This window comes from the organism of the source record quoted next, unplaced genomic scaffold (genome assembly GCF_019419815.1).
Source record: "Pyrus x bretschneideri cultivar Hongxiangsu unplaced genomic scaffold, Pyrus_bretschneideri_v1 Contig3, whole genome shotgun sequence".
NCBI lineage: Eukaryota > Viridiplantae > Streptophyta > Magnoliopsida > Rosales > Rosaceae > Pyrus > Pyrus x bretschneideri.
Window position 1 is genome coordinate 9,243,326 of NW_025999612.1, and position 50,607 is coordinate 9,293,932.

Genomic DNA, 50,607 nt, shown 5'->3' on the forward strand with positions numbered 1-50,607 from the left:
TCGCTTAACTTCGGAGTTCCTACGGAACCCGAAGCCAGTGAGCTCCCAAAAGGCCTCGTGCTAGGTAAGGATGGGAATATACATTTAAGGATCACTCCCCTAGACGATGTGGGATGTCACAATCTCTTTCCTTCTTTGCCAACTATTATATAATATAATCATCAAAGGTTGATGCAGTATTTCCTTTAAGAGTACGTCTTTCAGTGGCTAAAGAATTGAATCATATTCATGATGATTATATAATTCAGTTAAAAAAAAAAATGTTTGGGATATTAGATTTTTATGTCGTTTGTAAAGCACATGATGTGTGGATTGATGATTGGACTTTTGTTTCAATGATTTAAAAGAGTTCATGCATCAATTGTCAAATTATGTGAAATCAATTCTTAATAAAAATTCAAGTAGATCTTGAAAAAGCAGTTTAAGTGCTTCATGCGAGAAACACATATATGATGTTTTGTCCAAAAAAAAAAACACTTAAATGCTTTAGAAACCCAAAATTAATTTCACTAAAAACGTTTTCAGTTATTTTAAAAGTATTTCAGAGTTCACAAAAAACTAAGTGGTGTCACGTGGGTTTCACATGTTCTCTTCATATCTCACCCGGCACACAGAAGAGAGAGACACCCAGTAGAGCAGGTCCTCCCTCCAGTGTCTATGAGGTTTGTACGGAAGCGCTCTGTTCAGAAAGAGAAGAATGTTACAGTTCCCGGGGTTCATGAAACAGTACCCATGGTCAACAAGGACCATTCCGACGTCGTTTTTGCTTCCAGCCCAGTGGCCCCAACCCCACAGCGAGGAGCTCCTCCTCGCCATGGAGGAGTCCGATTTCGAAGAGAAGGTACTTTCCGATACTACATATTTTTCCCATTTTCCCATTTGCATATCTAATTTTACTTTATGCATTTGTACGAATTGCCCCTGATTTCAAGCTAATTGAAATTTTAATACAAAGAACAAAGAAGAAATGCTCCAATGGCTGGAAATTTTGAAAAAAAAAGACCCTAATTTGAAAGTTTGAAGCCTAATGAATTCTAATTTTGAAAGAAAGGACCATAATTTTGTGAAATTGTAACTAAAGTAACCATTTTTATTGTGATCACCGTTTGAATTGGTTTAATGTGAAGTATTAGGATGTTGGAGGATTGAGTTATTTCCTCTTTTCTTTTGTGCTAGTTTTCGTGGGAAATTCTTAATTGGGTAAGATATGCTTGTAAAGCTTTGAAAGTTTTTGTTTGGTTACTTGGGTGCACCTTGTTGAAAGTTCCTTCTTTTAGTGCTCTAAAATTCGAAACGTTTCGGTTTTTATTCCTGTAAGCTGTGTGAGCTCTACTGATGATCAGATTTGTATTACGAAATGTTTATTTTTGGTCACATTTTCGTCTGTTGGTGTAAGAGCTAGGTTAAGTTATGAAAAACTAAGAAAGTTGGATTATTTTGAGACTTGTTAGCCTTGATGCCTGTTTACTGGATTCAAATTCTTGTTGCTATGTATGTCTCGTTTGGAGGCTGTAATTCTCCGTTCTGAATCTGAACGTTACATGTTGGTGCTGGTGAATCATGTCACTCCTGTGGGGGAAGGACAAAAGACAGCATCCCGACATAGCATTAGAGTCCAGCAGCTAGAAGAATGGACACTACTCGATGATATTTTCATTAATTCGGTAAGGGAGTCAAAGTTGTAGGTTTTTGAAGTGAGGGAGACCTCCAGGTTTCGGGATTCCAATAATAGAAGTGAGTTTCGTTTAACACGTGTGCGAGTTACATGAGTCCCTGACCTTAGGAATTCACAGAAAATTTAGGTTTGCATTTTGGTGTAAATTTTGATCATGATGTGCTATTTCAAATTATTGTGAGTTAGAGGCTGCTTGAAAAGTGTAACAAACCAAAAGGGTGGACGTATGTTTGACATTTTTTTATTTCATCTAAGTTTTATGCCTATCAGAGTAAACAAAACCTCGAGGAAAAAGACTAGTCGAGTAATTTGAAGTGTATTCTTTATACGACACAACACCTTGATGACTTCAGCGATATCTTCCACTAAGCGAACTGGGTTTCTTACCCTGATTTCCAGTAGCTATTCTATCTTTTGAGAAAAGATTTTGCTTAAATCCAGAGATAGCTAGGGTTTGGAATTAAGTGGGACAGCCTAGTTCTTCCGAGAGTTGGGTGCAATCCCAAATGATATACCTCAAGTCGCCTGGAGACGATAATATAAGTTTAGGCACATTTTTGCAGTTTGTTGGATCCGTGTGTATTTTTAAGTATCTAGAAACTACATTTGAGGGCAGTTATCTTCCTTTTCTTCTTTATGTTGGCTTACTACCATTAGCATTTATAATTTCTTACGAGGTAATTTTTGCAGTGCAACGAAATCAGAAAGAGTAGCAGCAGCATGTCTGTGATTGGGAAAACCGCTGTCGACAACGATAAAGAAGACTACGACAATGATCCAGACGACGACGACGTAGACAATGCAGAGGACTCCGAGGGGGAAGAGTTTGAGCAGGAAACCAGTTGAAATTGCTGCCTACCCTCGTTCTGTTTCTGTTTGGACGGCCACAAACCTACATCGAATGCGGCTTTAAGTTCTTTACGCATATCATCATACATTATCTTAAACAAATTTGCTGAATTGTGCGACTTCTCTCTATGGATAAAGATAAAGCTTGTGCCTTTTGTGTTTCTCTGTCCTCTTTCATGGTCCTTAATTAGTACTAAAATATATCCGTACTCATGCTTGTGAAAAAGAAAAAGAAAAAGGAAAAGAGATAATTCAAGAAGGTAGTGTCTTCCATTTATGAGCCGTTCAAACCTTTTTACTTCAGAATAAGAACTTACATGAAACGAGTCGCTACGTAGCGTCATGTATCCAATAATATATTGACAAATACAAGCTTTTCTCTACATGACAATATATTATTAAAAGAGACACCACGCGACGGTAGACTCATTTCATATAAGTTGCTCCCTAAGTTTAGATGTATGTACTAAAGATATTGTTAATATGTGTTAATGGAGTGTCAATGGATTAGGTAGATGGGCAGCTCCCGGAAATTTGATTTTTGTTGCCCTTGCGGAGAGGCGTTGGAGGATGTTGGTCCAACAGTTGGGGATGACTTTCAAACCCGTATTCAACACGGTACGTTCTGAGTTAAATTATTAACGCTGGTAAACATGCGATGGTGATCAGAACGAGATTGAAATGTGAGTCTTCCCAGCACCAGACTATCGTGACAAAACCTTTAGATGATCTTTTTTGTAAAAAATAGGTAAATTGCTTAGATTAAATTTTTCTTTGCAAGAATTATAATACTTAAAAAAATAGACAGTTAGCTGAAATTAGTTATCACTTCCTTTGAAACTATTCATTAAGTCAAATAGTTCAAATTAGTCTATTTTCTTTTATGCATGTATACGAATTGCCCCTGATTTTGAGCTAAGTGAAATTTCAATCCAAATGACAAAGAGGGAAATGCTCCAATGGCCGGAAATTTTGAAAAAAAGGGACCCTAATTTGAAGTTTTGAAGGCTAATAAAGTCTAATTTTGAAAAAAAAAAAGACCCTAATTTCGCGAAATTGTAACCAAAATAACAATTTTTTTTTTTTTATTTTTTTTATCACCATTTGATTTGGAGGATCGAGTTATTTCCTCTCTTTTCTTTTGTGCTAGTTTTTGTAGGAAATTCTTCGTAGGGTAAGATATGCTTGTAAAGCTTTGAAAGATTTTGTTTGGTTTACTTGGATGCACCTTGTTGAAAGTTCCTTCTTTTGGTGCTCCAAAATTTGAAACGTTTCGGTTTTTATTCCAATAAGCTGTGTGGGCTCTACTGACGATCAGTTGGTGCTCCAAAATTCGAAACTTTTCGGTTTTTAATCCTATAAGCTGAAGCTGTGTGAGCTCTACTGATGATCAGTTGGTGCTCCAAAATTCGAAACGTTTCGGTTTTTAATCCTATAAGCCGTGTGAGCTCTGCTGATGATTACGAAACGTTTGTTTTGGTCACATTTTTTGTCTGTACTGGATTCAAATTCTCGTTGCTAGGTTAAGTTATGGACAACTAAGAAAGTTGGATTATTTTGAGACTTGGTAGCCTTAATGCCTGTGTACTGGATTCAAATTCTCGTTGCTATGTATGTCTCGTTCGGCGTCTGTAATTCTCCGTTTTGATTCTGAACATTATATGTTTGTGGCGGCGAATCATGCCACTCCTGTGGGGAAGGACAAAGGACAGCATCCCAACATAGCATTAGAATACAGCAGCTAGAAGAACGGACAGTACTCGATGATTTTTTTCGTTAATTCGGTAAGGGAGAAAAGTTTTAGGTACTTGAAGTGAGAGAGACATCATGGTTTCGGGATTCCGGTAATAGAAGTGAGTTTTGTTTAACACATGCGTGAGTTACATGAATGCCTGACTTTAGGAATTCCCAGAAATTTCAGGACCTGTTTGGTATCCTATTTGAAAATTTTTATTATTTTTCAAAACATTTCTTAAGAACATTTATTGAAAACAATTTTCTTTAAGACTCAAAAACTTAATTGGTTTGCGATTTAAAATTTTTAAATCTTACGACTTAAACTAGACAAAGAGATCTGAAAAGAGGGAATCACAGGAAAGGGAGAAAGAGAAGTGATGAGGAAAGAAATTAAGAGATGATTGAAGGAAAGAGGAAGAAGGGAGAGGATCTGAAGAGATAAAAAGGAAAATGAGTGAGAGAAAGAACCGAAAGAATGAAGAAAATTGGAGAAGAGACGAAAAAGGTAAAAAAAAAAAAAAAAGGAGAGAAAGAAGAAAAGAGAGAGAGGGAGAGAGAGATTTGGAGTGAGAAGGGAGGATGGAGAGAAAAGAAATGAGTGAGTTTAAGTTTAAAAAATATAAAACCTCACTTTTTATGTTTTTAGATAATAGACTATATTTTTTAGTTAGTCTTAAGTTCAGTTTTTTTAAATAATTCTACCAAACAAGTTTTTAAGGCCTAAAACTTGAAAATTGTTTTTGAATTTAAAAAGTTTGATTCAAGTAGGTCCATATTTGGTGTAAATTTTTGTCATGATGTGCTTTTTCGAATTTTTGTGAGTTAGAGCCTGCTGGATAAGTGTAACAAACCAAAAGGGTGGAAATATGTTTGAGAACTTTTTTTGCTTAAATCCAAAGATGGCGAAGGTTTGGAATAAGTAATAGGATCCCCGGAAGGCAAACGTCTCATGGGGGACAGCCTTGTTCTTCCGAGAGTCGGGTGCAATCCCACCTGATATACCTTAAGTCGCCTGGAGACGAAAGGTAAAGGCACTTATCTTTCTGTTCTTCTTTAAGTTGGCTTCTTATGAGGTAATTTTTGCAGTGCAACGAAATCAGAAAGAGTAGCAGCAGCATGGCTGTGATTGGGAAAACCGCTGTCGATGGAACGGGTTTACTGCTACGTGATATTCCGTATCCAATAAACATTGACAAGTGCAAGTTTTTCTCCACATGACAATATATTATTGATCGGAACGCCACGTGACGGTGAACGCATTTCATGTAAGTTGTTTTCTAAGTTTAAAGATGTACTAAAGATATCGTTAATACGTGTTCATGGAGCTTTAATGGATCAGGTAGATGGGCAGCTCCCGAAAATTTGATTTTTGTCGCCCTTGCGGGGAGGGGTTGGAGGACGTTGGTGATAAAATTTGATTTGTTGCAGTTATTTAGTATTATAGTCTGGTACTTTTTTATATATAAGTGACGGGTCCTAAGTTTGAATCTCTTTAATGACGAGTACCATACTAATTATTCCTTATAGTATCGGAGAAAACATAGGATCGTTGACTGCTCATGATATCAACTCTTGGTTTAGTGTTTGTTTTGACAAAGTTGATCAGGTAGATGATAACTATTTGTTGGCCAACTCTATACTTTATCTAAACAATCAAAACCAAGCTTCAATCCATATATTACCTGTACAAAATTTTATCCCAAGCCAAATGTGATTGAGACAAATCACCGCAGGATGATCTAATAGTTGCGGACGAATTTCAAACCTATGTTTCATACAGCACATCCTGAGTTCAATTACTGGCTCTAGTAAATCACGCGATGATGGCCAAAATGAGGCTGAAATGTGAGTCTTCCCGGCCCCATAAGGGTGGACTGTCGCGGGCAAAGCCACCAAATGGTCTCTTTTGGATAAAATAGGTAAATTGCTTAGATTGAATTTTTCTTTGCAAGAATTATATATGAATAGATACTTAAAAAATAGATAGTTTAGATTGGTGTAAAATGCAAATTATATATGAATAGATACTTAAAAAATAGACTGTTTAGATTGGTGTAAAACCAGTGTTTAACAAATTGGATGGAAATATCGGTATGTAAATTTGTGAAAATATCCACGAATATATCAAATATTGATATCGATATAGGTTGCTTTTGAAGGAAATGATGAAAATTTAAAATGAAACTTTAGGAATTGTCAAACATTGGTTTGAACGAAATATAAGCGTTTCTCTGATATTTAATAGTTCTGTCAGAAATATGGATGATATATGTCAATTTTAGTCTAAATTTAAGAATTTTGGTTATCACTTCCTTGAAACTATTCATCAAGTCAATAGTTCAAATTAGTCTAAAATAAAATTTTTAAAAAAATAAAAACGTCAGATTGTTTGATCCCAATATGATCCTCTCCGAATCTTTTTGGTGAGGATTTTGAGAATTTGTGAATTATGTTCGTTCATTGTACATCGTATAGTCAATTTTTATCAAGTACTGTTTATGTTTAATTTTAAATAAAAAAAATTTAATTTTTTTTTTACCAACACGATATGATGACGAATACAATTCACAAATCTTTGAAATTCACACTAAGAAGATCTGACGAAAATCCGGTTTGATCATCTGGCCTAACGGTCATATGACTTCTTCTTGTTTTAGTATTTTAAAAGTGGAGTAGTATCAGTCTCTAGAAGCCACACAAAATTATAAGTTCAGACTCGAGACTTGACCACGAAGCATCCAGTACTTGTCCCCTTTAATACTCATTCCTCCTCCTCAAGAGGACCCAACTGGCCAGCCCTCCACCCAAGTTTGAAAAAGTATATTCGCTTTTGGCTTCTCGCATTTTCTTTCTAATTTTTATATTATTAGTCGGCATCACCTGGAAGGTTCATCTCTTAATTATAATTAATTATTAATCCCATGTTAAGGGCCGTATTAGGAGTCATAATTATCATTAATTTTTAATTCCATTTTAAATCATGTGTTAATGTACCTTGTTGAAAGTTCCTTCTTTTAGTGCTCTAAAATTTGAAACGTTTCGGTTTTTATTCCTGTAAGCTGTGTGAGCTCTACTGATGATCAGATTTGTATTACGAAATGTTTATTTTGGTCACATTTTCGTCTGTTGGTGTAAGAGCTAGGTTAAGTTATGAAAAACTAAGAAAGTTGGATTATTTTGAGACTTGTTAGCCTTGATGCCTGTTTACTGGATTCAAATTCTTGTTGCTATGTATGTCTCGTTCGGAGCCTGTAATTCTCCGTTCTGAATCTGAACGTTACATGTTGGTGCTGGTGAATCATGTCACTCCTGTGGGGGAAGGACAAAAGACAGCATCCCGACATAGCATTAGAGTCCAGCAGCTAGAAGAATGGACACTACTCGATGATATTTTCATTAATTCGGTAAGGGAGTCAAAGTTGTAGGTTTTTGAAGTGAGGGAGACCTCCAGGTTTCGGGATTCCAATAATAGAAGTGAGTTTCGTTTAACACGTGTGCGAGTTACATGAGTCCCTGACCTTAGGAATTCACAGAAAATTTAGGTTTGCATTTTGGTGTAAATTTTGATCATGATGTGCTATTTCAAATTATTGTGAGTTAGAGGCTGCTTGAAAAGTGTAACAAACCAAAAGGGTGGACGTATGTTTGACATTTTTTTATTTCATCTAAGTTTTATGCCTATCAGGGTAAACAAAACCTCGAGGAAAAAGACTAGTCGAGTAATTTGAAGTGTATTCTTTATACGACACAACACCTTGATGACTTCAGCGATATCTTCCACTAAGCGAACTGGGTTTCTTACCCTGATTTCCAGTAGCTATTCTATCTTTTGAGAAAAGATTTTGCTTAAATCTAGAGATAGCTAGGGTTTGGAATTAAGTGGGACAGCCTAGTTCTTCCGAGAGTTGGGTGCAATCCCAAATGATATACCTCAAGTCGCCTGGAGACGATAATATAAGTTTAGGCACATTTTTGCAGTTTGTTTGATCCGTGTGTATTTTTAAGTATCTAGAAACTACATTTGAGGGCAGTTATCTTCCTTTTCTTCTTTATGTTGGCTTACTACCATTAGCATTTATAATTTCTTACGAGGTAATTTTTGCAGTGCAACGAAATCAGAAAGAGTAGCAGCAGCATGGCTGTGATTGGGAAAACTGCTGTCGACAACGATAAAGAAGACTACGACAATGATCCCGACGATGACGACGTAGACAATGCAGAGGACTCCGAGGGGGAAGAGTTTGAGCAGGAAACCAGTTGAAATTGCTGACTACCCTTGTTCTGTTTCTGTTTGGACGGCCACAAACCTACATCGAATGCGGCTTTAAGTTCTTTACGCATATCATCATACATTATCCTAAACAAATTTGCCGAATTGTGCGACTTCTCTCTATGGATAAAGATAAAGCTTGTGCCTTTTGTGTTTCTCTGTCCTCTTTCAGGGTCCTTAATTAGTACTAAAACATATCCGTACTCATGCTTGTGAAAAAGAAAAAGAAAAAGGAAAAGAGATAATTCGAGAAGGTAGTGTCTTCCACTTATGAGCCGTTCAAACCTTTTTCCTTCAGGATAAGAATTTACATGAAACGAGTTTGTTGCTACGTAGCGTCACGTATCCAATAATACATTGACAAGTGCAAGCTTTTCTCCACATGACAATATATTATTAAAAGAGACACCATGTGACTAAGTTTAGATGTATGTACTAAAGATATTGTTAATGTGTGTTAATGGAGTTTCAATGGATTAGGTAGATGGGCAGCTCCCGGAAATTTGATTTTTGTTGCCCTTGCGGAGAGGCGTTGGAGGATGTTGGTCCAACAGTTGGGGAAGAATTTCAGACCCGTATTCGACACGGTACGTTCTGAGTTAAATTATTAACGCTGGTAAACATGCGATGGTGGTCAGAACGAGATTGAAATGTGAGTCTTCCCAGCACCAGACTATCGTGACAAAACCTTTAGATGATCTTTTTTGTATAAAATAGGTAAATTGCTTAGATTAAATTTTTCTTTGCAAGAATTATAATACTTAAAAAAATAGACAGTTAGCTGAAATTAGTTATCACTTCCTTTGAAACTATTCATTAAGTCAAATAGTTCAAATTAGTCTATTTTCTTTTATGCATATATACGAATTGCCCCTGATTTTGGGCTAAGTGAAATTTCAATCCAAATGACAAAGAGGGAAATGCTCCAATGGCCGGAGATTTTGAAAAAAAGGGACCCTAATTTGAAGTTTTGAAGGCTAATAAAGTCTAATTTTGAAAAAAAAGGACCTAATTTTGTGAAATTGTAACCAAAGTAACATTTTATTTTATTTTATTTTATTTTTATCACCATTTGATTTGGAGGATCGAGTTATTTCCTCTCTTTTCTTTTGTGCTAGTTTTTGTGGGAAATTCTTCGTAGGGTAAGATATGCTTGTAAAGCTTTGAAAGATTTTGTTTGGTTTACTTGGATGCACCTTGTTGAAAGTTCCTTCTTTTGGTGCTCCAAAATTTGAAACGTTTCGGTTTTTATTCTCATAAGCTGTGTGAGCTCTCCTGATGATCAGTTGGTGCTCCAAAATTCAAAACGTTTCGGTTTTTAATCCTATAAGCTGTGTGAGCTCTGCTGATGATTACGAAACGTTTGTTTTGGTCACATTTTTTGTCTGTAGGTGTAAGAGCTAGGTTAAGTTATGGAAAACTAAGAAAGTTGGATTATTTTGAGACTTGGTGGCTTAATGCCTGTGTACTGGATTCAAATTCTCGTTGTTATGTATGTCTCGTTCGGAGTCTGTAATTCTCCGTTTTGATTCTGAACATTATATGTTTGTGGCGGCGAATCATGCCACTCCTGTGGGGAAGGACAAGGGACAGCATCCCAACATAGAATTAGAATCCAGCAGCTAGAAGAATGGACAGTACTCGATGATTTTTTTTCGTTAATTCGGTAAGGGAGTCCGAGTTTTAGGTACTTGAAGTGAGAGAGACATCATGGTTTCGGGATTCCGGTAATAGAAGTGAGTTTTGTTGAACACATGCGTGAGTTACATGAATGCCTGACTTTAGGAATTCCAAGAAAATTCAAGACCTGTTTGGTATCCTATTTGAAAATTTTTATCATTTTTCAAAACATTTCTTAACAACATTTATTGAAAACAATTTTATTTAAGACTTAAAAACTTAATTGGTTTGCGATTTAAAATTTTTAAATCTTACGACTTAAACTAGACAAAGAGATCTGAAAAGAGGGAATCACATGAAAGGGAGAAAGAGAAGTGATGAAGAAAGAAATTAAGAGATGATTGAAGGAAAGAGGAAGAAGGGAGAGGATCTGAAGAGATAAAGAGGAAAATGAGTGAGAGAAAGAACCGAAAGAATGAAGAAAATTGGAGAAGAGACGAAAAAGGTCAAAAAAAAAAAAAAAAAAAGGGAGAGAGAAAGAAGAAAAGAGAGAGAGGGAGAGATATTTGGAGTGAGAAGGGAGGATGGAGAGAAAAGAAATGAGTGAGTTTAAGTTTAAAAAATATAAAACCTCACTTTTTATGTTTTTAGATAATAGACTATATTTTTTAGTTAGTCTTAAGTTCAGTTTTTTTAAATAATTCTACCAAACAAGTTTTTAAGGCCTAAAACTTGAAAATTGTTTTTGAATTTAAAAAGTTTGATTCAAGTAGAATACCAAACAGAGTTAGAGCCTGCTGGATAAGTGTAACAAACCAAAAGGGTGGAAATATGTTTGAGAACTTTTTTTGCTTAAATCCAAAGATGGCGAAGGTTTGGAATAAGTAATAGGATCCCCGGAAGGCAAACGTCTCATGGGGGACAGCCTTGTTCTTCCGAGAGTCGGGTGCAGTCCCACCTGATATACCTTAAGTCGCCTGGAGACGATAGGTAAAGGCACTTATCTTTCTGTTCTTCTTTAAGTTGGCTTCTTATGAGGTAATTTTTGCAGTGCAACGAAATCAGAAGAGTAGCAGCAGCATGGCTGTGATTGGGAAAACCGCTGTCGATGGAATGGGTTTACTGCTCCGTGATATTCCGTATCCAATAAACATTGACAAGTGCAAGTTTTTCTCCACATGACAATGTATTATTGATCGGAACGCCACGTGACGGTGAACTCATTTCATGTAAGTTGCTTTCTAAGTTTAAAGATGTACTAAAGATATCGTTAATATGTGTTCATAGAGCTTTAATGGATCAGGTAGATGGGCAGCTCCAGAAAATTTGATTTTTGTCGCCCTTGCGGGGAGGGGTTGGAGGACGTTGGTGATAAAATTTGATTTGTTGCAGTTATTTAGTATTATAGTCTGGTACTTTTTTATATATAAGTGACGGGTCCTAAGTTTGAATCTCTTTAATGACGAGTACCATACTAATTATTCCTTATAGTATCGGAGAAAACATAGGATCGTTGACTACTCATGATATCAACTCTTGGTTTAGTGTTTGTTTTGACAAAGTTGATCAGGTAGATGATAACTATTTGTTGGCCAACTCTATACTTTATCTAAACAATCAAAACCAAGCTTCAATCCATATATTACCTGTACAAAATTTTATCCCAAGCCAAATGTGATTGAGACAAATCACCGCGGGATGATCTAATAGTTGCGGACGAATTTCAAATCTATGTTTCATACAGCACATCCTGAGTTCAATTACTGGCTCTAGTAAATCACGCGATGATGGCCAGAATGAGGCTGAAATGTGAGTCTTCTCGGCCCCATAAGGGTGGATTGTCGCGGGCAAAGCCACCAAATGGTCTCTTTTGGATAAAATAGGTAAATTGCTTAGATTGAATTTTTCTTTGCAAGAATTGTATATGAATAGATACTTAAAAAATAGATAGTTTAGATTGGTGTAAAATGCAAATTATATATGAATAGATACTTAAAAAATAGACAGTTTAGATTGGTGTAAAACCAGTGTTTAACAAATTGGATGGAAATATCGGTATGTAAATTTGTGAAAATATCCACGAATATATCAAATATTGATATCGATATAGGTTGCTTTTGAAGGAAATGATGAAAATTTAAAATGAAACTTTAGAATTGTCAAACATTGGTTTGAACAAAATATAAGCGTTTCTCTGATATTTAATAGTTCTGTCAGAAATATGGATGATATATGTCAATTTTAGTCTAAACTTAAGAATTTTGGTTATCACTTCCTTGAAACTATTCATCAAGTCAATAGTTCAAATTAGTCTAAAATAAAATTTAAAAAAAAATAAAAACGTCAGATTGTTTGATCCCAATATGATCCTCTCCGGATCTTTTTGGTGAGGATTTTGAGAATTTGTGAATCATGTTCGTTCATTGTATATCGTATAGTCAATTTTTATCAAGTACTGTTTATGTTTAATTTTAAATAAAAAAATTTTAATTTTTTTTTTACCAACACGATATGATGACGAATACAATTCACAAATCTTTGAAATTCACACTAAGAAGATCTGAGGAAAATCCGGTTTGATCATCTGGCCTAACGGTCATATGACTTCTTCTTTAGTATTTTAAAAGTGGAGTAGTATCAGTCTCTAGAAGCCACACAAAATTATAAGTTCAGACTCGAGACTTGACCACGAAGCATCCAGTACTTGTCCCCTTTAATACTCATTCCTCCTCCTCAAGAGGACCCAACTGGCCAGCCCTCCACCCAAGTTTGAAAAAGTATATTCGCTTTTGGCTTCTCGCATTTTCTTTTCTTTATATTATTAGTCGGCATCAACCTGGAAGGTTCATCTCCTAATTATCATTAATTATTAATCCCATGTTAAGGGCCGTATTAGGAGTCATAATTATCATTAATTTTTAATTCCATTTTAAATCATGTGTTAATGTACCACTAACACGACTCAGCACAAAAAGTGTAATAAAATAATTTAGTTAGAAACTTAAAAAAAGTTTCAACCAATTATATTATGACACTTAACGTATCAAACCGTGTTTCCAGCATACTGCAAAATTTCTCATATTATAAGTCCTAATTAATCATCACTAAATCCAAAGACCAGGCTGGCCGTCCTTTTAATTTCAAGGCATATGCGTTTTGGGAATATTCCTCACGGGGCCGCAGCCAAAACGACATCTGGTTCACATGCGAAACGCAAGCACCACCTGCAAACATAAAAGAAAAAGAAAAAATAATTAGCACACAAAAGTACAAATATTAACATGAACAACGAAATAGTGTAACAGAAAGGTTACGTATCAACGGCGAACCGACTTTAATTGGACTATTTTGTCCGGTAGAAAACAGTAACGCACTACGTGGCACGTATGGAGGGACATACTGCTAGCAGTGTACAGCGCTGAATTAACGGCGACAAACGGTATCCAAACGATAAAAGTGGTACCGTGATTAACGGCGCCACAAATTTCAAGCACTACTGTATTTTTCTCTGTCATTATATTAAACGACCTCGAAAAATATGTATAAAAAAAATAAAAAAATTAAATGAAGAAAATAAAAAATCCTTCATTCCAAAACGCAATCACAAAATTTCACCCTCTGTATATGTTTTTTAAAATATATTTTTGATTAATTACGTCATCTATGTCCTCTGTGTGAAGCTCCTTCCATACGACATGTCGCAGTGGGGAACGCGAGGATGATGGTGGTAGTGACGATACTGCTGATAATGATGAACATACGACATGTCGCAGGGGCCACTCCTCTGACCCTGAGGCTGGAGATGGCAAGGATAGTAGCAGACTCGTCCGAACCCTCGCTGATGACCGGCGGGGTATCTAGCCGGCGGCGAAGCATACCGTTTTGGTGGCGATACGTGCGGCGAAACGTACCGCCTCGGTGGCGAAACTTGAGGCGAAACGAACCGTTGCGGGGGCGAAACTCGAGGCGAATCAGCGGATGAGAAGAGCGATTTGGAAGGGGACGAGTCGCCGCCGCTCGTAGCAGTGGACATCGGAGGCGAGATTTGCTTCAGGGACTTCGGCGGCGAGAGAATGGCTCGGATCTTCAGAGAATGAGGGGGAGAAGACGCTCGACCGTACTCTTCTATGATATTCGCCAAATCCTCGTCGGACTTGACGGAAATCAAGGTCTCCAAGTCTCCGTTCGGCAACGGACACCGCAATTCAACGGAATAGCCACACAACTCCGCAAGCTTCACCATTAGCTCTGAACACACAAAGAAATTCGAAATCAGCATCGAAATTGAAACGAAGCAACTTGAATCGAGTCCAAATTTTCAAGAAATTAAGCAAGAATCGAAAGAAAAATATCGAATCGGAGACGATCGAACGCACCTGTATACGTAATGGATGATCCGACGGAGAGGACGCGATTGTGGCCGCCGACGTACCGGAGCGTGCCGTCGGAGTGTCGAGGGAGGATTTTACCGCCATAGCTGCAGAGAAGTTTTAACGGTTCGGGTGCTTTGTTGAGGCCCATGGCTTTCAGACTCTTTCGGTGGTTAGAGAGAGAAAGCTACCGCTTGGTTAGAGAGAGAAAGAGAGAGCTGAGAGAGGGAGAGGAGAGAGAAGGGGTTTTGGAGGAGGAGAGGTGCTTGAGGGTTCAAACCTCAGAGAGTGAATTTGTAGAATATTTATAGGTGGGGAGGAGTGGCGGTGACGTCAGCGAGCGACCCACACGCAAAGCAAGGAAGGAGCACTAATTGTTGCGGTTGCTTCCTCTAATTATAATTCCTAGTCGTGATTGGAAATGTAATTAGTAGTAAATTAGTAATTAGTAAATTAGTAATTAGGGTTGCTGATGAATTTCGCTGATCTATTCTTCCAATATTCCTTTTCTTTTTTCTCATTCAATGGAGTGGGCCTCGCTGGGCCCATTTAGGTGGCATCACAAAAAAATAAAGTTTCTATTTTTTTTTTTTTTTTTTAATTTTTTTGGAAAAGAACAGTGGACGGCGGTTAGATTTGATTCGGATGTCACTCCAAAGTCCAAAAGGAATCATGATTAAATCGGTAATCTACTAATCTGTAGTTAATTTAGACGGTTTGGTTTCAATCTTTTCACCTGATATCAACACTTTTTTGTAGTACAAGCCATCGTAAGAGACGGGTAAATCGAATCCAATACGCAATGTGCAGGAATAAATATTTTTAAATCAGTTGGACGTTCAGTTATTAAGATTTGCATTATTTAACTTGTACATCGTTTAATCAATTTGCCTCCAGAATCTTCCAATTTAATTCCGACTAAGAATGATGTTGCCTTAGCATAAATAAGTGCATTTTTTTTTCTTTTTGGTCAATTATAGGTGCAGGTTTGAACATTGATCTTGTACATATTGTGTTACCATAATTAATCAGTCATTAATTAAATGCTGACGTGATTTAAAGAAGTAAACACAAGATGTTGACATAACTTAATCATGATCGTTTAAATATAGAAACTTAATGGACTTAATGGGTAGTGTCTTTCCTCTTTGTCTTTCTCTCTCTATAAAAAAATAAATACAAAATGTTGACATAACTCAACCATGATCGTTTAACTATAAAAACTTAATGGGCAGTACCAAAAATAAATTCGTTGCAGTGGTGAAGAACAAATAATTTGCTTTTGGATCATTCAAAATTTCAAAGAGTTGGACACTCCACGAAAGGTCCCATAGAAAGAATTACAAATGTTTTGATTTGGATTTGGCTTTCTATACTATGTCTAGAAATCCCGGGGAATTCTCCGAGTAACCATCATATCTCCAAAACCCTAGAAGATCATTTCAGTTCAAATATCAAACGTCATACCAATTTCTCGTGTGAAATTTAAAGAGAAGCGAACCAAGTTTACTGTTATAGTGATGCTTTTTAGGAGGTCAGTCGCCTAACCAGGCTATCCTAGATCTTCTCATTTTCAAGAAGATCCCCGCTCTATTTAGTTTAGTAATGGTTTGATACTGATGTACTTTTATAAAAAATGGGTATCATAAAAATCTGAGCTCAAAAAAGTATTTGGTAAACATTTAAAAACAACTTATTTTCATAGTTTTGGGTGAAAAAAAAAATTGAAAACGTGAAACAGCAAAAATAAGCTTATTCTCACAACACAGCAAAAACAGTTTTTTTTTTTTTTTTTTTTTTTTTCAAAATGCAGCAATACCAAATCAGTATCAAGGTGATTCCCATGCCATTAATACATGACTATAAAAGTACACAACTATCTCGACATCGATATTTTTATTAGTAGCTATACGCCACCATGTCAGTGAGGGTTCCATATGGAAGTCTCTCCCACATACATGCAGTGACAGTTTTAAGAGGGAGCGAATTGTTCAGTCGTACAGGGCTCCAAAATTTAAGGGGATACTATAAGAATTTTGTTATCTAATATATACAGCAACATTATATCTAAATGTGACTGAAAATTTACATAATTAAACACGAAAAAAAATAAAAAAATTCAATTGGAACCTACAGTTAACTTTTTTCTAACTTTCCCTTTATGGGAAAAAAAAAAAACTTATTCCACTTTTTTATTTTGCTAGCAATTTTAGTTGCCTTTACAAGTACAATTTAATTGATGATGTTGCAGCAAAGAATGCACGAAGAACCATCTTTAAGTGAAGTTGTACTTTATTTAGTAATGGTTATTTTTTAAGGTTTCTTTACTTATTATGTAATGCTATTGGGAAACTGATAAGTAGCGTGAATTTTAAAATTTGTTTGAATTTTGATTATTGCTTTCTACCATCAATATATTTTAAGAAAAAAAAATTGAAAGACTCTCTTAAAGAAAACCCCTATATAAATTTTGCACGAACCTTTCAAAATTTCAGAGATCGCCCTGCATATAAGAGTGTATGAGGTGATTGGAGAAGGGATGATAAGGCCAAAGGAAACAAGATCCATAAACATCATTGACAATTGCGTTGGAGACGTTACATGTGGGGACGTTATTTTAGGTAACAAGCATGAAGGCTAAATTTTAGCATGGGCATCGACATCATTTCTGCAAAATGTTTTCAGTAGGTAAAGGCACCAAAATACGGTATTGGTCTATGTTGTAGTGACTGGGGACGGCCGATTCCCGTTTGGTTCAATTTATTCTTAAACTAGTAGCACAATTAAATACAGCAATTTCTGTTTTGAGATTATTTGGTACTAAGTGATACGAAAAATGAATAATTAAAATTAAAAAAAAAATTAATGGTTGTGAAAATCAAATGTAGCAACTAAAGAAGCTACTAAATTTACGTAGCATTAAAAGTGGCTCTGAACTAAAATCTAAGTTAGTAAAGACATTTTATAAAAACTAAGATAAAATAGTGAACGCTGCATAAAATAGGCATCCACAAATAAAATATAAAAAATCAGCCCACAAAATTAAAAAAACGTGACTCGCTCACCGCGATTTTTCTGTGCACCTGTAATTATTTATTGCAATAATTTAATTTCGCTCAATTATAGCAAATATTGACGGACAACCGCTAGCACGGGGTTACCGCATAAGACCCTTTACAGAGAAAAAGCTTTATCCCAACAAGTAGAAAATTTCAGGAGGTTCCTTACCGAATCCTCTTTGTAAGGATTATAGGGATCATTTAATTGCATTAGTTCATCGTATATCGTGTGGTTATAAATTATTGTAATTTTTTATTTAAAATTGAATAAAAACAGCACTTAACAAAAACTGACTGTACGATATACGATAAACGAATGTGATTGAAGGATCTTCAAAATCCTTATAAAAAGAATCCGACGATGACCCTCTCGCTAGAAAATCAGTACAATATAGTGATTAGCATGCTTTCGTATTTATGTATGCATTTATTTATTTATTTAGGTCGGAGCTTTGTGAGCGGTTCAAACCGGGTTTTTGCAGTTCCGATGTTGATTTCACGTCTGTAGATTGTACCTTTCCACATTTTGTTGACAGAAATAAAAAGGGACTGAGTATGCGTCGTGTACTCGTTCCACATGCGGACGGGCCTGAAACGTCGACACGCATAAGGTAACACCTAAATGAGGCGACACGTGGAGGGACGCGTGGCGTCAAAGGCAGCTGGCGAGGATCCTGTTCCTAGGATGATTTCATCAGGCGCGAGGAGCTAATTTCGTCCACTGGATTATTGTGGTGGGAAAAATTAAAGACCTAATGGCAGGCAAGATTCTCCGTGCATGGTCAAGGAGGTAAGATAAATTTTGGGATATGCTATTCATACACTTATCTTTACTTCACACAAATCTCTTGTTATTTTCTGTCTTTTGATCTTCTTCAATTCATCAAATCCGATAATCGAAAATTAAAAAGGTGTGTGAGAAGTAAAAAGAGATATGTGAATATCATACCCCTAAATTTTTTATTGTAACAGGAACAACTACCTGCTTTTATATAAATTGTGAAAAATTATATTTTTTAAGTTATTAATTCTTTAATATACATATTCTTCTATTGGTATAATAATGCGTGAATTACCACCTAGTGTTTCAGTCATTAAAAAATTCTCTCAAGGACATGATGGTGTTGGCCCACATGGCATGGCTCATTGGCTTGTGGCTGATAGCGAAGAAGAATTTAGAAGGATCTGTTGTTAATGTTCCCCTTTAATAATATAATGGTATATAAAATTATGGGAATTATTGTTGGTATTTTAAAAATCTTATTTTACACTTCAAACTTTTTATATTTGGAAAGAAAAATACACTTGTAAGAAGGATAGAATGAGATTTTTGGAGTGCCAATAACACTTTCCAAAATGATATTGACTTGTTATTGTTTGGGATGCCATCACATGTTGGTATACTAAGTTTATATCTTAATTTGCTATCCATACATGTTTTCTTGGCTGATTCTAATCAGGTATCTCGGTCTGACATTCAACTTTAAGTTTGTTTACTTCTTCGAGGAGTTGTTGGATAAAGGGGTCTTCAATGGAGTTATGTATAATTTGAGCCTTTCTTCATAAGTTTCCATCATCTCTTGGACGCAAAAAAGTTTAGTCAAGGGCATGTGGCTTTTCCTTGGATTCACCGTATTGACTTATGGAACGTGCTTGTTGGAGGCCCCATGTGTCTCCTACACCCTCTAGTCCCTCCAAGCCTTGTCATGCATTCTTAGGTTAGTAGCTAGTATGGGTCATGGTAGGGGACAGAGTCCTTTGGAAACTCTTGGGTCATTGATCTTTGAGCCCATGTGGATGGGTTTTTCTCGACACTGCCTCAAGAAGTCTCAACAGTATCAATAAAACAGTTCTTCATCCTTCCACTCCTCCTGCGAGAATATGCCTCCCTCCATTTTTCCTGCTTTGAGTTGAAGCAGCTAGGTTGAGAGAAGTCTCGTGTTGAGCAACATTCTAATGAAAATGTCGTTCAACATCCATGTTGAAGACAAGTGACCCTCCGTTTAGAAGGTACCCACATGATGATCAACAGTCATGAGGGCGATGGGCTCATGAGACCGAGTTTTTCTAGCCTCATAAAGCATTCCGAAGAGCTTCTTATATTGTTCTTGGATGATCTCATTCCTAATTGCGATCCTGTTATTCTCAGCCTCTAGCTCTTTAACCTTAGCTTGAAGAACATATTTCTTTCTTTCCCTCATTCGTTGTTTCACACTAGGCATGAAGGAGGAGTCGTTCTGCATGTTATGGCTTCCTTCACTCCCCATGTTGGTGAGAAATACTTGATCGAAGGAGAATGTACGAAATATGAAAGCTAGCTTGACAAGGCATACATACTAGCGAAGATGGAACACCAACTATATCAAATACATTACATATTTTTTTGTGTTTTTTTTCTTTCTCCCATCTCAAGTCTACTTACATGGTAACTTATGGTAAATGAGTATCAAAATTACTTTAATAAATGAGTATCAAAATTACTTTAATAAATGGATTTCTAATTTCCCTACCTGTGTTTTTTTAATTGTTTTTTGTTATGTTTTAAGAATAATTAATCATAAATAAAACAATTGCACGTTTGATAAACTATTTTTCGTAAGTGACGTGAGTGTGAAAAACAGTATAAACGAATTTTGTAAATTTTAAATACAAAAGTGATATAATTGTATATAATTACAAAAATGAACATAGTAATAAGAGTAGTGGTAGTGGCAAAGATGCGGTGGCAATGATGATGGTGACGGGAGCGACATATTGTGAGGGTTATAGTGGTGGTGTCAATAATAGGGTTTGGTGGTGGTTGTGGTGGTCGTAGTGGTGGTGAAGGGGTGGTAATTGTGGTGGTGATATAACATTAGTGGTTAAACTGATATGTGGTTTGAATACTTTGTCTTCCGATGGAGAAAATCCGTATAGAAGGATGAACAATGTTGTTTTAAAAAATTATGATAGAATTACAAAAAAAATAAAAATTTCATTAAAGCTCAACTCTGCTTTTTATGAAAACAACTTTTAAAAGCTAACATGCACGCTGCTTTTAAAACCTGGTCCAGAGGCAATTTCTTTAAAAATAAATAAGATATTTTATTTTTACCAAACACTTTTTACTGTTTAACAAGTGAAACAAATTTTGACCAAAAAATAAAAAAAGGAATCGTTTCTTACATTTTTTTTCATTCATTGAATTTTTTATTTTTTATTTATAATTAATGCATCTGTGAGCGCAAATGGTAAATTTTCATGGTTATTAAATTTTTTCTCTTTAACTCACTGCATGCAAAGTGATTTGGATCTCCATATGACAATCCAAACTCACAAGCAAAATGAGGGAGGAGGAGACCACGTTGAATTCTAATTGGGCCTTTATATATGATTGGGCCTGTGACTTGTAATTCTACGTTGTCATACGTGACTGGATTTTCTATCTCGTTGCTTAGTCGTTGGGATGTAATCTGGAAGCTCGTGGACACAGACCCAGCAACCCTCCTTCAGGTCTTGGATTGACTACTGATATTTATGGTAGTCAAAATCGCTGTGCTGTTGCCTTTTCTCTTCCATCTTGTGCTTTCAAACTGTATTAATTCGTTGACCAACTAGGAGCAACCTTTTCTCTTTCATTTTGGCCCTCACACGTATCCATCGTATTATCCTTATTTTGTAAAGAAGTTATTTTTACGATTCAAATCCATGACCTTTTAAGAACAAAGAGGCAACGTTTTTACTATGCCAAGGCTCGCCCTCCTCTATAATCATACAATAATCGTCAATTTTCAAATACGTAACGTGAATTTTCATTTTTAATGTATGAGATGTTTAAGAAAGGAAAAATGAAACATAAGACCTAGAATGCTTGAGTTACTCTTAACGACATGAACTACAATCTCATTGCAAGCATTCCAAGTCGCAGTTCAAATTTGTCATTTTTTTTTTTATAGAATAGCTTATATGGAAAAAGAAAATTTAATATAAGGTTCGTTTAAATGCTCTAAACTATTTCAATTGTAATATTGTTGAAAAATCCTTTTTTGTATTGTTACCAAAAAAATTTACATGTACTTTGATAACATTACATGACAATGTCACGAAATTATTAAGATTCTTCCTCCCATTTAATTGTATAAACCTAAAAACTACATCCAAAAGGAGATTTTTAGTATGCTGAGAATACGATTCGATGCATCAAATATTTTGATACAAGTGGTTCCAATTTTATTTTTCAAGTATTCAATCACTTGTATTATGACATGTAATATATTAGACCGAGTATTTATGCACACTGAAAAATCTCTCGAGAAGAAAAAGAAGGAAAAGTAATATTGTTCCATATAGGTTCAAATGGTATGACTAATCTTTCAGTAAACGAATATAACACTTGTCACTCCACAAACTTTTTCCCGCTCCCCGGCGCCTACCTGAATCTGTACGGATGAGACCTTTCTCAGCCGTCCTCCTCCTCCTCCTTCTTCACCACCTCTGCGTCTCCCCCACCTCCGCTATCGACTTTCTCTTCAACTCCTTCTCCAACATCACGAATGCCACCGACCTCACTCTCATTAACGACGCCCGACTCGACGCCGGCGCCATCCGCCTCACAAACGATACCAACCAGTTCGCCGTCGGCCGCGTCTTCTATCCAAGGAGAATTCCCATGAAACCCACCTCCAACTCCACCTCCGTCGCCTCCTTCTCCACCTCCTTCGTCTTCTCCGTCCTCCCGGACATTGCCTCGAGCCCGGGATTTGGCCTCTGCTTCGTCCTCTCCAACTCCACCTCGCCGCCCAACTCCCTCGCCAGCCAATACTTCGGCCTCTTCACCAACGCCACCGTCCCCTTCGTCGCCCCGTTGCTTGCCGTCGAGTTCGACACGGGTCAAAACCCTGAATTCAACGACCCAGATGGAAATCACATCGGAATCGACCTTAACAACATCGAGTCCGCCTTCCAGACCACCGCCGGGTACTACAACTCGACCGGCGGATTCGTCCCGGTCCAAATGCGGACCGGGCAGAACGTCCGGGCCTGGATTGAATTTGACGGGACTAATCTCGAATTCAACGTCACGGTCGCCCCTGCCAATGTATCCCGCCCTTCTCTGCCAACGCTTACTTACAGACACCCCAAGATTGCGAACTACGTATCGGCCGAGATGTTCGTTGGGTTTTCGGCTTCGAAAACGCAGTGGGTTGAAGCCCAGAGGGTTTTAGCTTGGAGTTTTAGCGACACCGGAGTCGCCAGAGACATTAACACGACAAATCTGCCCGTTTTCCAGCTGGTTTCTCCGTCGACTTCGCTGTCGAGTGCGGCGATTGCCGGGATTTCAATCGGTTGTGTCGTTTTTGTGTTGATCTTAGCATCTGGGTTTTACTTCTACTGGTGGAAGAAAAGGATGGAAGGCGAAGAAACCGACGACATCGAAGATTGGGAACTGGAGTTTTGGCCGCACAGATTTTCCAACGAGGAGCTGAGGGAGGCGACGGGAGGTTTTTCGAACGATCAGCTTCTGGGTTCCGGCGGGTTCGGAAAGGTTTACAAGGGGATCTTATCAAACGGCACGGAAATCGCCGTCAAGTGCGTCAACCACGACTCGAGGCAGGGGCTGAGGGAGTTCATGGCGGAGATCGCCAGCATGGGGCGGCTGCAGCACAAGCACTTGGTGCAGATGCGGGGGTGGTGCCGGAAGCGGAACGAGCTGATGCTGGTGTATGATTACATGCCGAATGGGAGCCTCAATCGGTGGATTTTCGACAAGCCGAAGAAGGTTTTGGGGTGGGATAAGCGGCGGCGCGTGCTGGCGGATGTGGCGGAGGGGTTGAATTATTTGCACCACGGGTGGGACCAGATGGTGGTTCACAGGGACATTAAGTCAAGCAATATTTTGCTGGACGCGGAGATGAGGGGGCGGCTCGGGGATTTTGGGCTGGCGAAGTTGTACGAGCACGGGGAGGTACCGAATACGACGCGTGTCGTCGGGACGTTGGGGTACTTGGCGCCGGAGCTGGCGACTGTGGCGGCGCCGACGGCGGCGAGTGATGTGTATAGTTTTGGGGTGGTGTTGTTGGAGGTGGCGTGCGGGAGGAAGCCGATTAAGGTGGACGCGGCGGAGGATGAGGTGGTGTTGATTGATTGGGTGAGGGAGTTGTATGTTAGAAGGAGGGTGGGGGAGGCGGCGGACCCGAGAATAAAGGGGGAGTATGAGGCGGAGGAGATGGAGACTGCTTTGAAGCTTGGGCTGGCTTGTTGCCATCCTCATCCACAGAGAAGGCCTAACATGCGGGATATTGTGGCGGTTTTGGTTGGTGAGGCCGCGGCCACCACCGCACCTGCCGCATTGTTGTCTGAATTGGCAAGGAGTGATGGTAGCGTTGGCGGCGGAGACGGCTGTAGTGATGAAGAGTCAATGCAAGTGGCGCCACTCAACCTCCGGCAGCCTTCAGTTTGAATATGCTTGGTTTTTTTCTTTTCAATAATATTTTTTATTGTTTTTCAAAGATATGAAAATAAACTGTGAGGTATACACTATACACATTGACCTTCAATTTTTTTTACTTTGAAATATTTCTTTTTTTCAGATTGAAATCTTACGTTTTGACCTTCAATCGATTTATACTTTATGTTACGTGAGACTTTGAAATGTTTTTTAATATTAAAATCCAATGTTTTGACATTTTATCGGTTTATATTTTATGTCATGTTTATTTAAAAGTACTTTTAAAATGATTTAAAGTGTTTTTAAAGAAAATATTGTAGGCTCAAAAAATACTAAAAATGCTTCCTAAATTTCTATTAAAATTTATTTCTAAAAACATTTCTACAAAAAATGCTTTTAGCCATTTTGAAATTAATTTCAAACGAACTCGTTATGTGATTGTACGGCCAATTACTAATTATTAACAGTAGTATGGAGTAACGGGATTCACTCTCAAAACCACTAACCATACCAAATAGCAAAAAGAAAATACACTCTGTTATACTCTCGTTTTTTCATTCTGCATCTTAAATTTTCCCTTGTGAAAAAACCAGGATCTATATATTAACTTAACCCTAGCTCACTCTCATCACAAAACCTAAATGATTCAAACGCATGTGAGTCGGATAGATGTGTTCTTCAAGTCTCATTTTTGTATATTCGACTCTCGCCATGTCTGTTCTGGAGCTTTCTCTTCCACCTCGACTAGTTTTTAGTTTTTATGTAATAAAGTTAATACGAAATCGTATATGTTTGCTAATATACGATATTGGAGAACACTAAAGTGATTTTTTGGCTTGCGCATTCAATTTTCAATTTTGGCATCAGTCAAGGCTTTAATTGTTACGACATCAAATGCCAATCACTTACCATCTAGAGACAACATGTCTGTAAATATCTTTGAGCTAAGACATAAGAAACGAAAGTGCATCAAATTAGGTGCATTAGGCAGAACCATTTATTAGGGGTGGACAAATGGGTCTTGGATCCGATGTTTGGGGCGGGTACGAAACATAAAACAGGGTCTAGCGAGGCGGGTCCTGGCTTAGACCGTTTGAGGAAACGGGGCCTGGCTTAGACAGGGTCTTGACTTAGACCGTTTCCACATATGAAATATAGGGATTTTAAGACTCGTTTGGATATACTTTTAAAATAACTGAAAGTACTTTTAGAGAAAATGTTTTTGGGTTCCAAAAGCACTTTTGTGTAAGAAGCACCAAAGCATAAAACACTTTAAGTCATTTTTCAAGATTTACGTTACTAAGAATTGGTTCTAAAACATTTTTTTTTTTGGGTCAAATGATAGATTTTGTTAAATTAGATGTTAGATTAATTACTGACTGGATTCGAATCCACGTCGTCATGCAAGGATGCAACACTTTTCCACCACTGTGGTCCAAAAAAATTTCACCAAAAACATTTTTAATCATTTTAAAAGTACATCCAAACGAATTCTTTTTTTTTTTTTTTTTTTGTTTGAAACCCAACGAAACGATTAAAAAGAAGCCTACAAGAGGCAAGCAGCAAAACAATACCAAGCAGTGACAAGGGATAGACCACACAGACCCCCCCACCAAGTGGAGGCGTCATCCCCATCACCACCACACCCAAATTAGTGCGGACATGGAAGCCCATCATTGCTCAATACAAAGACCAACGAAGATGGAGGCCTATCGACCCAAACAACATCACACATCTTCGGAAAATCAACCGACGCTAACTCATGCGCCACACAATTAGCTAATCTGGGTACCCATGACCATCGGCAGTTAAGAAAACCCCTCCCCAACTGCTTAACCCGAGCCAACATGGGAAAGGCCTCCCAACTACCCATAGACAGCGAACTAGAGAGACATTTTATAGCTTCAAGGGAGTCCGATTCCATGATGACACACCTGACTCCCAAAGTCGCTCCTAACTGGCACCCTGCAACAACGCAGTGGCCTCCGCAGCAGCCGCCGAAGGAGCCCTGATAGCGTACCTCACGGCTGCCACCATCCTTCTGTCCTGTCCCCGCGCAATCACACCGACAAAACCCGACTTTGAAGCCTTGGACCAACTAGCATCCACGTTAATCTTCACAAAGGGCTGGACCGGAGCACACCACCGCACGACCTGACTTTCCTCCCTCCCGTCACCCATATTTCTACACCCTACCGCAGTCTTTGCACCCAAGAAAGAACTCACCGCCTGTGTTCAATGGGGTGCCCTTATGTCCTCCAAACGAGTTCTTAGATGCTGCAAACAACTTTCTGCTGAAATGTAGAATTTATATCCGACGGTCCAACGAATCCTCTGGGTGAAGTCGTGAGATTAACCACCAAAGCCCGACGACTCCACGACCCTGATCTGGAAAGAGAGAAATGGTGAGGACGAAGGAGATGACGACATCCACAAGGAAGGCTATGGCACGAAATCTGGGGGAGAGAGAAAAATGGTGAGGACAAAGGAGATAGCATCAATAAGAAGGGCCATGGTATAGAGATTGGATCAGAACCCAGAAGCTACCACCTCGGTTCCAGATTCATCATGAACAACTTGCTTTCTTCAATTGGACCCGTGGGTCGTTGGAACCGGCCCATTTGAAACAGACCGGATTACGTCCAGCTTCACTTCTCAAATAACAATACCAACCCCATCTCCTCCTTGTTTAATTTATAAATGGTTCTGGTTCGGTCCCTTCATTTTGAATCCAACCCAGCCTGAGCCCACCCCTACCATTTATACTAAGAATTGATTGATTTTTTTCATCAATACCTCAAAATATGGTAGTTTAGTTACAAAATTTATATTGATAAATAAAATTAAAAAAAAAAAAAAAAAACAAGTTGCAAAATTTATAGAATTTGGTATATAAACTCAAGGGTAAATTACACTTTACCACCTTAGGTTTGAGGTCTATTACAACCTCACACAACATCTTTAAAACATTTCACTTTCATACCTTATGTACTACTTTATTTCAATAGAATACATCCGTTACATTTTCCATCCATTGATCCGTTAAGAGCTGATGTGACAACCACGAAGACAGTCATCAACCCACTCGCGATGACGCTACTTGCCTTCACAGTAGCCGTCAGATTCGAACCCTCCACTAGGAAACAAAGAAGGAGTTGTCAAACCCCTAACTGCTTTTACTCTTTTGAATGTTTGACCCATCATGATGACATCATTCAGGAACTCACCATTCCCCATCACAATTCCATACGATGACGACGTAGTAGAGGCGAGGCAGGGAAGAGCTCAGAGGAGTTGTTGTAACTCTTGATGAGTAGACTCTTGGCGGCCCGGTGCAGCAAGAACTGCATAAAAAAGAACCGGACGGCTGGTATCGGAGGAGTGACATGGTGGGGGGATCATTACCGTAGAGAGGGAATTACCGGAGGGGAGTTGGAGATAGGAGGCGAGGAGGAGGTGATGGGGTCGGGCAAGGCAAAGAACCCAACTTGTCGGACCTTGGGGTCGCTAACTGTGTGGGGGGGGGCCGGCGAAGGTCAATTTGGGAATTTGTGGGTGTGGACTGAGGCTTTTGGGGGGTGGGAAAAGTGGGTTTTGGGGTGCGGAAAGAAAAGTTGGGGGGTTTGGATCGTTGGATTTGATTGGTGAGGGGAGGGAAAAGACAAGAAATAGCAGAGAAATGCAGAACGCGTGAAAAAGACGTGGGGTGGGTTTTTGGATGGGAAGGGGGGTGAAGAAAGTGGAGGAGAGGGAAGGTTTCTAGGTTTGTTTGCGGGGAGGTAGGTTTCAGTTATTTATTTATTATTTTTTTAAGGGTAAATTATTATAATATTTTAAATTAATAAAAAAGTATTATTTTTCCATGTGATACAAATGTGACCGTCACGTCAGCTCTTAACGGATTAATGAATAAAAAAATGTAACGGATATATTATATTGAAATAAAGTAATACATAAGGTATGAAAGTGAAATGTTTTGTGTTTTGAAGATGTTGTATGAGATTGTAATAGACCTCAAACCTGAGATGGTAAAGTATAATTTACCCTAAACTCAAAGCTCCTTTATTTTTCTTTTACTTTTCTTTTACCACTTCGAATTTTATCATACCACCTTGGGTCCTTGGCACTACAAGGTTCATAATTGTAATAAAGATATTTATACATGTACATTCTCGATTTTACAACGTTAACCCTAGCGAGCAATGACAAGTGACCAATCTGAAGAGACAAATTTTAGATTTAACATCCTCAGTTTTTTTTTATTAATGCTTAGGGTTTGTATAGTAGCTAAAGTGTGAAATTGAGGGAGTGGAAGCTGAAACTGGCTTTGTGCTTCTTATTAGAACCCAACTTCTGCTGGCATTCTGTTGCCACTGATTCTTTCATAGTCTCGGGTCCACACACCATCACTCCGATATCAGATCCACCCGTCTCATCTGAGAACTTTGCAAAGATATCTGCTCAAAACAAGAAAGTTGTTAAAGATGGAAAATACTTGTAGCAGTTTCTCCTTACAAACAAATCACAGTTTGGCATAAGTTCGTTAAAGATTATGTGAGAAAAGGAATAAAAAGTACCTTGAAAGTTAGGCCTGCCTCCAAAATGGATTTCATGTTCCTCAAGAGCAGCATCACTTGCTTGCATTGAGCTTTTTTCCAAGTCTTTCCCTTGTTTTTGGAGAATCGGAGGAATCAATTTCTGTATCCTTCTCCGTCTTACAATAAGTGCAACAAAAATGCTGCCTGTTATTGCTACAATGAAAGAAGATATGATAAGCAGATCTGCAATTGAAGACGGAGTCTTTTCTTTCGTTGATTTGGAGGCCATTTTTTGTGAGGGAATAAAAATGTGGTTGAAAATGATAAGAAAGATCAGAAACAGGATGGAAGAGATTCCGGTTATGGCAGCCATCCAAACTGGGCTTTCGAGTCCATTGATCGAATAATTCAAGAACTTTGTACCAAAGTGTACCACTTTCACTTGCGAAAACTCGTCGAGTAGTTCTCTTACTGTTGTACCATACTGCTCTTGTGTCACAAATATTTTAACTTTCAGATGGCATTTTTCAGATGGCTGGTTAAAGATTAGGGTTGAGATTGAGTTCAATAGACAAATGTCTTCGGACTTCTTCACAGCATATATAAGTTGTATTCTTGGCAGGAATTTGTGTGTGCTGGTGTTTTCAAACGAAGCAAGCTCTTGTAAGATGCTCAGAAATGGGGTTATCCCAATTCCTCCAGCAACAAGCATTAGGCTGTCATATCTGCACAAAAATTTCACATTCGGGTAAATCGAATTTTGAGGTCTAAAATTTGGTGCTCACTAAGCAATAAGCATTTTTTAAGAAAGTAACGTATCATGAAAAGTTAAATCTTTGTGCACCTTAGGAAGTCCATAGAGACAGGTCCATAAGGGCCTTCTACTGCGATAGGTATGTAGTTCAGCTGATCGTTATCCGACTCTTGCCTAGTTTGGATCATATTTGAGAGAGAACTAGTCCACGATCCTTCGGATTTGATTAAAATTGACATTGTGTTCTGATCGACACTAGAGCTGGAGATAATGCTGAATGAGTGCCACTGATATTTGGATATGCTTGGTACCTTCACAAATATAACACTTGTTGGTGTATACTTGAGCCCTGCAAATTAGTGGCAAGTAAATGTTTCATATGATTGCTCCAAACTTATATGCAAAATTCTGGTTTCCGATAAAAGACGAAAAGTTTTACCTGGATCTTTTGGTAGAATAAGCTCGATAGCGCTGGAGGGGAAAATTTGGGCAGATAGGATACAAGTTTCGGGTCTGGATTGTATGATTCGAAGCAGCTTGTCAAGGCCAAACAGAAAAATTCCAGGGAAAACTGCGTAGAAGTGACGATCTCCAGCATGAAACAAGAAGAGCACTAGGAAAACCATGTAGAGATGGTGTGTGTAGTAAAATATCTCGAACTTTTTTCTCCTTATTTGAGGAAGTGATGTGACCCAAATTACTAACCCTACAACTAGACAGATCTCCCCAGCAATGTATATCCGCCCGGTGTCCTGCCATTTCCATATCTGTCGTTGAATCCGGAAAGATATATTAGTAAAACCCAAGAATTCAGACACCAGAATGATCAGAAAAAAAGGACTAGGATTTGTTGAAGAATAACATACTAGGTCAGAAAGTTGACAAACTAAAAAAAGAACATATTCAGACACCGGTTCCATTACTAACAACACGGAAGCTTTATGGAATAAAACTCATGTACGGAGACACCAGGTGATTAAGTTAAAAGGCAATTTCGGTGTTAGAAGTAGTGCGACGGTGGACTGCATCTGAAATAATGACAAGATTTACCTCCTCTTGAATATAGTGGCTGACACCCCAAATGAACAAAGTGCTTGCACCATGGAAAGTGGCAAAAAATAGCATTGCAGTGCCAAGCCATGTATGATATTTGATTGAAGCTTCAAACTGGATGCCGAGAAACCGGAATAAGGCCAGCCCTCTTAAGACAGGGAAGAGAAGAAAAGCCAGACAGCCTTCTGCTAGCAAACCGAACCGAGTTGCCACCCTTAAGTACTTGAGTTGCCATCTGATGAGATGAGAACAATTGAAGCATGAATTATGATGAAAATTCTTGCTTCTTAGTGTCGAAAAATAGAAAGTTTTCGGGTTCAGTACTCACGAATTCAGCACTATCGATTTTGAGGGCTTCAAGTTCTTGAAATCATTAGAGATTCGGGCGTAAAAACTCCAAGCTAAGAAGAGGAGGAAGAGGAACACTGCTAGAATTTCTAGAGTGGATAAAACACCAACAAGAGCATTCACCACCAATGGATTTGAGAAACTTGCAGCAATCAATCCCCTCCCTCTTCTGTTTTATTCAAATTAAGCACACAAGTAAAACTAAGTTAAATTGGAATCTTAAGTGATATTATAATTTAGCGGAGATGTAGAACAATTAGCGGATCAGATTATGCAGCAGCTCGACATACAACGTTAATGACATAATAATTAACCTTCTACTTACCTCCTTATTGGCTCCTTAGGCGTCAAATTCAAGTAGAGAGATCCAATAATCGCCAAAGCAATAGGAGGGAATGTATAAACAGCAAAATTAAGACCTACAAGAAAATTATTTAGCAACTTTTAATCTTTCTCCCAGTGGAAATTGGATTAAGAGGTTTAATTAGCAGAAATCAAAACCCCATTAATACAAGGGAAATGATAACCAAGATCATTTTTCTTCCTTTACACGCTCCCGTTTAATCTTGTTCATTATTTCAGTTCAACTTATTCAGTTTGATATTACTATAAATAAAGAGCGGTGTGTAAGAAGAAAATAATAACATGTGTTTATCGTTTCTCTTATTTAATTGAAATCTGAAGTACGTACCATAATATCCAAACACTGTATTTCTTGCTGCATCTTCAGCTCCCTTCCATTTTTCAGTCCATAGTTGCGTTGGTTTCAGAAGCCAAAGAGAAATCCAAGCTGCAAATATCAAAGCCATGAGTGCCTTAAGAACAAACAGAAGAGTGGACTTTGCCATGTCTGTTTCCAGAGGCGGCACAATTTTTTTTTGTTTTTTTTTTTTTGATTCCACCAAATATTAAAAGGATATCTTCTTTATAAAAGAAGAGAAAAAGCTTTGGCTCCACTTGGATTTTTATGCCACCACCTTCTATGTTGTTGGAAAATCCACATACTCCTGTCAGCAGTATGAGGTCCAAGATATGAATGAAACCTGCACTATTATTTATTCTTATTGGAAAGCGATTTCCGCACTACCATTTTATCTCCCATTTTATCTCCCATTTTATCTCCAGGACTCTAATTATGTCGGTTGATTCTTCTTTAAATGGTTCAATTTGATGTCTAATCGCTCCCCATTAGTTTTAACAGCTATCGATATTTGATCATAGTAAGGTGTAACGTCTTGCATCGGAAATGGTAGTCTTGCATTAGGAGTTTCGAAAAATGGGCATTTTGATTCATTATCAATTGACCGAGAGTTAGGTGTTCACGTTCAAACATGATATCAGACCAACTATTTGTTGCAGCGACAACACACGTACACATCATCCTATGGTACTTGACTTCTGTGAACTGCCGATGAGACATCTTGTATATCATGCATATGACACTTGTATGTCATGCATATGACATTAAAAGGGCCATATTTTGTTAGTTAATTGATTGAAACTCTTCGGCTTTCTATTGTATTTGACTCTGAAAACAGTCCTTTTGTTATGAGATTGATATAACTCGTCACCTTAATTTATAGGATTTAAAATCGATAAACGCGGTCCTGGAAATTATTCATAGTCAATTATTTTAGTCATTCCGTGAAAATTTTCCATTCAAGATTCGTCTATTCGGTCCACAAAAAGAGGGGAAAGAGAGAGAGGGAAAGTAGAAAGGGGGGAAGAAGTCTAGCACTAATCAGCCCAAGGACCACCACCGTAGATCACGCGGGAATTATACGAGGGTACCCTCGATGAGTCAATTGAGATAATTTTGTCAAAATCAACTCTTCCACTCGAATTAGTGGTTTCTTTAATTTAAGAGAGATTTTTTTACAGAATGACCAAAATGATGTGACCACTACTATGAATTTTAAATTTCATAGATCAAAATGACAAGTTATGTCAATCTAAATGACCATTTGGACTTTAAAACCTTATATATATTGGAATTTTGGTCCAACAAGTTAAGCCTGCTATCTTATAATATGTTTGTCTTATTACTCTTGTCGATGGATGAGAAAGGGAAGGGAAGGTGAGTGAAGAACATGCCAACTAGCCAACTAGCCAACTAGTTATGTGAACTGTCACTGAAATATTCCAAATCTAACCAAGGATGTTCTTCCGTGAATCATGATGCAATTTAATTTCTTTCCAACTAATTATTCCCACATCACTATATATCTTTTATACATTATTTTCTTCAAAGTGGAGATGGATATTCTAACCGTTTTAGCCAGTTTAGGTGGTAAATGTAATTCTTTTAAGAGGAGGACGAGAGTCTAGTTGGAAAATCAAAATATTAATATATAGGATCATTTTATTCTTTGGGTTTTAGGCCCTATTAGAATTAGGTTTTCGTTTTAAAGATCATGTTTTAGTTTATTATAAATAGGATGTTTGTTATTCACTTATAAAAAGTCGTTCACAATTTAATCTCTAAATGTAGCCGTCTTGACAATCTTGTTTATTCGTTTTTTCATAAATTAAATAATAATCATAGTTTGTAATCCCTTTTTTTGTTTGTTTAAGTTTCAACTAGTCGAATCTTGACCTAAGTGTAGGATTAAAAGCAAAATCACCATCGATCGAGCTAGAAGCTGTCAACAGCCACTTTAATTTGTTTGACAGGATTTTAAACCCCCGGATGACTTCCAAGTACTCACATTATCTAATAATCCCTCCACCAATATTATGGTATATAAGTTATTATTCAAGTTGTATATGATATCCAAAGCATATCATCTTGCGCGTGTGTGCTCATGATTGGTGCAATGTTACCAAACAGATAACTAAATGAAAAATGGTGGTGTTTGTCTAAAAGAAAATGATGATGAAAGAGCACGACATGCACTATATGTTCATATCAATTTTATTTAGTGTGGACAAAGTTTTGGGCATCATATCAACTTGATTGATGTAATGATCAAGTGATGATGTGGTAGTAGATCTTTAGATAGTCAATAAAAACTTTATATATTTAAAGACGAACTGTAACGTGTGTATAAGAAACTTAGCTAGAGAGGATGTGCTTCTTTTATCCATTTGGGTTTTAAATCACTTTTTTCTGCTATTTAAATTAATTAAGGTTTGGCTTCATGTTCTTAGGAATAAGATCCTCTTAGGATCCCTTACATTCGGATCCTTCAATCCTATCCGTTCAATTGAAAATCAAACGGTCAAGAATGAATTCTTTGTTCATCTTCACCTTCTCCTGTTCATTTTCTTCTATCTTTACCTCTCATGTTCATCTTCTTCCAACTTCTTTTCTGTTCACCTGTTGTTTATCTTCTTCCCTCTTCTCCATCTCTCTTTCTCTCCAACTTTAGAATCAAAAGATTTGAAAGATCCGAATGAAAGAGATCCGAAGAGAATCCTAGTCCATATCCTTAGTAAGAGTTAAGATTCTCCATGGCAAGTGAAAAAGATCTTAATGCATGTCAAAGTAACGCATGTTAAAGTAAGGCATGTCAAATTGTATCTCAAGAGTCAATATATGCCAAAGTGGACCCAAATATATGTCAATGACAACAATAAACTTCTTTTTTTTATTGAGAACAAATGGGGGGCAACATTGAACATTTTAAAATGAATATTAACACGTCTAAAACTAGATTTCTTGTCAATTTCTACAACTATGTACCACGTCATTTGTGTAACAATTTTTAAATAAATATTAAACTCTTGTATTTTGATCTCGCCTGATTTTATGCTAATTCTTATAATGAAAAAGTTAACCTAATCATGCAGTCTACCCAAATTTTCTTCTTCATTTTCAAGTGTATCTAGAGTGGGATGAATTGTTTGGTGGAGTTTGAAAAGCACCCAAGCCAGTCCCGGGTCTCTGGACAACAATTTATGTTTTCTTGTATCAAGGGCTTTTTCCCTTTGTTTTATTCTCTAGTTAACCGGCCCAGGAAAAATGAAATGTTATTTTTATTGAATTAAGTACCTAAAACTGCCTAATTTTTAATGCCAATCAAATTTGATTTCAACATTTTCAAATAATTCAAAGAAGTACCTAATCTATTAAAAATGTCATATCCGTTAAGCCCTAGTCATAGCTATTACATTAAGAAGGGGCTTACTCTGTCTCCAAATCAATAGAATGTCATGGAAACGTCCCTATGATGCCATCACCTCCAAACCATTCATAAAACCACCAACTCCAGGCTACAACTCAAGTTGCCAATATTGAGAAGAAGGTCATGGAGGTTGATGGTATGGACTGTCATGATGTGCTCACCATCATCTTCACCGCCCACAAAAAAGAATTGGAAGCTTATGAGCCGAAAATCGGCGAATGAGGAAATCACATAAGCAGAAACAAGCTTCATGAAGCCCTATTTGAATTATTAACCCTATTCTTTGAAATTCAGATTATGAGGCAACTAATACTAATTTTGACCATGATATACCCAATTGGTGGCTTTTGAATATTATCTTTGTATAAAAAATTAATTAGGGCTTAGCAGGTGGACATTTTCAATGGGTTGGGCACTTGTTTAGAATGTTTAAAAAGGTTGAGATCGATTTGGAATGACACTAAAAGGTTGAAAGGTTTTTAGGTACCAAATTCTTTTTTATTTGACTCGTTTATTTAAAAAACTTCTAGTCCCCATCCAAGGTTCATCGTTTTGAATTTACAATAAACTATGGATTATGATATTCAAACATTCTTTTTCTTGTGTGAGAAGTGCTTTTAAATGACTGAAAACACTTTTAAAGAAAATTATTTTAGGTTCCAAAAGAACTTGAAGAGTTTCTTCCAAGAAGCACTTTAAGTGCTTTTTTAGGATGAACTTGCATTTTTACTAGGATTGGTTTTAAAAACATTTTCTCTAAAACCGTTTTCAGTTATTTAAAAATACTTCCCAAACAAGCCATTTATATTTTAGACATACCTCTTAATTTTTAGCTGTTAAATTGAATGAATTGAAAATAATCAAATAACAAATTAACATAATGTATGTTATAAAACGAGGTGTAGATAGCACTACTATAAAGATTGGTCTTAGATTGGAAATCCCAATGCAAACTTATTTAAATCCTTGATAGCAGCATAAGAACGAAGTCCATAGTCCATTTGTTGCTGCAGCTGTAACTAAAATAACTTCTAGCTTCCAAGTTCTGATTCATAAGGACATAATGTAGTTAAACTAATGTTTCCAAAACCTTGGTGGCATCCTATGACTTGTCAATTTTATACCTTCAAAGGCCTATTGAAGGGTTTATGTTGAGGCATCCATGCCGAAATACATGAATTTCTCTCCAATCAAGAGACCAATCACAACGTGAACATGTCAACATCAGAACAAAGCTCCTAAGGTCTCACATTAAATGCAAACGAAAACAAGGGACTCTTCTCAACTATAAAAAGACACCATTCTGACACAATTGATCTTTGATGATCTCATTCTACTTAACCCATTATTAGAACTCACTAATAATTATTATACTTAAATCTTTGTATCATGTGAACTCTACATTTATTAATGAGAACTCTTTTATACTCGTGGACGTAGGCAAAATTAGGGTGAACCATTTACATCTTGTGTATGCTTCCCTATCTCTCTCTCTCTTTACATCTTACCTTCACTGAGTGACCAAAGCAACCTTGCGAAAACCACGCCTTGACACTTTACACTTTTTCAAAATCAACCTGATATTGTGCATTAACAAATGTCATACCGAGTACATTTACTGATTGTAAATGTACAAGCGCTATATGAGCGCATTGCTCCCACTGAACCGCTCATATAATCAGGTTGCATATTTCCCAAGGGGTGTGTCTAAAAACCTGGGACATGTTTATGATTGTTTAAGTTACTAAATTATTAGCGCTTGTACATATTTTACAGTTAAGGTCAAGTAAAAATAAATCATGCTAGACAATTACAAACTTTGGCTGTTCTTAGCATTTTTAACTGAGTAAGATTTTTTTGACCGAAAAGGAACACGAAGTTTGTAGACCAAATCTGTTTGTATGCATGCAAATGTGTATGAAAATTCATGTCCAGACAAAGAATCGTGAAAACGTAGGCATTAAACACTCTGCAACAATTTCCTACCTCTATGGCGTTATGAATGGAAAGGAATATATGGCCGGCTTCTTCTGTGTTGTTCTAGTAAAGATCAAACACTACTAGTGCTTTATTTTCTTTGCCTAACTCTATAGGGGTTATCAAATTCAACTCTTGTTTTTAAACATGATCCACACATGCTAGACAAAGAGGTGATAATTTGCGACCAGTACACGACATAGATATAAGATTAATAATTAATATTGTTCGATTAATATTATATTGATAAATTTATAACTTAAAAAAAAAATTATGACGAATATTGTGAGAATTTTTGTAATATTATATTACGATTTTTATATTATTTTGTGTTTTATAAACTTATATTTTGTGCGTTGATCAGCCTATGAGTTAATATGAACACGACACAAAATAAATAAATCAACTAGAAAAGGAGGCATTGCCCTTTTCCCCAAATGCAAGGTTGATCAATACCAAACCTACATCGATGGAGGAGAAGAAGACCAAAAAGTTGGATTTCTTTTGCACCAATTGGCACCTAATTAAGCAATGACTCTTTGACAAAATGGAATCTCTCCTTTTGTTCCCTTTTCTATTGGTGCCTTGATAGCAACGACACTTTCACTATAAAACTGCCTCGTTTCTGGCATTTAATCTTGTTATTTTCGCTTCCTATCATCTCATTGTCTTCAACTTTGTGTTCACTGTACTTCTAGTCATGTACGCCTCGAGGGAAGATGAAGATTATGTTCCGAGGGAAGCCAAAGAATTTTACAAGATTTACGTTAAAGCAGGCGCGTTGTCGCCGGAGATTGTGAAGAATCGGGAGATACAAGAAGAGGATAGCGAGAGTCCTATTTTCACAGAAAGGACTAGCAAACATGTAGTCGTCAACGATGTTTATGTTGCTGTTGGCAAAGATGACACAGATGTTCTGAAATGGACGCTTGAGAATGCTGCTTCCTCCGGTAGTACTCGGGTTTTTCTTGTCCATGTCTTCCCTCCGGTCACCCACGTCCCTACACCCGGTAACACCAGTTCACCTGTTAAAGTTTTTCTTGTCCATGTCTGTCCATGCAGTCTATTATATTTATGGGATTCTGATCAAACGCTTCATGCATTCATCAAATATCTTTTTTCGGGTTCATATATGTGATCAAACCACCATGTATACATCAAATTGTTTTTCCTGATCACCAATCCTTAGTAATGTCTCGTGTTTTCCTGTCATAAAACGTTGATAGTTGGAAGGTTAGCAAGGAGCCAATTAAACGAAGATCAAGTGCGATTATATGTTAAAGAAGAGAGTAACAAGAGGAGCAACCTCTTGCAGAAGTACGTGAACTTGTGCAATGATGCTAGGGTATGGATTCTACTCCCCCCGTACCGCGTAGTTCCTGTTTTCAAACAGCAAAGTTCCATGTAATTGGTGATGATGAAAACTTCTGCTTTCAATGTGACTGCAGGTAACAGCGGAAACAATACTCCACGAGAGCAATTGCACAGAAGAATCAATTCTTAATCTTATTCCTGCTCTTAGCATTACTCACCTTGTCATAGGAACAAAAAGGCATTCAAGGTGCGTAGCAGCGCGGCCAGTTATTTCTTTTTCCCAGCATGAATTTATCATAAAGACGAGACTCATGTGGGAATCATCTTTATTAGTAGGTCTTATATGAGAGATGCGATCAACAATGTGTTCAGTAGGTATATTACATCCAAAGCAGTGTGAATTAGCATTCAATTAACGGGGTTGAATTATGTTGTGTAGGCGAGCGGGAAAACAATTGTCGTTAGGAGAATTTGTTAAGAACAATGCACCGGACTTTTGTGAGGTTAGCATCATTCATAAAGGCAATGAGGTGGAGGTCAATCAACAAGTAGATGGTCCAACAACGGCAGAAAAAACTCGTCACTTCGAAAAAACGCTTCTCTTTTCATGCTTTCCAGGCAAGTTCAATTCAGAAATCTACTACTTTTACATATACAGGCTACACATATATTGCCGTCAGGTTTTGGCACTATAGTCTCCAAAATGAATCTCTCGCTCACTCTCAAGTTTTTGGGATGGACAGTTCGCGGGAAGGCCAAGATTTCTTAATATCAACCTCAAAAAGCAGTGACAGAGATGAAACAAACTCAGCTATGCATTATGGACAATGGGAAGACTAGATACACAAGAGATGATGAAGTAGAAAACTCGAAAGCTAGCCAGCTGAAAATGCACTACTGGTATTGTCATGTTAGTCTACAATAATTCTAGTCTCATACGCGGTAATGAGATGAGCTCGGAATTAGAGTTAAGAACGCAAAACGATTGAAGATTGAAGATTGAAGAAAAACAACGGAGGATGTCAAATTTATAACTGAAACCAAACATTATTTTATGATGTAGAGATTATGTAAGAGTGAAATGAGTTCACATCTTCTATTTAAATTTCTAATGCTGATATTTATCATTATAACTTTGTTGATAAATTCATATGAATTGTCCACGATGTGTTCTCATGTTTCTGAAAATGTCGTATTGCAACTCCGAATGGTTTCCAGCTGCTAAATAATTACAAGAAACAGCAGGCAGCCCAAAAACGACATGGCAACAAGCCATGGATGAGGAGAAAGAACGCCTGTTAGTCAGATACAAACGACGACCTATTATGCAGTCAAGGACAGGAGGAAATATACAATAAAAAGAAGCACATAAGGAGAACAAGAAGAAAAAGCTAAAGCTCACACCAGTGGTGGATCCAACATGGGGTCAATGGCGGCCGGAAAAATTGCCTCAGATGAAATCGTGGTCGTCCGGCTGGTGGTAACCACTTCTTGCGCAAGGCTTGCCTTGCAGTGACCATGTTTTCTCCTAGTCAATTTAAACAGGCTTATGTGACATGTTCTTTTCTTTCATTGTCTTAGATTTGGGCTAACCATTAAAGATGTTTTCGGTGTTTTCTATGCGTTGAAACTATAATATAAAATCACATCATACCATGTTGTGAATTAATCACAACCCCGAATTTTGTTGAAGTTGTATTATAAAATTAATTAACAATATGAAAAATAACTAAAGTACTTACAAGCATATGCAAATGGGAAAAATGAACACAAAATTGCTAATCCCAACCTTTCACGCGGTAATAGTAGTGAGGTATATAGTAAAAACGAGTCGGATTTAATCTCATTAAAACTAATTTTAGACTGCACGAAACAAGAGACTGGACAATAACTAAGTCCATCCTAACTAATCCTACTAAGGAGGCCAAACAGACGGGGCTTTAGATTAATCTGACGATATGTTAGTCCTTGCTTTAGGTAGCATCACTGTTTTATATATAAATATATATATTAAGTACATCAATATTTTTACACTAAGAGAATCAGTTAAGTCATGTAATGAGCAGCCTAATTTGGTACCGAATTCGTCATTCATGAGATTCGAACATAAAACCTTTAACTTATAAACAAAGAAGAATATCATCAGATCGTAGTATTAAATAACCATCTTTATACATTTGAAAAATAAAAAATAAAAAAGATTTCAACCACTTGTTTAAGGAGAATTGGTGTACCGTGTTTGGGGGAACACCAAAAGACTTTGGCCGCTTCGAAACAAAAGACCAGAGCAAAACTTAAATCCAAAATTCCCAATTTGGCTTTCTTCTCCCTTACGGTTTTCAGAAACCCTGACAGATCAGAAACCCTAGAACTGCAATCCGACCTCTGCAATTCTATCATTGATGTACGCCTCCGACAACCGATACGCCGACGTCAACTCCTACCGTGAGCGCCGCAGGTACTAAATACCCCCCCCCCCAAAGTCCATAGCTTTCTGATTCAGACCCCTGCTTCTAACTTTTCCTCAATTTCGATTCAAGTCTTATGTTATGAAGTTTTTTAATTTATGTTTGGTTTTATGTAATTGTGCATCTGCAGTGACCTAATGGGTCCAGCGCCTGCGGTGGCGCCACAGGCAGGCACCGCCTATGGCCGTGGCGGTGGGGCAGCTCCGTATAGGGGCCCGCCGCCTGCGGTTGCTTCATATTCGGCAAGGGCGGGTGGACCGACTTCGGGTCCAGGAGACTTTAATGGGTACCCGCCGTTCCAGCCCCCTTCCGAGCGGTTCAATATCGGCCAAGGTGGTGGTAATGGGAGCTTTGGTGGTAGAGCATCGAATGGTCATTTTGGTGGTGGAAGGGGTCGTGGTGGTATTGGTGGTGGTGAGAGATTTGGTGGCGGTGGCAGGGGTTTTGATGGAGGCCGTGGTGGCGGTAGGAGCTTTGGTGGTAGTCGTGGTGGAGGTGCGGGTTTTGGCGGTGGGCGTGGAGTTGGTGGAAGAGGAGGAGGTAGGCATGGTGGCTCGTCAAGAGGAGACTTGGATAATATTATGCTTCCCAAGCAAGATTTTGGAAACTTGGTACCTTTTGATAAGAACTTCTATGCTGAAAGTCCTTCTGTGAGGGCAATGTCAGAACATGATGTTATGGTGTATCGTACGAGGCGGGAGATTACCACCGAAGGGCATGATATCCCAAAACCGATTCAGATGTTTGAGGATGCGAATTTCCCTGGTATTTCCTTGCCAATGAATGCTACAGTATATCTTTTTTTTTTAATTGAAATTTTCTTCTTGTGCTAGTAAGCTTACATTGGTGTCATATGATGTGTTAGATTACTGCCTAGAGGTGATTGCGAAATTGGGTTTTGTTGAACCAACACCAATTCAGGCTCAAGGATGGCCAATCGCATTAAAGGGTAGAGATTTAATTGGCATTGCCGAGACTGGTTCTGGTAAGACTTTGTCTTATCTGCTGCCGGCTCTGGTACATATTAGCGCACAGCCTCGGTTAGGTCAGTATTGATTATCATTCCTGTTTAGGTTGCGACTATTTGTTTCCTAGCATTTGACCCTGAATTTGTTTATTCTTTTGTTATAAACTTCAGCTCAGGGAGAAGGTCCTATTGCGTTAGTATTAGCACCTACTCGAGAATTGGCAGTTCAAATTCAAGAAGAAGCTTTAAAATTTGGTTTACGTTCCAATATTAGGAGTACTTGCATATATGGTGGTGCTCCAAAAGGACCCCAAATACGCGATCTTAAAAGAGGTGTGTATTTACTTATGTCCATTTGGCAGTTCATAAATAGGGACCTACATCTAATGTCTTCCATGTTGCAGGGGTTGAGATTGTGATAGCTACGCCTGGCCGACTGATAGATATGTTGGAAGCTCAGCATACAAATTTGCGAAGAGTGACTTACCTAGTTTTAGATGAGGCTGATAGGATGTTGGACATGGGATTTGAGCCGCAGATAAGGAAAATTGTTTCTCAAGTATGTTACTTTACATCATTTCTTCTGCTTCACCAATAAAAAGCTGAAAGTTAACTTTTTTGTTTGGTCAAACAGCTAGCAGCTTAACAATAATTTTAGTATTTAAATACAACACATAACTGCTTTAGAAAATTTTGTTATGAAACTTTGTCAAATATTCTATGACATACAAATTTGCTTGAGCACATGAACTTTGTTACATGAGGGACTTTGCAGAGCACTCTGTAGTTAACCTTTATCTTTCTGCTGACACGATTTTTATGTAAATACGAATTTGGCAACTCATGTAAACACTCGTAGTGTTGTTTGAAAGAAGAACTTAGGAATTGCATTTGAGCAAGTTACTTTTCTTGCAGACCCGACCAGATCGGCAGACATTGTATTGGAGTGCCACGTGGCCAAGGGAGGTTGAAAGTTTAGCAAGGCAGTTTTTACGTAGCCCATATAAGGTAACTTTTGTAGATTTAACCATATCAATATGATATTCACCTTTCTTGTGCAGATTTGTGTCTCTGTGAATTAAAATGTGATATAACTGACATCAATTGTTTTATAATTAGGTAATCATTGGATCAGCAAGCCTTAAAGCAAACCAATCCATAAACCAAGTTGTTGATGTTGTGACAGAGGTGGAGAAATACAATAGGTCTGTCTCTTGAGCATAACATCCGGTTACAGTATAAGGTTGGTTTTTATTTTTTATTGGCTTTCTTATGAACTTCAAATTGTTTTGTTGGCAGGCTGATCAAATTGCTCAAAGAAGCGATGGTTGGGAGCCGAATTCTGATTTTTGTGGAGACGAAAAAGGGATGCGACCAAGTTACTAAACAATTGAGGATGGATGGATGGCCAGCTCTATCCATCCACGGTGATAAAAACCAGGCCGAAAGGGACTGGGTCTTGGCTGAGTTTAAAAGTGGCAGGAATCCTATAATGACTGCCACTGATGTGGCTGCGCGGGGTCTTGGTAGGATCACTGTGTGCTAGAATTCTTAGGTGTTTGGGTCTTGAATTTGAAATATGGCGAGTCGGCCGGCTGCTGTCCAGTTCCTGATGATATAATTTGTGGTTTGGGTGCGAAGGCAGGTGCCATCACATGTGATGATTGAGACTTCATTTCACTTATCCCTCCATAAGCATCACATTTCTACTTCACTGGGGCTTCATAAGTTGGAGTGAGGGGAAATATTAGGTTTCTCGTACCAGTAGAACGTCCCCTGTGATAACTCTTTAGATGCTTACCTTATTTGAATTTCATGTTACATGGACACAAGGACCAAGGTTTCACTGGTATGACTGGGGTAACTTCCTAATATTGTTTGGTTGGTATGCCGTTATACAATGCAAGCCCGTATATTCTATTGGTCTGGAAAGTCTACTTATATACATGGGGCATTGTAAGGATAGTTCTCAATTATTTGTACTAGAGGTTCCTGAAATGGGTTGGCCCACCCCCTTTCAAGTGTCTTAAGTAACATGGTTGAAATTATTGCCGCCCATCCACGGTTACGGAGCTGGTTATCCTCGCAGTCCGGTTGACTCACGCATGCTTGTTCATTTGATTGAATATGGGAAACTGGTGGTCGTGGTGAAGCTGCTCCTTATCCCTGCTTAATTAAGGTGGGCACATTTACATGATGAATGTGTTGTCTTCAATTTGGTCTCCAGATCTCAGGGGTGCAGGGATAAGGTTGCTTGCAGATTTCTCCATGTTTTGTATGTTGCGCATCGTTTGACCTAACTTTATGCTACGTTTTGTTGTAGATGTGAAGGACATAAAATGTGTGATCAATTATGATTTTCCATCAAGCCTTGAGGATTATGTTCACAGAATTGGACGAACTGGACGTGCAGGGGCAGCAGGAACTGCTTTAACTTTTTTCACACACGCAAATGCAAAATTCACTAGGGATCTAATCAAGATTCTTCAAGAAGCAGGTCAGGTTGTGAGCCCTGCATTGGCTGCAATGGCCCGATCAAGTGGTGGTTTCGGAGGTACGTTCAGTTTTCTCTTTGGATGTGGTGTCTATATGTATGTACAGTTTTAGTGGGATGGTGAATAATGTGGTCTTCTGTTTTTGGTTTTCAATCAGGATCCGGTGGGAACTTCCGCAATAGAGGACGAGGAGGAGGGTTTGGGAACCGGGGCATGATTTCTGGTTCAAATACTGTTCCTATCGGGTACAAGAGACCATGGTAGTTTGTGTAGTGTCAGAATTCACCTGGCTAAATTATGTTCTTTTAGTTTGAAACAATGAAAGAAAGAACGTTGTGTCGAAAACTAGCTATTTTTGGTATGATTGATTTGTGTTGCAATATCAAATAGGTGTTTATGTTTGTCTGTAAGTTTCTCTGAGAAAACAGGGACCGAGTTGTAAGATAATTGGAGACGAGTTTTGAGCAAAGATATTTGAAAGTCATCGTGTCCTCATCCTACCTAGTGTAAATAATACTTGCTTTTTTTTTTTTGGGTGTGAAATTGTAATACTTCCCTTATAATTAAGGCTGTTTTATGGCTAAATGGTGATGGAGGCTATATGTCCCAACTGTGGAGTCTACCAAATAAATAAATATGGAGTGCTGTTATGCTCACCTGTCTTGTTTTCTCACTTATTATTAATGGAAATTTTAAGGGAATTGTTATTGTTACTAAAAAAAATCTCATTTCGTAGTTCAAACTTTCTATAATTAGAAAGAAAATAACACTTGTGAGGAGTTGTTGACCCTAAAAATTACAAAGTCTACGTGGCGTGCAGGCCGAGTAACTAATAAGCTAACTACGTCCTTCGGTTGAATGCGGGGCGTGCCTCAACTCGTGGCCGAGCTCGGCCGAGGAGTAAAATTTGTTGATGTTGCGTTGAGCGCGTTGCTAACTTCTTTATCTTGCGACTGCGGCCGAGGAAGGAACAAATCTCGGCCCTTGGATTCTCGAGCCTGAAGACAAAGCTGCTAGTTCTACGAAGTTCAATATCAAATTCGGCTCTCAAGGTGCCGAATGTAGTAACCTGGTAACACCTCACTTCGCCGAAAAGGCTAATGAGATGACCTCTGCCAATAAGGATTTGAAAATCCTTCTCGACCGAGACTTGGATAGATAACCAGTCGGCCTCGACGCAGTGCTGTTTATCCAAACTGAAGGTGCTTCGGGAACGGCTGATTCTACGGCAACAGTGCTGTTTATCCAAACTGAAGATGTTCGCCGGTTGCCTTCACAATGTTGTTTATCCAAACTGAAGATGTGTTGACGGAAAAAAGAAAATAAAAAAAATCTCAAGATGTTTGAGAAGTTTTACACAGGGCAGTTAGGTGTTGAATTGAATGTCATCTTTTAATTGTCTGCCGCTTGGTATTTATAGAGATCTGCAAGCCAAAGTCACGAAAACCAATCCTATTTGTACTGTGACTGTAAGTCTTTATTGCACACATCTTATCAAAATTTGCTGTCATCTTGCAACCTGGTGCAATCTTGCTTTGACTAATAACCTTTATCCATCATTATCATAACCTTTATCCATCATCAAAACCTTCTGCCAAAGACCACATGCATGCATGACTCCTTCACCAATTCCTAGATAAGACCACGTGCACCAATCTCATCCATGAATTCCAAGTTACTTTGTACCGCACCACCCACTTCTATATCATAAATAGGACTTAGATTTAGGTCATAATTAGCCACGTAATAGACTGCATACACTTAAAGTCTTATATAATGAGCCAATTCGAATGTCTCTCTGCAATCGTTTGAAGATGGATCAGATCATTTTTTTCAAAACAACCAATTGGATATATCAAAAATTAGGTTTTAACTATCCTAGTTATTATTAAGATATAATTATTATGATTAAAAACCATAACATTATCTCAAAACAAAATTATCTTAACTTTCTTATCTGATGGTCTAGAATCATGCTTACTCAACGGCCTCGATTGCACGGGCCGATGATGTAATTTTGGGTCCAAAAAGGAGTGTAGAATGAGATTTTTGAGTGCTAATAACAATTCCAATTTTAATATCAGATTTATTTCATGTGAATAAACTTCAAAAACCTTGTTAAAAAAGGAATGGAAAAAAAATTAGAAAACTTGAAATGAGAAACGAATCACCCAGCAATCTCCCCATTTTCTCTCTTCGTCCCTCACTACTTTTTAACTCTTTCACCCCACTACGTCTTCTATGAAAACTTTTCCGTCCACTCCACCCACCTCTTGTTTTCTACTTACTGTTCAAGCCTTCATTCAGAATTGGAATTCAGGAAGAAATTATATGGACAAGAATCTTAAATCCAGATTTGGTACGGGGACAAAGAAAGAGTGGAGCAGAGAAATGAGAGAAAAAAAAGGTGACTTTTCCAGCGGCAAAGAGAAAAGGAGATGTCGTCGTCATATGTGAAACCTGGTTGGTGCTTTCGGCTAAGTTGGGCAGGGACGTTTGTAAGTATTCAATTTTCCTAAAATCTCCCAGATTCGTTCTTTATATTTACTTTATTTAGAACTTAAAACTGTTAGGGATATTTTAGGAATATAAGTAGGTGGAAAGAGAGTGTTTGGTTTTTTAAACTTTTTATCATGGACGAGAACATAATGTGGATGAGAAAATAATACTATAGGGTGAACATTGTAGCACTCTAAATATGGAACGATGACATTTTATTCCAATAAAAAAATATCATGAGTAAGTCTCTCATTATTATAGCATTGTATTATTGACTCAGAACGCCACTTGATAGTAAACCCGTTGCATGCAAGTTGCTTTTATAATTTGGGCGAAGTTCCACCTCCGTTTGCAATCTAAGTACGTTCCTGGTTTAATAATTGTTGTAATTCTGAAATAATCACTTGAGCTAGTTAAGCTAGCAATTGAAAGGCATTTGGGTGGTATATGTGCCCCTATAGAAACCTCCCCCGAACTACAAGGATAAAATCATTATTCGGCCTTGAGGTTTCTCTTCAAAATACACATGAGTTAGGTGAGTTGGCTAAACGATGTGATCGTTCTTGCACCAAAAATCCGCAGATGTAAAAAATGTTTTCTCGGAAAATAATAAAATGTGGAGGATCCAAAGAAAGACTTGTTTCAAGTTCTACTTTTGTGTTGGATTTTGGTGGCCCGTGTTGAATTATTGAAGCAATATATGAGTGCTTGTGCTTTCATGGGGCCGGGGTGGGGTTTCCGCATTTCAACACAGAAAAAAGGCGCGCAAGTTGACTGGTGGTGTATAGTCAGGATCACTTATATGCTTATAACGGAACGTGATGAGTTGAGAACTCTGCATTTTTCCTCTTTTTTTACAGGTCTTGGTATTGCATCAGGTGTCACTGGGTGTATATATGTGCGTAAGCACCTCTTGTCACGTGACATTACACTTTTTACATTTCTTTCATAGTGCCATTTGTTTTGCTTCGTTTTGTAAATCTTTACATTGACAAAAGTTCGGTTATCACTAGATGTATGAGTACATGTATTTTTATCTCCCAAAGCATAATTATGTATTTTTTTGGATTTTCTTTTAAGTCTAGAGATGGAAAAAAAAATTTGGACCGTTTGATAATCATTTCATTTTCAGTTTTCATTTTTGAAAAACTGAAAAATTGTTTGACAACTACTTTTAATTTTTAGCTTTCCGAAAAAATGAAAATTAAAAACCATAAAGTGAAAACTAGTTCCTTTGAATTTTCAAAACTAAACGAAAAGCTAAAAACTATGAACGAATTGGTTATTAAACGACCTTGAGTTTTCTTAAGTGCGACATAATATATTTGTTGCTATGATGAGTAATATGTACGCGTGTGTAAACATCGTGACACGGCCATACGTCTGCTAGATAGGGACGGGAAAATTGGGAAGGTATATAAGGAGAAGACAAGGACGGAAAAGAATAGAAAGAAGACAACTACAAGAGTGGAAGAAAGAAGACAACTACGTCAAGTTAGCTGACTTCCTGTTTGATTAGGAGGCAGGTAGAGGTAGGTAAGGTTTTGTGGATGTATATAACTATAGATAGAGTTCCATTTACAAATATCTAAACTAAAATATCCTTGTTTTCTTCAAAATGACCCCTCAAATTTGTATGTAATGTCAAATATGTATTGAACTTCGGTGTTTTCTCTTGTGGAAGTTTCAGGATTTTAATATTGGAGAGTCTTAGTGTAAGAGATTCAATATTTTAAGATTGTAATACAGCGTGCGCAGCCCCTAAACTTTTTGCAATGTGACATTTCGTTGGGCATTTGGTGTGCTTGTCGTCTTTCGCCGAATTTTGTTTGGCGCTTGCCTATAGATATCGACATCTGTTGAGTTCTTTCAAGAACCCCCTGCCTGAGTTATGTAAGGCATTTCATTGAACATGTTATGAGTACAAAAGGGTCATGTACTAGATTTTTGAAGGGGCCTAAAAGGACATTCGCCAACGTTTTTCTTTGCCTCTAGTGAGTTTTGGAACCACCTTAGTTTCAATGTGGATCTGCCTTTGAATATACGTACTTTAACGTGGGGAGTACATACTTGTTCTAAAATATGTTTGTAGTAAGTAGGTTAACGTATGCATTGAACTTCATCAGTACTAAAAATCTCTACAATACATACATGCATGACGCACTGATATTGTCTTGTTAGAATATAGAATTAGGGTTAGGGTTTGGTGGTGCATGCACACGTCAACAATATTTATGCTTTCAAGTAGCAATGGTGGCCGGGCAAGCCAAACCACTCGTGTTGGAGTCCCTAGCTAGCTAGTTCCTAATGTTGAGGGCTGATGTTTCACTAGTGCTTATTTATCTGTCAGAGTGATTTTCAACCATTTTCTGTGGATGTGACTTTTCTCGCTGCAAACCCTAGTTATGCTTGATGCTCATGCACACACATATACATGTGTTATATAAGTTAAATTGCAGATCCATCCGAGACTGCAAATAAATTTAAAATTAAAATAAATGAAGGGACATGATCCTCCTTTCCAGCTCATAATAAATGTAAGGCATTGATCCATGATCTATCCATCTATCTATACTATTACCAAGAGAATCCACCTTGTCAACTTTTTGCCACTTCTTTTTCTATTTTGCCCTCACTTTTGATACACATTATTGACAAAAGGAGGACAAAATAGTAATTTTGTACCTTTTGACAAAATAACAACCATATTCCTAATTTTCCTATTTTACCCTCTTTTTTATACTTATTTTTCCTATTTTACCCTCACTTTTGATACATAATATTTACATAAGGAGTACAAAATAGTAATTATGTAATATTAAAAAAAATGCACTTATTAATAGAAATTGTTCACACACACAAAGTGTGTACTTTCTGCTAGTATATATAATGCAATGCTCTTTCCAACACTCTCTCCATGTACATACAGAATCTTTGTTGAGAAAGGAAAGGGATCATTGGGATGGACACTACTCAACACGATTAACTCTCTGAATGGTATTGCTAGGGTCAATTATGGATAATCATGAGTTGGAAAATAGTGTATTTATGCTCGCCGTCCTATTTATTATTGTTAGAAGAGTTTAGATTTTAAAATGGGGTTTTATCACAAATTATCCCTAAAATTGACCCTCACCATCAATATGGTCTTTGAAATTGAAAACCAATCAATGTAGTCCTTGAAAATAGGTGTCACAAATCAATGTGGTCATTCCATCAAAATTTTGTTAAAAATTCTGTTAAGTGCTGATGTGGCACATAAATGGGCCCCATAAGTCATTTTTTCTCACAAATGGTCATTGAAATTGACCTGCTTCTTCAAAATGGTCTCTGAAATTGACACGTGATATCAAAATGGTCCCTGAAATTGAAAATTGATCAATGTAGTCCCGCAAGTCAGTGTCTCAAATCAATGTAGTCATTTAGTCACAATTCTGTCAAAAATTTTGTTATGTGCTGATGTGACACATAAATGGGTCACACTAGTCTAATTAAATTAAAAAAAATTACAAATAGGCTTAATAATTTAATAGTTAAAAAAATTGTCAACCCAAAAACCCAATCATGCAATCACCTTTGATCTCAGTCCACATTTCTCTACCTCCTTCGCTCTTTATTCTCTAAAAAAAATCTCAAAACACTTATCTTTACACACTTCGACACCCTTCACCAAATTAAACTTCGATCGAGATCTCCTGTAGTGACAGCTTGGCCGATTAGCTACGACTTTTGAGACATCACCATTAATATTTAGGCGATCAACATCCTCACAACCTTAATCTTGAATAGCTTGTTCGGCGCTTCTCTGGTGGGTTGGTGATGCAAAGAATGACGAGTTTGCCTTGAGATAATGAGATTATAACCGAGGTGTGTCTATTGTTGGTTGAAAACTATTTCCGCACTCCCTCTGAGCCCTTGGTTAAGCCTTGTGCTTTTGAGAATTTATAGAAGGTATCTCTCTTCAAAGTAAGCCCTACTATAAGAAAAAAAAATCATTGTGCGAAAAGGTATTTAGACAACTTTTTAAATTAATTATTAAATCGACATTAGCACATATACA

At 37.7% G+C, this 50,607-nt stretch overlaps 6 protein-coding genes across 7 annotated transcripts; 4 read left to right on the forward strand and 2 right to left on the reverse strand.

Annotated features, from left to right (window-relative positions):
* The first annotated feature begins 607 nt into the window (after nt 1-607).
* Nucleotides 608-8,686, forward strand: LOC103926794 (transcription termination factor 4, mitochondrial). 2 transcript variants are annotated; one of them, XM_009335673.3, is made up of 2 exons: nt 608-841; nt 2,366-2,685. In XM_009335673.3, exons 1-2 carry the CDS (start codon nt 698-700, stop codon nt 2,519-2,521), a joined length of 300 nt encoding a protein of 99 aa, XP_009333948.2. In that variant the 5' UTR covers nt 608-697; the 3' UTR covers nt 2,522-2,685. The 2 variants fall into 2 exon arrangements, with proteins under 2 accessions (XP_009333948.2, XP_048445150.1); XM_048589193.1 differs by lacking the exon at nt 2,366-2,685 and adding an exon at nt 8,367-8,686 and having other exon boundaries at nt 609-841.
* A 5,126-nt stretch (nt 8,687-13,812) lies between these two features.
* On the reverse strand, nt 13,813-14,753 carry LOC103926795. The gene is made up of 2 exons (XM_009335674.3): nt 14,528-14,753; nt 13,813-14,399 (listed from the first exon to the last, which is right to left on the reverse strand). The coding sequence occupies exons 1-2, from the start codon at nt 14,670-14,672 to the stop codon at nt 13,813-13,815; spliced, it is 732 nt and encodes a 243-aa protein (XP_009333949.2). The 5' UTR covers nt 14,673-14,753.
* Nucleotides 14,754-21,890: 7,137 nt separating this feature from the next.
* LOC125479561 (L-type lectin-domain containing receptor kinase S.1-like) lies at nt 21,891-24,101 on the forward strand. The gene has a single exon (XM_048589025.1). The coding sequence runs from the start codon at nt 22,007-22,009 to the stop codon at nt 24,017-24,019; it is 2,013 nt and encodes a 670-aa protein (XP_048444982.1). The 5' UTR covers nt 21,891-22,006; the 3' UTR covers nt 24,020-24,101.
* Nucleotides 24,102-28,127: 4,026 nt separating this feature from the next.
* On the reverse strand, nt 28,128-31,693 carry LOC103953046 (ferric reduction oxidase 8, mitochondrial). The gene is made up of 8 exons (XM_048589021.1): nt 31,392-31,693; nt 31,026-31,119; nt 30,681-30,869; nt 30,350-30,587; nt 29,739-30,066; nt 29,390-29,648; nt 28,585-29,270; nt 28,128-28,464 (listed from the first exon to the last, which is right to left on the reverse strand). Exons 1-8 carry the CDS (start codon nt 31,546-31,548, stop codon nt 28,295-28,297), a joined length of 2,121 nt encoding a protein of 706 aa, XP_048444978.1. The 5' UTR covers nt 31,549-31,693; the 3' UTR covers nt 28,128-28,294.
* Nucleotides 31,694-37,465: 5,772 nt separating this feature from the next.
* LOC125479562 (U-box domain-containing protein 52-like) lies at nt 37,466-39,726 on the forward strand. The gene is made up of 5 exons (XM_048589028.1): nt 37,466-37,814; nt 38,031-38,149; nt 38,253-38,365; nt 38,558-38,736; nt 38,862-39,726. The coding sequence occupies exons 1-5, from the start codon at nt 37,505-37,507 to the stop codon at nt 38,885-38,887; spliced, it is 747 nt and encodes a 248-aa protein (XP_048444985.1). The 5' UTR covers nt 37,466-37,504; the 3' UTR covers nt 38,888-39,726.
* Nucleotides 39,727-40,362: 636 nt separating this feature from the next.
* LOC125479748 (DEAD-box ATP-dependent RNA helicase 30-like) lies at nt 40,363-44,532 on the forward strand. Its single transcript, XM_048589567.1, has 10 exons — nt 40,363-40,576; nt 40,717-41,351; nt 41,452-41,631; nt 41,725-41,886; nt 41,958-42,112; nt 42,469-42,561; nt 42,673-42,758; nt 42,853-43,079; nt 43,877-44,107; nt 44,206-44,532. Exons 1-10 carry the CDS (start codon nt 40,521-40,523, stop codon nt 44,310-44,312), a joined length of 1,932 nt encoding a protein of 643 aa, XP_048445524.1. The 5' UTR covers nt 40,363-40,520; the 3' UTR covers nt 44,313-44,532.
* Nucleotides 44,533-50,607: the final 6,075 nt, after the last annotated feature.

Excerpts from the sequence above, each read along its gene's own strand:
- LOC103926794 (XM_009335673.3), top strand. The coding sequence starts at position 698 with ATGTTACAGTTCCCGGGGTTCATGAAACAGTACCCATGGTCAACAAGG. Across the intron at positions 842-2,365 it reads AGTCCGATTTCGAAGAGAAG|TGCAACGAAATCAGAAAGAG; the intron begins GTACTTTCCGAT and ends TAATTTTTGCAG.
- LOC103926795 (XM_009335674.3), bottom strand. The coding sequence starts at position 14,672 with ATGGGCCTCAACAAAGCACCCGAACCGTTAAAACTTCTCTGCAGCTAT. Across the intron at positions 14,400-14,527 it reads ATCATCCATTACGTATACAG|AGCTAATGGTGAAGCTTGCG; the intron begins GTGCGTTCGATC and ends TTGTGTGTTCAG.
- LOC125479561 (XM_048589025.1), top strand. The coding sequence starts at position 22,007 with ATGAGACCTTTCTCAGCCGTCCTCCTCCTCCTCCTTCTTCACCACCTC.
- LOC103953046 (XM_048589021.1), bottom strand. The coding sequence starts at position 31,548 with ATGGCAAAGTCCACTCTTCTGTTTGTTCTTAAGGCACTCATGGCTTTG. Across the intron at positions 31,120-31,391 it reads TACAGTGTTTGGATATTATG|GTCTTAATTTTGCTGTTTAT; the intron begins GTACGTACTTCA and ends ATTTTCTTGTAG. Across the intron at positions 30,870-31,025 it reads CCTAAGGAGCCAATAAGGAG|AAGAGGGAGGGGATTGATTG; the intron begins GTAAGTAGAAGG and ends TGAATAAAACAG.
- LOC125479562 (XM_048589028.1), top strand. The coding sequence starts at position 37,505 with ATGTACGCCTCGAGGGAAGATGAAGATTATGTTCCGAGGGAAGCCAAA. Across the intron at positions 37,815-38,030 it reads CACCCACGTCCCTACACCCG|TTGGAAGGTTAGCAAGGAGC; the intron begins GTAACACCAGTT and ends AAACGTTGATAG. Across the intron at positions 38,737-38,861 it reads TCTCTTTTCATGCTTTCCAG|TTCGCGGGAAGGCCAAGATT; the intron begins GCAAGTTCAATT and ends TGGGATGGACAG.
- LOC125479748 (XM_048589567.1), top strand. The coding sequence starts at position 40,521 with ATGTACGCCTCCGACAACCGATACGCCGACGTCAACTCCTACCGTGAG. Across the intron at positions 41,887-41,957 it reads AATACGCGATCTTAAAAGAG|GGGTTGAGATTGTGATAGCT; the intron begins GTGTGTATTTAC and ends TCCATGTTGCAG. Across the intron at positions 42,113-42,468 it reads TAAGGAAAATTGTTTCTCAA|ACCCGACCAGATCGGCAGAC; the intron begins GTATGTTACTTT and ends CTTTTCTTGCAG.